The sequence below is a fragment of the Fistularia commersonii genome, chromosome 2, assembly GCF_037954325.1.
Source record: "Fistularia commersonii isolate RoL2024-O1a breed Wild chromosome 2, RoL_Fcom_v1.0, whole genome shotgun sequence".
NCBI lineage: Eukaryota > Metazoa > Chordata > Actinopteri > Syngnathiformes > Fistulariidae > Fistularia > Fistularia commersonii.
The window spans coordinates 723,182-790,000 of NC_141285.1; the positions used below are offsets into that span (position 1 = coordinate 723,182).

Here is a 66,819-nt window from a genome sequence, read left to right on the forward strand (position 1 = left end):
AATCCCATGTATTATTATTATTATTATTATCGCTTCTGTCACGAGCTCAGTCACGGAACCAGTTGAACTCATGAGTCCAGGTATTACTGTTATCATTTAATTAGTGCTGATTGGACAGAAAAGAGTCAGACATTTTCTATTTGAATTTCCCTTCAGAAAAAAAATAAACTAAACCTAGCATTCCTCTCTCGGTCTCAGGTGAGAATCACTTGGGTTGAAATATTTATGGGAGTTTATGTTTCTGGGAGATCTGGCAGCGTCCTGCAGCCCGACGGTCCAGCTGTTTAACCAGAGCGGTTGTTAAACCGGTTGTTACACCGGTTGTTAAACCGGCACCGTTGGTTTTAGCATCAAAATAGCGTCTTGACAGCAGGTTCACTGTGGAAGTGGGACGGCGCGGTGAACACAACACCCCTTCTGTCGTGGGCGCTTTGGCAGACGCTTCGGCCTCTTTCCTGTTTGTTTGTTTGTTTGTTTACACGGGGCTTGTTTTGCCGTTGCGACGGCGCCCCGAACCTTTGTCACGGAGCGCCGACCTCGTGGAGAGGAGCCTTGAACCGAGACGGGAAGCACGTGATCTCCTGCTTTGGTTTCATAGATGGAACACAGACGGCGAGTGTGTGAGCGGTCAGATCGGTGAAAAAGATGGTCGGGAGTTCGGCGGAGATTGATTTTGCTGACAGGGTTCGTTCGGGACGCACACACACACACACACACACACACACACACACAGCCATGAAAGTAACCCATGGGTTACATTGGGAAAAGGGCCTGCTCGTGTGGGTGCGTTGTTTGAGAAAAAGGACAAATGCAGCAAATGCAAAGTTAATTTAGTTAAACATATATTTTGGAAGGAGGTCTGATGTTTGAAAACGCCGCAGGGACACATTAGCGAGCGGATCAGCGGCTCTAAAAACCAGACATTCACGTCGTGGTCACAAAGTTTGCACCGGAATTCTTTTTTTTTTGTGTGTAGCGAGGAGCGCTGGGATAGCGGGCAGGAAAAATGGACGGCGCGGAGGATAAAATGCGCCACGGCGTCCCGTAATTGCCGTGCGGGTGCGGTGGGGGGGGGGGGGGGCGCGGGGGGGCCGCCAGGTTAACGCCATCTGGAACCACATGCCATACTTTGCTTTGGCGACAGGCTGCGGAGCGCGAGGAATGAGCCTCGACGGGACAAACCCGGAAGAGACGCCGCAGAAACTCTTTTGATTCGATGTCGGCCGTTTCGTCCACATCCTTAATAACCACCTCGGCTCGAATTCGCCGTTTCACAAAAAAAAAAAAAAAAAAAAAAAAAAGAGAAAAAGGGGAAAATCAGCCATTGGACCTTTTCCATGCATCCGCCTCACGCCCTGCTTGTGCTGATTGGGATGTGGGAGGAGGAGGAGGAGGAGGAGGAGGAGGAGGAGGAGGAGGCGACTGCACACCTGCAGACACAGACAAGCATTCATGTCACATTTTGGCGAAAGCACGCGGCGGCGGGCCGAGCACAATGTGGCGTGATGACGGCTCCCTGCGTCGCGCGCTTGTTGGTGCCACAACAAATCTGGGTGTGGATAAACAGCCGGCGTGGGGACGCGGGGACGCAGCCACGCCGCCGCCGCCGCCGCCACGGGTTCATTAACGGCTGCTTTTGAGTCAACTAACTTTGGTTCAACCGACTCTTGTCCGCATGAGCTTCTTCTGCAAGGAACTTTTCTCCGCTTCTTAGAAGCTTTTCAGAAACAAACGGCGACGGCAGAAGAAGCAGGAACCCGGCGCTTCGGTGCAGCTCCTGCGCCGAAACTGGGTGTTTTCAACGGCTCGTGACGGAGCAACTTGGAACTCACAAGCCAAACCCATCAGCAAACACTTCTAGCAGACGGTCGAGCAATTGTTTAAAACTATCCTCGTCACTGCTCAGCCAGAAATGTAGCTACGAAGACGTCCGTGTTCTTCCAGAACCCCAGAGGAACGCCCACATTTTGGCCAGTAGAAGTCTGGAGTTAGCTAACGGCTAACGGCCATGTGGTCTTCCTCTTCTTCGCGGCGCTCGATGTTTGAGCGCGATGTTTAAGGTGCACGTTGCGTCACCGCGGCCCCTTCCTGCCTGTAGGAATGCAAAACTAAACCGTTCCCTCGAGGAGGGGAGTTTAATGTCAGCGCTGGAGAAAACACCGGAAAATAACCGATGGAAGGAGGGAAGGGAGCTCAAATCATGGGGTTCCTTCCCTTCCGCCGGCCGTCGGTCGGCTCTGCAGACGCTCCGAGTCGGATCGTATAAAACCGCGGCCGGACTGAAGCGAGAGGACGACGAGTTCAAGAAAATGTCCCCTTAAATTTTGCGAAATGAAAAAAAGCTTCTGCCGCTTCCGTCTGTCTCTCCGAGGCTCGTCCGCATCCTCGGGAAAAAGCTAACGAAACACTCGGCGCCGAGCGGCGGCCATTACCTGTCAGACGTAGAGACGAGACTCGGCGGCGTCCGGCGGCGGCTCGGCGGCGTCCCTGCGCCTCAGCAGGATCCTCCGCAGCTCGGCGTCCGGGGTCGGCGGCGGAGGAGCCGCCTTCGGTCTCGGGGGAGTTTTATTGAAATTCCCCTGCGGACGAGCGAGACACGGGCGGGCGGTTGAGAAAACCCACCATCGCTCCACCCGGTTCGTGACGTAGAACAAATTTCCCGCCGCGGGCCGAACCGGACCGGGCCGCCGGCGGCGTCTCCGACACTTTCGCCCGTTGGCGAGTTCTGACTGGCGTCCAGAAACGACATCACCTCGCGTGGTTGACGGGAGAGGAGAAGCCTCGTAGCGCGGTTTGTTACAAAAGCTATGTTTGTGTGGATTTATTAAAAAACGGATCGGTCGGCACGAGGAGGATTTTCAAGGAAGCGGCGCCGGAGCCAGCAGAGGGCAGCCGGTTACCGAGCGCCTGGGAATCTGCTGAAAAGGATGAAAGTCTCGATCTTCCCCGCGGATTTGCATTCCGGAGCCTCGAGCGTTGGTTGGTGACCGAAAGAACGAGCGGCCGAAAGGAGCTTCTGGCTTCTTTGTTTTTTTAGTCCTTCTGCCATCAGAGAGGGAAAAAGACAACCGGCGAAGAGAAAATTGAATTAAAATAAAGTTTTGATTGATGAAACAGGAGTTTCAACGTCTCCCTGAGCGAGAGGGTGAAGGTCGAACGGGAATTAGAGATTCAGACGATGAATGAACGAACCCGTCTTTTGCAGCGTCGCCTTACCAGGATTCCTTTCAGCTCCTGGATGGCGACGTCGGACGGCGGCTTCTTCACCTGCAGGAGGCAGAAGAGAAGGCGGGTGAGAAGAACGGAAGGCCGACGCGTTCCGCCTCCTTTTCCTCTTCCGGCAATGAAAGCGCGCCTGAGAAAAGAGCGGTGAGGCTTTTTCAAGGTTGGATCTTTTGATCTGTGTTACTTCAGAACTGCGGCGGCCGAGAATCGAACCCCGGCGGTGTTTATCTTCTGAAATGATCCCATTAATGGCTCGGACTCGTTCTTCTGAACCGCCAAACTTCAATGAACGGTCCGGAATAAATGGCGGCTTTTATTTATGCCCTCATATACAAACAATTTCTACATTAAAATATGTAAAAAGCTCGGCTCTGCCGGGGAATAAAAACATTCCCTGTGGACGTCCTTAGAAAAACAGAGTGGAAATAATTTTCTGGGAAAAAAAAAAAAGAAATGTAATTAAATATTGCTCAGACCTCCACCTTTCACACCTTCAAATCTTTATTTTTATCCACCGAGGAGAAGAAAATCATGCAAAAAGACAAATAAAAGGGCACGTTTACGGCGGCGCCGCTCATTCCTCTTCACTAAAGATCCAAAATAAACATTTCCTCAAAAACACAAATAGCAGTCGACCCATTTAGAATCAACGTCAAACAGCTGTCACGACGAGAGACCACATTATTATTATTATTATTATTATTATTATGGAGATCAAGTAGAACCTGTAAAAAAGTGTGTGAGCGTGTGTGTGTGTGTGAGTTTACCGTTCTGCCGCTGCGATCCGCCGACAGTCCGACGGGTCGGAGCTGAACTCCTCTCTTGATCCTCTGCATCATCTCGTCCAGCGCCCGCCGCCTGGCGTCCGGCTCTGAAAATACACTTTTGCGGCATTAAAATCGCCTCGCCTTGTTTTTGGCGGCCGGGCGGGAACCGAACCGTCCCGACGGCGCTCGCTTCAAATAAAGCTCCGTCGCCGGAAGGCCGGATCGTCGATGTTTGTCACGGATTGTTTTTTGTTTTTTTTTATTTCATATATTTTTCGGATCAAAAAAACATCACGTTAATGATTTTGCAGCTTTTTTCTTAATTATACCCGAAGCGTTCCAAGCTCTTGGCGGTGCTAGAGGTTCCCAAAAATTAGCCCGGAATGAATTTCCGCCCATTGTGCCAAAAAATAAAAGAAAGAAATAAGACTATTTGTCATCTAAAAGTTGTGGTGGGAGAGGAGTTTCTGAAGTCCACAATAGAGAAGCTAATTCTGCAATTACACAGGCTATTGGTAAAGAAACGTGAATGTAAAATAACATTCGACGGCGCACACAATGGATCTATTTTCAGGTGTCTTTATAATGATACACAAAAACAATTTTGTGTCGAAGTAATCGTGAAATATTTTCCTCCGAAGTGCTTTGAAAGAAACTATTATTCGGGTGTCAGAGTAGAAGATCCTTGGGTGGCACCTATTCAGCCTCCCGTGTAATTCCGTGTGCGCCGCACAATTCTAGCGCGGCGTATTCAAGACCGCTTTAACAAAATAAGACCCGTTCAGCCGACGTGGCCGTGCTACCCGCTGCCACGAGTCAAGGCCTGCCTGTTGTTTGCACAAATTGAAGAATTTAACACGCTGACCTAATGGGACGCCCGTGGAGATTCCAGTTGGAAATTGTCACGCGCCACTTGCTACGCCGTCCGACCGTCCGCACGCAAAGGGAAGGGAAGGAAAGGGAGGACGATACGGAAGCTGGAAATTAGGGAAGCGGGAAGCGGAGCTGAGCCGTCGGACTCGGAGCGGCCCTTTGCAGAGGGAAGTACAAAATGAACAGACAGAAACCGACGCCGCGCTAGATGTTTCAGTTTGATGGAGACGATATGAACGCTGGATTACGGCCATCGAGTTGGACGTGTTGGACCGCGACCGATTCAAGCTGAGGAGGCTGATCTACACATCTACACATCCAATGATCTACACATCCACTGATCTACACATCTACAGATCCAATGATCCAGATCTACACATCCACAGTAAACAGATCCACAGATCTATAGATCAAGAGATTTACAGATCTTCACATCTACAGATCCACAGATCCAAATATCTTCAGATCCAGATCGACAGATCCACAGATCTACAAATCCAAAGATCTAGAGATCCAAAGATCTACAGCTCCACTGATCTACAGCTCCACACATCTACAGATCCACAGATCGACGCACTGAATCCAAAAGGCAGTAAACCACACTCACACCCGAAAACCCAGGTAGACATTTGGTCTGGACATCTGAAGCAAAGGATTATTGAATACTTTAGTTTACGGTTTGTTTTGTTTTTGTGCATGAGAGGAGATGTTTGAATGTCCGTTTCCTTTTCTTGCTTTGTTTCCAATAAATGTTGTTTTCCATCTTTCTCGTGAAGAAGCGACGTCCTCCTGACCTCTGAATGACTTCCGTCAGACAAGAGAAAGGATAATAATCAAATGAATGTTAATTGGTGGTAATTAGTTCTCCACGATGAAGCCGTCATGGCCGAACCCGGAGCGGCAGAATGCTGCAAGCTTGGGAATCCAAGCAGGAGCATCAGCACCTTCTGCACCTGCACACTTAAAGCACGGAGACGCCGGGGATTCAACCACTGAGCTGCATCTCCAACCATAACACAATGACAGAGGGGTGGCCGGTTTGCCGGACCTTTCCATGAAGAGTGTGTGCAGTCTCGTCGCCATGACGATGGTGGTACGTCTCTACCTGATGTGTGAATGACAGAGTGAACGTCTGAATGTCTCCAGGTGGCCTGAGACTGACTGGCGACCTCTCAGAGGCCCGGAGGCACCTGGGAAAAGGCCTTCCGGACACAGGATGAATGAATGAATAGAAATAAAGGTCACGGTCCGGAAGCAGGAGGAGCTCGTACCCGCGGTCTTGGAGTCCTGGTCCACCAGCTGGATGTCGGCGGTGACGTCTCTTCTCTTTCTGATCAGCGTCAGCAAGGAGCTACAACAGAAGCAGAGAGAAGAGACGCTCTGATAAAATATGCATTTCACTGCAGCTAAAGGCTAGTTATGTAAACACGGCTGCGGAGGAGAGACGTTTAGTTTGCTTGTTGTGTGTTTTAAAGAAGTCCAGGCTCGATCTTCATTGGTCGCTGCCGCCGTGGCTCCGTGCGCGACAAACAAACAAACAAACGGCGACTTAATAAAAGAAATGGAGAGGGCTGATTCATGCGCTCCGCCAATCAGCGCGTCACTTTGTTTACTTTCCCCCGCCGGCTCCGATGAACTCTTGATTTCTCGCTTTGGCCTTGATTATTTAATGTTTGCTAATTTACAACGGTTGACGAATGCGGCGAAGGTGGAAGCGCGAGCCGGTCGCGCATTCCCGAATTCAAATGAAAATGACGGACCTCATCTTGCGAGCAGAACACCTGTAATTACACATTGTCAAACTTTGAAGAGGTGGAGAGCCCGAGCAGACGTACCAAGGCCTGCTTTTGGATGATTTGCTGCGGGTTTAGACTCTTATTCAATTATTGCTATATAACAAGGTGGATTTATTCTGATTTGAATCCATTTAAAGCCCCAAATTGGATACAAATTGACATTTACCTGAATGACACGATAAAAACTGTATTCTCTGATTCGCTGGCTGTTGCGGGAATGACAATAATCTCCTTCTTATCGTTGTTAAACAAGAACTCTCGTTTTATTTTTCTCAGCAGTCATCCCACCGACGCTGCCAGGACCTTTCTACGAAAACTATTCTTAAAGTTACGTGATGTTGTACATCTTTGTATCAGATGCGACAGATTAAACGCCACCGAACGACCGACGGGTTGTTTCTCCTGCGTGAAACAACAAATTTCTCCTGCGTGGCCTTTAAACACACTTTTTTCCGGACGATCCCTGGGTTTGGAAGTGAAAAGGAAGCTTTCTTTTCCCTTCCGGGATCGAAACGCCGCTTTAAAACAGAGGCGTCAAACTCATCTCAGCCCACATGGAGGGAAATCTATTCTGGAGTTTAACTTCAAAATAAAACTCAAGATTCTTTTCTTTGTTTCCACGTGCATTCTGAAAATGCGCGCATGCGATCCGGCCTGTTGTAGAAGGACCATCGGAACGGGCGTCTCTTTATAATGTCAGTTATTATGTGGACCGACTTTCAAATAGATCGGCAACTTGAACGCGCTCTCGGGGAAGCGTGCGGCGAGCAGCTGGAACTGAAGCGGCGCTCGGCTTCGCTTTCTCCACGCCGTCTTTATCCATTTGGTCCGGTCTGAGCGGGATTGTTCACGCCCGCCGGAAATAACCGCGCTCGGGCGGCTGACCGGCGGGAGTGCTTTCAACCTCATTAAACACTCCGGGAGTGAGAACGGCGTTTCGTCGGCAAAGAAGCTGTTTGCCGTGACATTTTTCCATCGAATTACACGAAATGTCAATTGCTTATGAAAGTTATGTGAGGAATGGATCCGAAGTTAACAGGGTTGTGAATAATCATGGAGAAATAACAAACCCGATGTTTGCGACGTCAAGAAAATGACAAGAAAACAGCCGGTAACGAGCAAAGTAGCGGCGTTTTAAAGAGCCTTCGTTATTGAAATGATGACATTATCGAAGGGATCGGATTAAAAAAGGCTTCTAAATGATACAAGGATAAATAAAAGAGGAATCGAAACACCCCGAATTGAGTTGGAGGCGACGTTTCAAAACGGAGTCCAAAGCGGCGTTAGATAGTTCAGACCTGAGTGGGCTGGAGGTCACGGAGGTCGGAGGTGGAAGCGGCGGCGGCGGCGGCGGAGGCGCCGCGGCGGGCGGCGGGTTGGTCGCCTCTCGCAGTCTCTTCTGGAGCTCCTCCACTGGTGAGGCGCAGGACCAAGAACCGGCGGCGGCAGCGACAAGAGCAAAGAAAGAAAATATTGGCGGAAAGGGAAACGGCGAGACGCTCGGCGATCCCGAAACACAGCCTCACCTGTAAACCTCAGATCCTTGACCTCGGCCCGGGCCTTGGAGACCTCCACCTCGCTCTCCTGCTTCTCCTCCTCCACCAGCTCCAGTTTACACCTCAAGGCTGCCAGCTCCTTTTGAGGCTGGCAGCTGCTCAGTTTGTCCTCTAGCTGCTTTATCTGGGGTGGATGGAGTGCCGAACGGCAGGCGGTCGGCGCACGTTTTCACCACAAAAGCTTCGCGCCGGATCGATCGTGAACGTTGTATATTTTAGTTTTCTTTAGCGCTTCGGTCGGCTATAAGGAGCTATTAAAGGACTGCCGCCCTTAAAAGTGCTCTCCCTTTCTACGGAGGTAAATAAAAGCACCTCATCTTCGTCCTCTACCTTCCGGTGGGAAGGGATCAGCCCCGCATGTTGGTGGCGGCTAGTAATTGCCGATAACTAGTACCGCGTACTCGCCATTTGACATGCAGTCACAGGCTCCGCAACCCCGGTTCCTTAACTAGTGTTTTAATTGTTGCCGAAATGAAGGGTACGGCTCACCTCCTCCCCGGCATCGGCAGAGATCGGCGATCCCACTCAGCTCTAATTGTTTTCCATCAGCGCCGGAGGAGGCGGGAGCCAGCCGGAGGCCACGCCGCCGCTTTTAATGACTAATCTGGCGAGTCGCGGCCCCGGGTTGAACTGTCGCGTCCCGTGATAATTCACCGGGCTTCTCCACCCCGTGTTATTAACCCGCTCGGTAATTCTTGTTTTGATGCATATAAATAGGCCACGCAGGTGTGAAGCTTCATCGTGAAGCCTCCCGTCAGCAGGATCAACACGCGCTAAACCGGTCGGACGACGGCGGTCCGCCGCCGATCTCTTTGCAGCGGCGATGGTTCCCTTTCGGGGTCCGTTGGTGTGCAGAGGAGCTGAAAAAGGCTGCTAAAATCTGAGATCGGGTGGCAGCGGCGGGTCGGGAGGAAGCCACGGTGCAACCGGGAGAGAAGACAACGTCCACAAGAGAAAGTAACACAACTGTCCGAAAGATCTGCCTCCGTCTTAACACGTCCCTCTGATGTTCCTCATCATAACCCCGTCGATGCTCTTCGAGATAATTTTACCATCTTCCGCTCCGCCGCCTCGGCCGTCGGTCGTCGCTCTCGTCTCCGAGACGCTCGGAAGGTCCGGTGAACCTCTACGACTCACCTCCATCCACCCCGAACACCTACGTCTCCCTGTACCGCTTTCCTCAGCTGTTTTCACGCAGCGAACCTTCACGCCTCTCCTCTGCGCCACGTATCTCCGCCTCTCCAGGCCGCCCTGTTGCTACAGATCTCAACGTGCTGCAGAGATCGGGGTCCGAGGAGACGTCCGTCCGACCGTCACCGGAACCATCGCTGGACTGCAATGGCACGCCATGTAAAATACCGACCGCTTGAAATAAGCCCTTTCACTGACAATCTGGGACGCTGTGAAATAACGCGTGAGGAAGAAATATTACTGGATGTAAAACAACAAAATTACAGCTACGCGTTTTTTTTCTCCGATACGAAAAAAAAACCAAGATTTGGACGGGTTTGGGCCGGTGCAGACCTGTTCCTGGCTCTCCAGCCTCTGCGTCTCCAGATCCCTGGTCAGACTGGAGACCTGGTTCAGGGCCTCCTGCAGCGCCGGGCTGAGCGAGGAGCCTCGCATCAGGATCTGACTCTGCCTCTTCAGCGTCTTCTGTTCCACCAGCATCTGAAGGAAAGCGCCGTCTCAACGAGGACGGCTGGTCGTAACGATGAGAAGAACCAGGAGATGCTCACCGCTCGGGCAAAGCTCTCAGCTTCAGCCCTCAGGTCCTGCTCCAGGTTCAAGGTGTCCTGTAAGACCTCGTATTCTTCCACGGCCATCTGTGACACTGGACCAGGACAATGACGAGCGGTCATTTCTTATTTCCCCTCCGCCAACGTGAGTCATCGTCCTGAATCCTCTCACCTCTGTTATATTTCCCCAGCAGCTTCTTCTGCTTCAGGTTCTCGGCCGTTAAAACGATGTTCTGGTGTTTCTCTTTGAGGAGCTGCGGATGATCAGAGACGGTTTAGGATCCGGTTAACAAGTCGACTCCGTTTAACGGGACACGATTTACAGAGATTGCAACTTCTATCCAATCAAGTGATGTCATTCGATTTCAGGCGGCGCTTTAGATAACATTATTTCAAACGCGACCTTCCCTTGAGATGAGGAACGGATTCAACTCTATATATTTTTCACGGTTTATTGCCTAAATAGCGGCTCCTACAGGGGCTATTTGTTGCTCTAAATGCAATTCCATACCTTTAGCAAGTCCCTCACTTGCCACTAGAAGAACGCATAAAAACATGATGACCTTTTGCAGCGTGAGCTCTTTAAACAGACTCATATAAGCACATTTGAATCGAATTTAAATCTCGCTTGCCGGCCGCTCTTTAATAACTAATATCCGCTCGCCCCTCCCTTAAGTTTCCCTTAAAAGCAGTGTGTAAAACTGACTTCTTCCCTGGTGTCGCTCAGCTGCTCAGTCACCAGCTTCAGATCGGCGGCTGCTTGATTCTTCTCCTGCAGCATCAACTCCAACATATTCTGTAGCTCTGAAAGAAAGAGAATCAAATCAAATATTGTTCTTACGCACTCGAGAAGTCTTGCGAAGCAGGTTTCTGGTGACGCCGACTTTTGTCTCCCTCTGATCATTTTTTTTCCCCTCCGAATAAAAGGTTATTTGATTGTTTACATTGTTTCTTGCGCTCAGGAGGATGCGGCAAATCCCTTCACTCTGGTTTTCATTCAATTGAATTTACAAGATAAGATAAGAACAACTTTATTAATCCCGAAGGAAATTGTTGTGCCAGAGTTACAGAAAATATAACAGTAATAAATAATAAAAAGAAAAGGCAGAATTAGAAAAAAAATAAACTATAAACTATCTCAGTGAAACTATAAAGTGTCTTAGTAAACAAGTGATAAAACTATAAGCGTCTTAGTAACAAGTGAGGTAAGGAGTGCACAATAGTATGATAAAAGGAAAAATTGTAGTGTAGCTGTTATGAAATGAAATATTGCACAGTTCTGAATATTGCACAGTCAAATGAAATATTGCACAGTTTTTGTTTTTTTTAGGTTAAAGATAGGTTTTTATGGTTGCTGGTACAACTTGGCATTTTTTGTTTTTTTTATTTGCGGCGGCGGAGGCAGAGCCGTTTCACGTTTTCCATCGTCAGGGAGTCATTTACTGCCGTTTTGCTTTTTTTATCCGGCCCGTCAAACCATTTCCTTTGACTATTTTAAGAGGTATTTTCAATCCATGTTGAATATAGAAATTCCTTATTTTTTCCTTTTGTTTCATCACGTGTGGATGATTGGATACAAAACGATGTCGGCACGTTTATACGATCGAGCGTGATTTTAAAGTCGAGCGAGGAATGAGACGCCACAAGGCCGCTGAAGCTTATTTTACGAACCAAAGATCTTAGCGGTTTCCAATAACTAGCGGCGTCGTGCTGATGGATAACCCGGTGTCATCGGTCAACACGGGGTCGCCTCCATGACTGGGCTTGCGATTCCAACTGTAATTGTACAGTTAGCGCCGTGGTTTCGCCTCAATCCGTTTGTTAACAGAAATCGTTGAGGTCGGAACATGAAATGGAAAATCCCCGCACGGCAGGCTTTTTTTGCAAAGAAGCGTCGGACATGGTCGCGGCGGCCGTGGAGTTGCATGGCGTGCGATGTGAGAGCTCTCGTCCCATTCGCTTTCACCCGGAAGGCGGTTTGGTTAAAAAGCAAAGCCGGCGGCGACGGACTCGACTCCCGCTGCCGTTTCTCACAATACCTACCGACAGATTGCAGGGATGCGCAATTAAAAGAACATTAGATGTTTGTTTTTTTTAAACACGTTCGCGAGTCTCGATTTTCCGTTGACGACCGCAAACCGAACTCTAACATTAACGAGGAACTGAATTCGCTTTTAATTTAAACGGCCTCTTCTCTCCTATTCTACTTGGAAAGCACCGACAATTGAACATCAAGTCTGCTACCAATTACTAACCACAGGAACGGTGGCTTCCATCACCAAATGTTTTAAACGTCGAACGTGTTCACCTGATATTCGAGTCTGGCATTGCGGCGAGAGGCAGACCTCTTCGCCTCCCTCCTCCTCCTCCTCCTCATCCTCCAGGCCGATCCGGGTCGCAGCCTGAGGGCCGAGCTGGGACAACAGCATCATGCTCTTCCTCTTCAGAGAGCGGTTCCGGAGGCTCAGCTGCGGAGATGAAGGTAAGGTGGGGTCTGAATGATTAAGTACGACTCAATGGACACTTGAAAATAAGATGGTCCGGTTCGGGGAAGCCGTTTATAAGATTAATAAATGCGTCCGAGCGTCTTGTTCTCAGGACCGTTAGGCGTCGGGGACCGAGGATCTTTTTAATCGAGCTCGACCGTCTCATTCTGCTGAAACGCGTTAAAAAACAAGCAATGGATGTAAAACAGATAGCGGAGGACCATCGGGCTCACATTTCAATCCGGTGTTGCACTTAAACATAGAAGATTTTGATTTTAAAGTATTTACGCCGCAGTTCAGATGAGACCCCGCCATCGACTTTCAAACCAAAACTATGAAATGAAACATGGTGTCCGGCTGGGAATATAAAGACTGCGACGATTAAAAGAACCTCTAAATCAGCCGGCATATAAAGAAGCGCGTGGTTGATAATTCTATAATCCAACATACTGGTGCAAAAGTGCAAAAATGATTCGTGAAACACTTACTCCTTCACTGCCACTCGCAGTTTCACGTCCACATGAGACACGTTTGCGTAACATTGGCAATTGATCGGTAAACAATCGGCCGATCGAGGAAAACGAATGTCGTGTGTCGCTTTTCACTATTATTATTTACATACCAGGACGCATGAAGCGCAATGTTTCACAAGCTTTTTTAAAACATTTCAAGCTACTTCACGATGTTCCATAAAACTAGCATTCCCTAATGCATTTAATCCACGACAAATAATTGAATTTACCGCGATTAACACTTTGCACGACGAGGGCGGAATTTCCCCGGCCCGACGGGACGGACGATTGTTTCAACAAGAGCGGACGTGCACGTCCCCGAAAAGACGGCACGATTCCGGCACAACAGCCGACGTTGCCGTATTTTTTCTTTTTTCCCCAAATTTGCATGCACTTTGTGTGAAACCAGAGAAGAGGCTGAGCGAGGACTGAGTGATCGCGGAGCGACGGATAAGATGTTGTTCCCGAGATTTCCTTTTTCCTTTGGCCCTGCAATCAGCCATAATGGCACACATGCAAAGGCAATGATAAGGTGGGAAGAAACAGGCGTCATTAGACGAGCGCGAGCCAACCGACGGAAGAAAGTCTCCTTTTTTTTTCTCACGTAATCACAGTTTTTCGGCGTGACGGGTATTTGCATCCTGCGTGGCATGCATAGCTTTTTGTCCGTGATTATCACCTCATACATCAAACTTGCGTTTTCCCTTACCAAAAAAATAAATAAATAGATAAATAAATTGCAAATTGATCAGAAATACGCGCAAAAGCACAGAGATCCGGCGGTAAAAGTTCAATCATGGGTAAGGCCATGTGAATTAATTAAGGAGGGCAACACTAAGTGAAACAGGAATGAAGTCTGTGGGGAGGAGATGGATGCCAATTACGCCGGTTTCTTGATGTCATCCGAGGAAAGAAAAGTGTCTGAAGACGAAGAAAAAACGTTGGAGAAGCAGAAAGGGCGAGCCATAAAGGGAGCGGTTATTAATGGCACCCTGATGGGAGCAGATTGCAGCAATTTGATCTTTTGATTATGCCCTTCAAGCTGCATCTTTCTTCTGAAATGCAATCAACAATACATAACATGGAATCATATTCTTTTGACAATAATCTACAACCGGTGAAAGATTAGCATACCAAATAACAGAGATATCAAGGCTAGCGCGGCGTCGGGCTAGCACGCTCCGGAGGTCACGCCCCTTTCATCTTACCTTTTGATGACACGTCAGCGCGGAAAAGAAAATATATCAAGCATCTGGGCCACATTCTGATGTGAGTGGATGCAAATTGCCAGTCACTTTTTTATTAAAAAAGTTGAGGAGTTAAGGAATCAAATTTTATCTTCTTTTAAAATGGCCTTGGGGAAAAAAAAAAAAATTGGAATGCAAAATTACCATCATTGAATTCAAGGAAATGAATAGAGTTCAATTTGCGTGCCCTCCTCCGGGAACACCTCCTCAGTGTGTTTTGACTTTGATTTAAATGTAAATGAGTGATAAACTAATGTTAACACCTCCAGAGTGTAGGAACTGTGACATTACAATATTCCTGAAACGCTAGTGAAAGGGCCGCGCGGCTCAAAATATAATGCCCCGTCCCCACCTTATTTTATTAAAACCACTTTGGAATTAAAGCCCAACACGTTGCTTTTAGTTGAAGTAATTGAATAGTTGATGTATGGATGTATTCTGGGTGGTGGCTAATGAAGTAGTATCTATCTGTGATCACACACACACACACACACACACACACACACACACACACACACACACACACACACACACACACACACACACACGTGCACGCCATTTCCCCAAGCATCATATGTAGCTATATGAGGTGGGGAAGGAAGGAACTTATCAGAAAAAGATGGGTTTTAATGCCGGACGTCATCAGAAAAGCAGCTGAAGACGTTTGGCGACAAAATGTTTTACTGTTACGATGATGCTAGAAATTCTAAAGATTGAATTACTGTTAAACTAATTCTCAGTGGTGAATTATTTGGAAAAAGTTTCCCTGAGCCTACAGGGGTTTCCTTTGGAGTTCTTAAACCCCCAAAAACCATCAAGCACTCGATGACCGCAAGGGTTTGTCTCAACTTAAAAATATGAAAAGCGTCAAATTTGATCAAATTTGCTGGATTAGAAAGCACACGTACAAGTATTTCAGTACTAGCAAGGATGAAATAACCCCCAAAATGGAGTGAGAAAGCTAGGAGAGCGTGAGGTAAAAAATAAAATCACTAGATTTTACTAAAAGATCGATAATCAATCGTGTCAATTGACCGGGGGAAGATTTGTGTCAATTGATACGACTCGGTTTGTCCCAAAAGCGCGGCAGCCCGATGTTTGCTCGATCATTTTACAAAACCTTTGTTTTGTCCATAAATCCATAAATAAGTGAGTGAATATAATAATAATCTACAACTGAGTTAGTTCATTTATGTATGTTCCTTATGTGTGATGCTCAAACACGTTTTTTCCTTATTTTCTGTCTTTTAAAAGCTTGCAATTCCCCGGGATAGAGGAAAATAAATTAATGTCTGCGACACTTTGCCTTAGTTTTGTCAGCAATAAAAGTGATGTTTTGTGATGGTTTGACTCGAAGGTTCATGTGTAAATTGATAAATGGGACCTGGCTGTGGTAGAATAATGTATTTCCCCATTAGCTGTTGTTTTGATTATTATTCTTACTGTTATTTTATTAGAGTTACGTGGCACGGGGCTGGATTGTAACTTGATGGATTAAGCCTCTACGTGCTTTGCCAGCACATATTTCTTTTTGTCGCTGGTACCAGCGCTGAGGGGCTGGACAAACAGCTCCCTCCCTCTCTGATTCTTTGACCATCATTTCAATTTCACATCCTGAAATTGCTCTTTTTAAAGAAAAGAACTCGTGGGTGTTTGTCCTTTCTGGACGCAGGGCAGCAGTAATGTGTATGAAATGAACTTATAAGAGGTGTGTCCATCACAAGTCTTCAAAAAGAGAAAGACACAGGCTGATATTTAAAAGCCGGCCCACATTGGCGTCTTCATAAACCTGCGCGGTTTATGACCCAACGGTGCCGAGAGCGCCGAAAACACACGCATCCTTTTGCTGGCGATGAAGGAAAGGAAGAAAGGGCGAATCCCACCTGAGCGGCCATCTCAGCCTTTCCGTTAAAACACTTTCAGCGGGACATTTTGCTCGTGCTGCCCGGATGTGTGGAAACACCGGCTGCTATCAAACCGCAGACCAGAGATTTAGCATCAAATGTGGGGATGGTTGAACTTCCAACGCTACCGTGCTTCATCGTCTTACAGATTTCCTACAAATAACGTCCTCGTCATCGTGTCGGTTCGGCACTGGAACACGTCTGCGGAGATTCTCGGCTGTTCAGATTTGAAAACATTGTAAATACCCCAATATATGCTTTATAAGATAGTATATATATATATATATATCTATATAAAACCATTAGGTGTCATTCGCACATCCTATAGCGACTCCCCAGTCACTCATGCAGAGAAATACCGCCAGCAAAGTAATTTAGGGTCCAGTTTACTGACTGCATGTTTTAGGTTTTGGGAGGAGAGCGGAGAACCTGAAGGAAGCCACGCAGACGCAGGGAGAACATGGAGACTCTGCACAGAAAGTCCTGGCGTGGGAAATCCAAGCTGGAATCCAGTTGCTGAGGCAGAGCGGTTAGCGGCGCGGCGGCGCGCTAACCACCTCCCAAACAATCACAACTCACATTTCGGGAAAGTGGTCTCTCAATCCAAAGGGTTCGAGGACATTTTTTGTACAGGATGGAGAGCTGACCAACGGCCGGCCCACGGAAATTGAATCGAATTTTAAAAAGCGGCGGGTCCCGGATGACACGCGAAGGTTTAGCCCGGATCTCATATTTTCAGGGACTTATTGAGATTCTTGAAAAACATCTACAACAATCCTCTTGTATAAGGAGATATCTTAAAAAAAACAACCTCTAGCAATCCGGAAAAAAGTAATAAATACCATGAAAAGTGGGTAAAATACAAGCAACAAATTAGGACACGCTCATGATATTGCGCAAAGTGTCACCTGGATATCTGGATGCGTCCTTCCGTGTTGCCCGGCCCGACATCGCCGTGGAAATAACACAGCGGTTTGTTGACTTTGAGAGGACAGATTGCACAGCGTGTGTCTAGTGTTTATTTGACGGCGTTGGTACCTTGGAGGCCAGGGCTTCGGCGCTCTCCCGGCACGTCCTCTCCAGCTCGAGGTTCTCCTGAATGGCGGCCACCTCTTCAATGACCATCTTAGAAACTGGGAATAGAATACATGTCTAAATGCAGCACGGACAGCAAAGCAGGAATTTCAGTGTACGGGGAAACACGTTGCTGCGCCGTGCATGTGACAATAAACACTTTGAATCTTGAATCGTAAAAGAGAAGGACACATAATTATGAAGCATCAAGTACACACAAATAAGGCTAGAAAAAGCGAGACTTTGCAACCCCTTTATGCATTGATCTTTGCTTCTGAATTTAAAAAAATACAAACAAGGCTCATCTGCTGCTGCTTCACAAATGCATCTTTTAGTTTTGCAGAATGTATTTCTTCTTGAGCAAGAAGAGAATCTATCTGCCTGAGGTTGTCTATTGAGCTCTTGGGAGTTTAAGTTGTTAGCGGTAAACTCGGTGTAATGGGTTTGTTGGCGTTAGCGGGCAACTCAAGAAGCTGAAGGTTCAACTGAGTGGATCTGCCGGAAGCGGACGTGAAGGTGAGGTCAGCCGGACGGGCTTCTCAGATGAACGGGTGAAATGTTCGGGGAGCTGGTGGCCTTCAGGAGGGAGCTTGAACACGGTTCCTAAGAAGCTACGCTCTGTACGTTAGCACCCGCTCCGTTGTTGGTGACAACAACCCGTATGGACGAGGTGGACCGACGCAAGTTGGGTGATTAACACAATATAAGGATGACTTGCATATTATTGGTGGCACTTTAAACGTTTGCATGCGGAGAACATCCGAGATGATGGATCTCTGTTTCGTTTCCATGGACATTAACTGTCTTACACGGATCTGGAAACTTTTTTTATTGTGTTTTTACTGATTTTGCTCAATGAAACGCTGCGAAGAAAAATGGTCAACATTTCCTGAGATGATAAAAGCTCCGTTGAACGGAGAACAAACACAAAAGAGGAAAAGGGACTGGAAAATGATTAAAAGTGAGCTCCAGTAGCAGTTTAAAGATGAGACACGGGAGCAATTCTACACCAAACATCGTCAGGGGCCAAAACAGTCTCCGTCAGTCAGAACATTTTCGGACAAATCGAAGACCACATAACAAAAATAAGGCATCATTTGTCTAAACCGTGGCTGACCTATTTTGCAGTGCACTTCCTGGAGCGTCTGTCAACCACATGTGGAGACACACAACCACTCCCTCTCGCGCTAACACGTTATGTACGGACACACAAGCTGATAACTATACAACTAGCACACGTTGTGTTTGGATGGAACCCCGTGAAACACGCTTGCAGCTCTTTGTGGAGCAGTTGTACTCCTTTTTTCATTTACTTAAAAAAAAAAAAAAAACTAGCCATGAAATGACAATTTTGCAAGTGAACTTTTCCTGATTTTGATGACATAAAAAAAAAAAGGAACAAAAAAAATAGCGTGAATACTTTGAGATCCGCATTAAAAGCTTTGATTCGATCGTGTGAGCTAAACCTTAAATGGTTAAATGTTGAGTAAGTGGTGAAAAAGACGACCTCATTTATTTATTGTCATAAAACAGCTATGAAATGATGAACGGCGATTAGATCATCAGGATCCGTCAGGTGAAATATGTTTCTGAGGAAGTGCGTTGATATGCAAAACAACTACTGAGCCAAACGGTTGGTAACTCATCAAAAGCCGATAACTAATTTGTCAATCTATCAATCGCTGCAGCTGTATTTTTATTGATTTTTTTTGTTTTGGATTCTCTAAATCTGGCCTTGACACTCACTATCCAGTATTAGTCTGACTCTATTCATTTGATCCGTTGTGGATATGACATGTATTGATGAGAATTTCACATTCAAAAAAAAAAAAAAAAACAAAATTACGTTTAAGCTGCAATCACACCATGGAACAAAAACAGCGGCCCTGAAGAATGGCCTGCCACTTAACTAATTAAACATTGTGCTTGAGCACGGGAGAAATTAAGCATTAGTGCCATTGCTGTGGGCAATTCCTTCCCCCCGGTGACACCTAATTAAAACCCTGATGAACACCAGCGCGGGCGCCGTGCACGCTCCTGCGGCGCCCTCCGCCCTCCGCATCAGCCATTCAATAGCACTTAGACGCCGGTCTCCCTCCTCGGCCGCTTCCCTCCACCGACTCCGTAATGCCGCGGCCGCGCTCAGCCGCCTACCGCAGGACGCCTCGGACTGAACGACACGTTAATTATAATTACCGGTAGCCATGGTAAATAAACAGCGGCGGAAGCGGCGCCGAAAGTGTACGAGCGCCAGTCGAGGAGGGGGAGGGGGGGGGCGGTGACACGTCGGAACTGGCAGTCTTAATTGTAAGTTTCGGCATCCCCGGACATCATCAGCCAACCCGGCCGGCCGTCTTTATTCACGCTCCTCCCGGGAAAGACAGTGATTACTCCTGCGCCGACGTGCTACATAATGGTATCAGCGCCGCCGACGGAGCGGCGAATTACATTGTATCTGCAGCCGCCGCAGAGCCTTGATGAGGGGGGCAGATGCCTTTGTGGTGTTATCATTATAACACAATGGTCATGTTGTCATCAACCTTGCCATCGCCGATTGAAAAGGCACGATTGTGTGTCGGGGGGCTTTTTTCCTCCCATCCCGCCGCCAGACCCCCGCCCGCCCCGAGCTCCCCCGCCGAACCCGCCGCCCCGACTCCAGCCGTTTTGTTGTGAATAGGAGCAATTTTGTAAGAGCTATGAAATCACGTAATAGGTCCTAATATGCAGCTGCTTGGCGCGGTGAGGCAGCCTCTATTAACGCCCGAGTCAAACACAATATGTGTTTTGGCTGGAGAATCACTGAATACGTGAGCGCGGGCCAGAATTATTCAGATGAAAATCCACACAACTGTCACGGTTACAAAGACAAACTATTTGCTCTATCTTTTGACATGCGGCGCCCCATTTCAAATTCTGTCTGCAATAAAGTGGTCGTAGCGAAGCATTCAACTTGCTGAGAGAAATCATTTTCGGGAAATTGAACGCCGGCGAAAACATTCGAAACACATTTAGAGCGTTAGGAAACAGATTCGGGCGGCGATGTCTTGTACCGGAATATTTTTTTTTTTTTATTTTTCGCACTTTGCCCCAAGTTGCTGTTCAATGATATAATCTATATTTTACTTCGCTGGAGCCTCGTGCACGTGTGCAAAAGCTATCCTCAAACAAACACACACACACACACACACAGACACACAAAAAGCACAGCATATCCGCTTGAACAAATTCACATAACGCATCATCCACTCCACAAGCTCGCTGCGATAATCGTTTTATGACACAATAGATTTTTTTTTTTCATTTACTATGCAGATATTCCACGCTTTCAAGGAATTTCTGCACGACGTGGATTAGAAATGAAATCCCCGGCTCTCATTCATCAGTTCAAATTGGTCGTCAAAAAAATCTTCTCATGCTAAGACTTACAAGATGAGATAGTACTTTATCGATCCCCATAGGGTGAATTTATTGTCATAGCGGCGCATCAATAAATATGAATTTAAATATAAAATAGAAGAGACATATACATAGAAAATAGAAGAAACACGTGACAACAACAACAGCAAGGATAAAAATAGATGACAGAATGAAAAAATTAATGAGCGTTTCGCTATATTCGGTCTAATAGCGCCTCGGTGTGACTCTTGGTTATAGTTTGGGTGGTATTTCAACAATAACACTGCAAGTGTTGGGAGGCAGATCTGCTCCCAGACATTAATCAGAGTAAGTGGAGAAGCAAAAGCCTGCTATGTCAACAAGCAGCTTATTCCTTCTCACTTTGAGACGTCCGTTGTCACAAACCAGTAAACTGGAGAAAGATCCCACTGCGCCGCTGGGAAGGGTTTCCCCTCCAAAACAAGACAAATTAAACATAAGATGATCACACGTTCAAGCCCTGAAATAGCATAACAAACACAGTACTTTGGGTTTTTTTTTTTTTTTTTAAATGCTAGATGAGCTGCTGCCACTTACTCTTTTCTTGCTGGGAGCCTCTGGTTAACCCATTTCATGTTGCTTTTGGTTGGGTTTTTTTTTTAACTGTTTTTCCTCATTGTGTATAAATCTATTTCATATCCATGAAGTCATTCATTATCCACCGCCCTTATCCTCCGCTCAGGGTCCTCCAGCCGTCATTGGACGAGAGGCGGGTTCCCCCAGTAAAGACGAACGACCGTTCACTCTTATTCACACCTCCGGACAATTTAGAGTCTGGGAGTCGGAGTCTACTGTATGTTTTTATCCGGAAGCCACACTTCAGACCTTTCTTGGCATGATTGTGCCGACACAGCTACTGCTGCCACCTGTCATCAGACGCCGAAACAAACATCATCATCATGTGGCTTGACGACAAATGTCCATCATTTCAGAATTCAGACTCAACACATCATCCAGGGCGGAGAGACGCACGGACAAGTGTGAAATAAAACATATCCAATTGATGTATCTACATCTGTGAGGGGCTTTTATTGTGCTTTTATTTTTGCGTCCATTTGCACGAGTGCGGTTTCAAAACGCTTTACGCTAGATTTCATCGACACGGAACGCCATACGAGGTGCCGACGAGGCCACGGGGAGCAACTCGGGGTTCTGCGTCTGGGCAACTCGAAAAGGAGAAATCGTCGAAGGCGTCCGGTCAGTGATACAGATGTGAAAGCGTTTAGGGGTTTTATTTTAGCAAAAGTGCCCGTGATGACTGTTGGGACGGGGAAACTAACCTTGCTGGAACTCATTGAGTCTCTTCACGGCGGTGTCCCTCTCCTCCTCCAGCCTCCGGCACTGGAGACACAGAGAGGAGCATTGAAACAATGAAAGGAATTTAACACCTTGAAATGTGACAATGAATCTGCTTTGAGTCAGTTGGAGACAAATGACAGGAAAATAAGAAGTTGGGAAATTCTACTGAAATGTGTCATGACTCATAGATCCCTTTGTGCCGCGTTCTATTATATTTATTGTTGTGATTTATCCGTTTTCATTTGGAGCAGAAGCGGCGGCGAACTTCACCGACAGCTGGTTGAGCCAGACGTCTTCAGGTGAGGTACGGTCAAGATATCGTGGCACGATTTGACGCTGTAATTAACGCCGGCTCAACCTTACTTAGCCATCGTTTTGTTAAACAAACAGCTTTTGCTGCAGAAAGGTTTGCGTCGATGGCTCCAGATTGTCTGAGCTGTCGTCGGTCACCAGTCGATCCCGAGGCCGCATACAGAAATATACAACCGTTCACTGTCTTGTTCACACATCTGGGCATTTGTGGGTCTCCGATGAAGCTATTGTGTGTTTTTGAACCCGGAGGAAACTCAGGGAGAACCCAGGAGAACACGAAAACACAGAGAATACAACCAAGAGCCTTGTTGCGGCGAGGTAAAAGCGCTAACACCTTCCATTCTCCGTTTGATGAACAAGCAGATGAAGGTGACCATGGAGTGACCCTGTGATGATCTGAACAGAACGCCGAATGAAAAGGTCTGTCGGACGTCACGTGCAGCCGCACATTGAACTGGTGAAGGTTAGACAATGATTGCTTTCCAGCGACAAAGACAACAGATGCAATTGATTGCATGTCTGTGGCACAGAAGCAGCGAGCGGGCGTTTGGCGTTAAAACCGCAAAATGTTTTCTAACCCAGACACTCGATCTTTTTTTAAGGACAATTTAGATGCAGCTTGATTTTGAAGCAAATTCTAAAAGGCCACGTTCGGGCACGGCTTCATATTACTCAACTATTGTACCTTCTAATAGAGAACTTTCATCGCCGCTGCAACTGCCGTAAATCAATATGACATTTACGGGTCGCAGGTGTCAAAATGCTGAGAAAAGTGCCAATGTCACTTACCTCCATTGTTGCCTTGTCATGCTTCCTCTGCAGGCCTTCGTACTCCTGAATCGCTGTTGGAAGCAACGGATGCCAGTGAGCCATGGTCAGCACCGTCTCACCGCCAACCAAACATCTGTAAACTCAAAAGAGCTTAAAAAAAAGGAACAAATACTGGAAACTTCTGCAGCACGTGAGGAAGATTCCTCCAATGACTGCGGCAGCTCGTGGCGTGTCTCATCTGCAGGATACACTGAGTAACATCCCTGTGTCTATTTGTGCTCGGCCGCCACCTCATGTTTCCCACGTCCGTTCAAATGTTTCTGCGTGCGCCTGCGTGATGCTGCATCGCATTACGGAACAGTTGTGCATGGACTTATTCACAAGGAATATCGGAAAGTTGTCTGATAAGCAAACACGTTCATGTGCAATGGCCATGAATTCCTATGGAAATGGAAATAGGGATCCATCGAGAAAAAGAAACCGCGCACCTGTGTTTTGTTTTGTCGTTTTGGTAAAAATATCACAACATCACATGAAATTGCTACAAAACACTGACAGAAAGCTGCACATTCACAGGAAGACCAAACCTGATATGTGTTGACCACATTAAAATATCTTTCTACTTGTTTTGGACATCTGAAGCTAATGTGGAGCTGATCAATTCACACCTGATTACAAATGGAAAAAGGGTTAAACCAACCCAGAAACAGCTCATTTTGGTGTAATTACAAGCATATAGGGATAACATGCTTTCTTCAATCCAGTCAGATAGCGGAGGAAGCGCGTCTAATTATACAGGCAGTGTTTTTTTCCACATCTGATGACACTGCCAGGATGCTATTTAGCAACACGGTCTCTTTGGTTCATTATGCATCCCAACCCAGGACTCAATAGTAAGTTCATTCTGGCAGGTAAATGGCCTCAACTTACATAAAGCTTTGCAGGAACTGACACAAAACGCCGTCTCAAGCACCAACATGGCTTTGGGTGAATTTAAAAATCTTTTTCTCCAGCTCAGTTTCATATCAGAACAAGTCGAGATAGTTTTTTAACCTCCACTCACAGGGAGCGTGAAGGTCAGGAGGACTCGTTTCCACCCAGGCTGACAACTTTATATCTTTAGCTCAACGTAGGTTTTTAGATCGGGGGACACTCGCCAAGTCAGGACTACAAGTTTAAATCAATGCGGATTGTTTTTTTTTTTTTGTTTGGGTAGTTTTGGATTGTTAACTTTGACAAACCTAAAAACAAAGAGGCGCTGCCTTTTTAACCTTGACTTGTCTTAGTATAAGCTGGATGACAAGGACGCCTTCTGGAACGCCGTATGAATTCACCTTGATGCTGCACATTTGCAGACGTGTTAACATCCTCATGGGGACGTGGAATAAGCAAAGTGTGTTTCACTTGTGTGTGATTACAAGCAGCCTATGAAACGGTCTTTTCTTAATTATCAATTAAACTTGTGTAAAGAAAATATTTGATATATAAAATCTTTAGCGGGACTGCCAAAGGATGTCATCGATTATTGTTCTCTCTTACATTTCCAATGAATGTTAAGGCTATTTATTCCTCTGGATATTTTAATGTGTGCACGCACGCACGCACGCACGCACGCACGCACGCACGCACGCACTACCACTACTACTACTACTACTACTACTACTACTACTATGCAAGTAGCCCCAAGGAGCCACTGTGTACTATATTTAATGCACACATCAATTTGTAGAATATGTTCATAGCACACCATCTGTAAAGCACTAGTAAATTATACAAATATACATATGTAAGTATATTGTATATGTATAAAACAAGTGCAGACTTATACCTGCACCTGCTATTTTTCTGATGCATATTGTTGCCCCGAACCTGTGCATGAGTTTCATCTCCTCTAGAAAATCATATAGATTATTTTCTTTTCTTACTTTTCTGTATTCTTGCACACATTTGTTTGTTTATGTAAAAAAAAGAAAGAAAAACGTATCGGTAAGGACTGATTTGTTAGTTAGCAACGCTAACACCTGTTGTCCCCTGGGACTTTCAAAAAAAAAAAAAAAAACTTTCCTGGAGTTCCACAGTGTTTATTTTTGTTTTAGTTGTGATATAAAACACTTAACCAAAGCAATCATTCAGTTTTGAACTTCATTTTAATAAATAGTTGATAATCTTTTCTATCCAGTTAGCCAAACTCGTGAACTTTGACCTGTAAGCTAAGTCCTCGACTCGCTTGGAAAAGGAGCCTCGCAAAAAGGTGTTCAACCGAACGAGGACTTTTAACAGCAACAAATATGAAGTGTCACGTCCATAAAAGACACATTTGGCAGTAACTCCGAGATTTAACGAGGAGAAGCGTCTTTTCCTTCGGCTTACCTGCGGCGGACAAGCCGCTGATGCGGTGCTGCTCCTCGGCCGACATCGAGACCGAACTCCCGCTGGACAAGCCCCGCCCCCTGGGCGTGACGTCACAGCCATGAACACACACCTGCAAAGTAGGTGTGTGTGTGTGTGTGTGTTTGAGTGTGTGATTGTGTGTGTGTGTGTGTGTGTGTGTGAGATACAGCACAAAAGTAACAAACTCAAAGTGCTAAAAGGAGCGTTCATCATAATGTTACCAGTTTGTTGTTATTTGAGAAGCTGGTTTTTGGGTTGTATTTACAATCAGGGGGAAAAAGAATATTTTCCCATGTTCCTTTCTGTACCCTGGCTGTGAATGCATTCGGGTTGCACGTCTTGTCTTTTGCTATTTTTCTTTAGAGTGCACCGAACTGCTGCTTGATGTATCGCATGTACAGTTCAGGTGGTTGAATGAAAATAAAGAAAAATAGTGGCAACAAGTGCAACAGAACAGCATTCAGCTTTTCAGGGATGATAAACATATGAACCGTTCAATTTATATCAGAGGAGCGGGATCACGTCGGGAATTGACTGGCAGTGAGGAGAATAAACATTACGTTTGGCCTGCGAAAGAAAAGACGAGAACACATTGAATAGATGCATAGAACTGTGGTACAGACAAGGATTCTCATATAATTTAATTTATTCATGGACACAAAAAAACTGACACGCCATTATGATTCCACGACAAAGAATCGGTTTCTGTCGACCGATGGTAATATTTCATATCCGTCTATATAGTTGTCTCTTCGCGGCACAAATCAAAAAATGCACAAAAAAAAAATGCAAATAATGTAAACATCCAGAATATTCTTTGCGGGGAAATAAGATGAAGAGTAAATCTAGCTTTTCCCGGGGCGGCCAAGGGTCGTGTTTTCCAAGCACGATAAGTGCCGGCCGACAAGAAGCCACGGCGGAAGCTTTTTTAACTGCAGGTACAGGGGGCGGGTCGGCCGACACCCTGACGTAAACAACTATTTCCATGACATTACAGGGTTTAGGAGGCTCTCCGTTTCTTTTTTACTTCCTTTTACTTTAGCTGAGGAAAAAATATCAAGCTGAATCAAGTCGTAAAGTGCAGGAATAGTTATTTAGCCCCCCGTATCTCGAGATATTTATTTTAGTTCCAGGATCTGTAATTAAGAGTGGGGCGTTGTAACGATGAAATATAAAAAAAAAAAAAAAAAAAATCAACAGAAAAAGAGGACAGATCAATAACACGTCCATATAAATAAACTATGATTTTACGGATATGTTCATATGTTTTTTTTTTTTTGTTTTTTTTTTTACAATCAAGGGGAGAGAAAATACAACCACATACACTTTCCATTAAGACTTGAGGATACATAAACACTACAGTACATCTACCGCAGGATGGGGTTTCTCATTCAGGGAAGGAGATGAAGTTGTGAGAAGAACAAACGTACACTTTGGGTCTCCACACCGACCGAGGAGCGGCTGATACGAATGAGATGGAGGAGGTGAGCGGGCCGGCTCTGCAGGCCGGAGCTTCCCGCCCACAGGATCAGTGACGGGCGGTGGATTCCCTGGGGTAGAACTCAGCCAGGGTGCTCTGGGGAATCCTTTTCAGCATCTCCTTGGGGAAGATTCGCAGTAGCTGCCAGCCGATGTCCAGAGTCTCGTACACCGTCCTGTTGTCGTACGGGCCTGACGGACACACCAGAGCGCCGTTAACACACACACACACACACACACACTCACGCTGGCGTGACCCATTCAGACACAACGGAGGGAGCACTTCTACAACCCTGCTTCATTCGTGTGTTTAACATTCACATTTTGCGTTTGTTGAGTCTTTTGGGGGAAAAAAAGGAAAAGCATTTTGCTAGTTCATTCATGAGGAAGTGAATGAGCGTCACGGTTAAGAGGCGGCTACTGCTTCCTGGATACCTTTTCAAAATGGCTGATTAGGTTTGAGATCTGACATTTGTTTGTTTGCAAGAGAGCAAATGACACACACACACACACACACATACAAACAACAGAACACGGTGTCACACAACAGGAAATCACGGGCGAAGTTCAGACTATTTTTCCCAGCTGAAAATCAAGCAAAAAACAAAAAAACAAAACCCTTTTAAGCGCAAAGGTTAAATCCTGAGCTACATTTCTATCAATTGAAAGAAATTGCCGCGTGCTTTGAAATGTTTAAAAAAGGCCCAGAGCAGTCTTTTTAACAAAAATTAAAATGAATGTGTGGACGGTTTCTGCGTGACAACAAGATGAAGGACCAGCTGACGAAACGCTGTCCGTGCAAGAAGAAGAAAAAAAGAAAAAACACAGGCAGGGTCAAGTGACGGGAAGCAGAAAGCCGGAGTCATTCAAAGCCCGCGGATTTACATGTTCAACGACGACGGATTGAAAACATTCCTGCCGAGAAATCCTTTTCTATTGTCTCGCAACAGAACGACACAAGTCAGAGAAGCCTGGCGGGGTCTTCTCTCCCTCGTACAAAGTAAACAGATGTCATTATTCACACGGAGGACGAGCAAACGTTAATTAGAAATTAGCAAGTACAATCGGGGGGGAGGAGGGGTTGAAAACCCTTTCAGGGCGATTTGTAGGTGGTGACTGTTAAACACAATATTTCAATGTGTGGGCACAAAATGCATTTCTAAGAAATAAGAGTCGGGCATAATAGCTGATATCCCTGCCAGTATTTGACTGCAAGGCTGCATTTATGAAAAACACTTTGATAAAAGATACAATATGGCCCTGATGAATGTGGTGATTTGCTCTGTAGGACGCGCAGTCAGTATCATCGGGTTTTTAACACCAGATGCAAATCATTCCGAGACAGTTAATAAGGGCTTGTGCGAGGAACTAGAAAAAAAAAAAAAAAAAAACACTTAAGCATGATTGTAAAATAGATCAATAAGTAATTGATGACTGCGAATGCAGTGTTTGCGAGTACTACAGCGAGACATGAGGACACGAAACATTAAAGTTTGAGGTAGGAGTAGAATCCAAGAAAAAGAAAAATCCAAGAGCCATAAGGTTGACAAAGGATGAATTGAAGTAGCATAGATGATCTGTCATTCAGTCAAAGGTCCCTGGAATTTAACAATTTTACCGCCTGATGGCTTAAATGAAGGACTCTGTTGGTACTGCGAGGACCAACCCAGAAGAGTCAACCCCCAAACAACGCCTCCTAGGATTGTCCAATTTCAGAAATGGACTTTTTTTCCAGCCGCATCACCAGAAAGAACACAATGCAAAGCTACAGCTAAGCTACAGCGAGGCTTTAAGGAAGGCAGATCTCCAACGCCGCTGGAGAGCTGGGACAACCAGGATAGAACAGCACGGTAAGAACTCGCTTCTCGCAGCCGAGTTCTCGACGCAAATGGCTCGGGGTCGGGGTCGGAAATATTTGGGCCACTTTTCTTCTTCTTGCAAATGTGCGAGATGGTTTCATTTACTCTCCCTCCCTCTAATTCAGTGTTCTTAAACCAGCTTTGGCAGCTGCCGTCGTATTTGTGCAAGCTGCTTGCTTGATTGGCCGGTTTCCTTGTTCGTCAGTGAAAAGTGAGAAATAACCGTCCGTTCTAATCATCTCGGTGATCGTGCATATCTACTAATTCACGGAACGGTTCCTACCTTGAGCGATGAAGTTCTTCTCAAATTTCTGTAGGAACTCGAGGTACAGCAGATCGTCCGAGGTGAGGGCCTCTTCTCCCACCACAGCCTTCATGGCCTGGACATCCTTGCCGATGGCGTAGCAGGCGTACTGCCAGGGAGACCGCCGTGTCACTGACAATCAGGAGAACAGAACAATCCTCTAACCTTTAGATGGCTTTACCAGCTGGTTGGAGACGTCGGCGTGGTCCTTCCTGGTCATCCCCTCCCCGATGGCGGACTTCATTAAACGAGACAGGGAAGGCAACACGTTGATGGGTGGGTAGATCTGCCAGAAGAGGAAAAAAAACAACTTGATATCTCCGGCGCGCTGCAGGTCGGTTTGAGTAAACTGCCGAAGGTCTGCATCAAAACACATTTGTGGAGAGAAATTGGCCTTCTTGTAGTTGCGGCCGGTCTCGTCTTCTTTCAGATGGGAGCGATTGCACATCATTTGGATCAAATTGTGCAAGTTCAACTGTACGAGAACACGTATGACAAGTTTGAGGTCTTCAAACCACCGGAGTGGCAAACAGAAGACTTCGGTGTGATGTGTGTGTGTGTGTGTGTGTATAGTATTCTGAGTAAAGCACAAGCATTTTGCTTTTATGAGATTTAACCATTTATTAATGTACAAACAGCTTAGACTGCATTCGTTCAAGTGGTTTCACCTATTGATTCTCCGCGGGTCGGCCTTTTGTGCTTCAGCTTCACAATCTAGCAGGTAGCTAAGCCTCCCATAGAAAGGGCTTTGTTAGGAAAATAAATAAATCAATCGATAAATAAAATCAGATTTGGTCCGGAACCCATTCCGGATCTGTCGCCACACCTGCAACCGTGCAGTAGCAGCGGCATTTAGTCCCAGATATTTAAAATGGACAGATATAATCTATCATTTTTTTCCTTTAGACACACTTTTTTTTAATAGTTTGAGGAAATGCGGAAAGTACATGATGCAGCAGCCGTGAACCGTAGCCTTGGAAACACAGAATAGCGTGGATTAAAAGGAGACCATCTCAATTCAGATGAAACCTGCTGACCAAGAACTTTACTCCGAATGTATTTCTTATTTACGGGATCCGGTCTGAATCGGCGGGACACGAGTAAGTGAATGAGAAGTAGGTTTTTGAAAGAGATGAACCCATATGGAAGTGTTTTTATCGGGAATAAAACTCTATTGTAGTCTTTATCGAAATCCTTCTTTGCCCCCCGTTTACACCGATCCTTGCCATGGACTTCTGCTGACACGAGGAGGCAGAAAAAAGTTTACCTGACCAGTCAAACTGGCGATAAAAGAGGATCAATGTGGAGAGAACATAAAGTTGCAGATGTCAAGGTTGCAGAATTTGAAAAGGAGGACTGATGAGTACCTGACGGTTGTGCAGCTGCCTGTCGACGTAGACTTGTCCTTCTGTGATGTACCCAGTCAGATCAGGGATGGGGTGGGTAATATCTGTCAACAGACATAACGCGGACGGATTTAGACGGATTCACGCCACAAAAACCAGATGGAAAGGTCGCCCTTCCGACAATGCAATGTTTTCTTCCCCTTCTTTGAGTTTATGGTGAGAGCGGATGACATCGACAGTAAGAAGTCTATGTGGAACGGTCCGATACGCTAATGCACGCACGCACACACACACACGCGCGTTAAAAATAATCCAGTCCTCGGACACACACGGCCTGGTTTTTGCCTCGTGATATCCAGCCGAACAACCTTTCCACTGAGTCAAGAGCCGGAGAGCCCTCAGGAACGCCAACCGCGTTGAGTAAAAAGCCCACAATCACATCCCCATGTTGCCGTAATGGCTGGACGACTGTTCCAACCTGATAGGAGTGGGCTCTTCATCTATGTCGCTATGGCAACTGCCGGCATCAAAAATGTCTCCTCAGTCCATTTCTGGTACCGAGTGCAATCACCTCAGCGATGACTTGTCTTTGCGGGGTGCGGATATGAATGAATGAATGAATGAGAAAATGGCCGCGGACATCAGGGTTTCCTCACCGTCGTTGGGCATGGTGAGGATGGGGATCTGGGTGATGGAACCGTTCCTGCCCTCCACGCGGCCGGCGCGCTCGTAGATGGTGGCCAGGTCGGTGTACATGTAGCCGGGGAAGCCTCGGCGGCCGGGCACCTCCTCTCTGGCGGCGGACACCTGAGCACATGCGTGGCAATGAATAGATCGAGTTCAAATTCAATGTTTCTTTCGGCCGGCAGAGATTGTTAAAACTGCCCTGTTCGCGGCGCCGGGTGCTACATTTTTCGCAAACCTATAGAAAAGGTTATCTGGTTGAGTGGGCGCTTCTGATTACTGGTACTTTGGATCTGCGCTGACTGAATTGCACTTCTTGTAAGTCGCTTTGGTTAAAAGCGTCTGCCAAATGACTGGAATGTGATGTAATGTAAAAAAGGATTCAATTTTTTTTTTTTTTTAAATGAGTTTAATTAAAGTCTGCAGACAGTTTTAGTCATCCAGAGTTTGCATGTGCCGTTTTGTTTGTTGCGGGAAAAATAACTCCTGTAGTCCTTCGCTTTCACCAAACACTGAAATACAGGTGCCAGTGTTTCCTCTCCTGCCTTTTTATGCTGAGCGGGAGACATTCATGGCCCTCCAAAAAGTACCCGCAGATATTTAAGAAATATATTTAGGAAAAAGGTGGCTGTCAAAAGTTCCCTGGTTAAACTCGACAACCTTACCATTTGAATTTTGCTACAATGTGGTGGTTAGAAAAATAATAACAAAAGAAGAAAAAGGCTGAGTTTCGGGAGCCTTTCCCAATTTTCCTGCCTAGTTTCCAGGAGGAATTCATAACATGTTCCTCAGTCACTGCTGGGGCTGGAAGGAAGTGGTAATTAAATAGGAGACCATTTTGAAATGGCTGAAACTGAAAACAATAATCGGTTCTTTGGACTGAGAGACACACAAACGCTCAGGCCGGCTGGTTGACTTGGATGATCGGTTAATCGATTCCAGAGCGGTTTAGGGAGTAATGGTCAGCGTCGCGTTACAATCTGACGTTCAGTCGCAAATAAGAGGACGAGGTCGACGAGATGCCACGGAAAGAAGGAGCTCGAACAAAGATTGCAAATTCTAATCTGCTTCCGGCCGTCCCAGCTGGGCTGAGTGGAGGATACTTTACGGATTAATCCTGAATGCACAGTTCACATCGCTAACGACAACTAAGACAGCTCGCCGTCCGCATTAAACCGGTCGCGTCATCCTTTGACTAAATAATGTGCACGGTCCCGGCGTTGAACAACAAACGCCAGTTGGGAGAAAGGAATTAAATTTGTTATTGATTTATCTTTAGCAGGCGTTACACGGCCTATTATTTCCCTCCAAAAAAGAGAAGGAGTGGAGTCAAGTGATGATGCCTCTTTGGGTATTCCAGAGGCAAACAGCTGGTTGGACAGTATTACAATACTCTTCTCAAGGCCTCGACACAAAGGACCAAAATTATTCCCCACCCTTTTTTTCTTTTAAGTCAAGTGAATACAGGGCAAAGAGGAAAATAAATTCACCCCATTGGTTCCCCGATTCAAAGGTTGATGGGCAAACTAAACACTCGTGAACCGCGGATTCAATGCAGAACTCAACCTTTGCATGCGTGAATGGGAACAGAAGTTAAATGTTGCCGTCCTCCCCGCCTCTTTGTACGGGGCTGAAATACCAATCAAGCGAGAGTCATCGCTGACAATCGACACGGAGTACGCGGGCCAAGGTCGCGGCTAGTAAACGCGAGGAGGGGAAACACATAAGCACCATTAAAAAAAAAAAGAAATCCCATACATTGGACTGACAGAATATTGAGAAAGCAAACTGCACAACATAAAAAGGATTACTAGGGCAACACAAAAGGAGTGAGTCTCGCGGGCTGACTCCTCACAACAAGCAGAAAAGGAGGGCAATGGGTGGGAGTGACGGGGGCCATTTCCTCGTAAAGCCGAGCGCTCAATAATTAGTTTCAGGTATTTCCTACAAGAATGAAGGACACATTATCTTCCCTTTCAACGAGCTGCACAAGACTTTAGTGAGGCTATCAGCTTTGTGTTAATGCTGCCGAGTATTTGCATCCGCGGGTTGTTGACACGCTTGCCTTTGGTGCTTCAAGCTACCGGCTCCATCATACAGGCTGCACGCACGCCGTGTATAGAATGCATCTCGGGGCGGCCTTGCCGCGACGGCGCGCATACGTGAAATAAAACGTCGAGACGGATGCCGTGGGCGAGGCGGGGATTGGGAGGCTGAATGGAGCAAAGAAGAATTAAAAAAAAAGAAATCACGCTAAATATTTCAGATTATTTACATAATCCTATCAGGATGTCCCGAGTCGTTGATACGAGACCTTCGGGCCGCCGCCGCTCGGGATGACTGAGCAGTAAAACGATGCTGTTTAGGATATCTTTGAAATCTTTCCCTGACGTAGGGCTGCAACTAATGACCACGCCGATTTGTTGCAAATATAGCAAGATGTTTCTCTTTCCCTGACACAAATGTGCATGTTGTGCACAACCCCTTGGGTGCAGAACAGGGTTTGGTAAACAAACAATGAAGAACTCATGTGTTCAATCAGGGATAAAATAGATATTTAACAGCCGTGTCATGTAAGAAACAATCCCAAATCCTATGGGACAGTTTGATCGGCACTAGATTTGTCCAAGATTTGTGAAATATGAGTTGAGCTATTTCGGTGTGCTGCGGTGAAAACCAGCGTTTGGCGTGACTCTGCACGCCACGGGATCAACACGCGTTGCCGTTGACTAGTTGACTAGTCCTTGCAGCTCTACCGCGATGGCAAAAAAAAAGACAAAAACATATGATACAGCTGGCTTGACCTGCTTCACTCTGAAAAGGAAAGAAGATCAAATCTGTTCGTTTATAGATTTAAAAAAAATCTCATTAAAGTGATTGTTGAAAAGTACAAGATAAAAAAAAAAGGCTGACAAAAGTGGTGGTAATATGTGCCGTCAGCAGATAGCACTTGGACGGCGGTTGTTGAAAATATTAAATATTAACTTTTGACATTAACGGAGTGTTTTCAGGAGTGGGAATGAAGTTTTGTTCTGTTGGAAGCAAGAGGTGGGAGTGTGTTACCTCTCTCAGAGCCTCAGCGTAGGAGCTCATATCAGTCAGGATGACCAGGACGTGTTTCTCACACTGGTAGGCCAGGTACTCAGCGGTGGTGAGCGCCAGGCGAGGCGTGATGATGCGTTCAATGCTAATCGGTCACACAAAAAAAAAAAAAAGTCCATGAGTGCACTTATAAGCCAAACCAGGAGTTCTCGAAGCAAAGCCAGATTATTTATCCTCGTCTGAAAAAGGGCGACGACTGAGTAAACATGTCACACACTATTGAAGGCGTCTCAAGATCAGATGTAGTTCTGGTGAGGGTTTCATCAAGTGAGCAGTGCCTGGTGAGTACAATCAAAAGGATTTTAAGATTATAATGAGAAAATTAAGATTACGACGTCTCTCGGTCAGCTCGGTACCAGTTTAATTCCCTTACTAACATGGCAGAGCGACGACCGACCCCAGCGTGAAAACACGCAGAGCCTTGTGTGCCCTATTCAGATGTGAATGTGTACACGGAGGATAAACATTTTATGTTAAAGATGATCCATTGGAAACCAGCTCACGTCGGATCATTGGCCAGGTTCAGGAAAAGGCAGACGTTGTCCATGGAGCCGTTCTCTTCGAAATCAGACTTGAAGAAGCGAGCGGTTTCCATGTTGACCTAAGGACCAAGAACACAAGTAACGCTTTGTGAGGGGGACGTGTTTGCATGAATTTACAAAACCTAGCCCAGGCATTAAATGGAAAGGTAAGACGGAGCGGTGATCATTTTATTCATCAATTAGTCAAATGTAAATAAAAAGAAGCAGGAAAAAACAGTCTGCAAATGAGTCTTTATGACTTAATATCTCTGGCGTGTTCAAGGTTTGCATCTGCAAAGCGATGGCGAGTCACTGCACTGATTCAGACCCGTGGATTACCTTGAAACTTCAGGGTCAACCAAAAAAAAAGGAATGGCAACAACATTTGAAAGCTCAAGAACTGCCTCTTTTCCATCATTTTCAAATATAATGCAGGTTAATTTCACAGACAAAGCTAATTGCAGTGTAAAAAGTGACGCTAGGACATTACATGGATGTCGGCTGTTACAGGAGTTTAGCCGCATCTGCGTCGTCAAATTTCCATGCATCTTTGAGCCAGACGTTGACCGGATCAACCTCTATTCTTCACCTCTTGAGGAGAGAAATTGATGAAAATGTGTGGATTTGGACATTTTCACTTATAATGTCCCCAGTGTTAAATTTCCATGTGAAACAGAGAGACAGATGCAACTATTATAAGTCAAACAACATGTGAAAACGCTGTTTTTTTCACTTGCATTGTACTGAGAGAACATCTCAAAAATCATAAAAATACCATCTGGCAACTTTTCTTCTTAAATGCGTTCTGAGCGAGACACAGTGCTAGAAGTGAAGTCGGATTTCTGCAGTCCGGCTATCAGACTTTTTAATTCCTCTTCCCTCAACCGCAGGGAATCTTCAAATCTTTGTCGTTAACAGTTAAGACAATTTATATTTCATTGTATTTCTTATTCTTCCTCCTTTCTATCATTATCTATTACTGTTATGTTTTTACTTGAAACTCTGGCACAACAATTTCCTTCGGGATAAATAAAGTTGTTCTCATCTCATCTCATTTAATAATGAGGGTGGGAAAAAAAAAAAAGCTAATTTAATTACAACAGTTCATACGGTTTGATTTACGGCGTCCATCCAAATGATTTTAAATCAGTTTACAAAGCTGTATTTTTTATCCGTGTTTGACGTGCGCTGGAAATGTTCCTGCGAGACCCGGACCAAGTGGGATATGAATCACGAGAAGTGGGGGAGGGAGGAAGGGAGGGGTAACGTTTAGCCGGTGAAGCAAATGTGTGTGTGCATGTATGCGCTCGGCAGAGGTCAACCCGTCACAATTGGGGCACTGCAGCGGGGAGAGGAGAGAATTTGATACCGGCGGGCTGACAGTGTTAAGGGCCTGTTGAATTAGTAACCTGCCTATGTGGCGGCAGGATCTGCTCAGAGGTGCAGAAGTAACAAGAGCGACTTAAAGGTTAAATCACCTGGTGAACAAAAGACGGAAAGCGGGGCTGAAGGGAGGAGCCGAGTGTCACATCGGGGTTAAGAGGGGGATTAGTGTCACAGATGTGAAGTGGATAAAAAGGAAAAAAAAAAAAAAAAAAAAAAGGTTTGTGGCGCAAGCGACTGCTGCGGTTTCCTCGCTTACCCCCATGGCGGCAAAGACAATGGCGAAGTTTTCAGCACTGTAGTCAATCACATCCTTGGACTTCTGCACCAGGCCGGCCTGCCGGCAGATTTGAGCTGCGATCTGGGACACACACACACACACACACACAAAAAAATGTAAATACACAACATCTGTTTGCATATTTGTCGGACTTCTGAAAATCAGTTTAAAGCGGAGAAAGGTTTCTGAAAACAATAAGCAGTTTTGAAAAGACTCGTATTGGAGCTACAGTTTAACAGGGATGAACCTTAAACAAGAGGAAAAAAACAAAACATTGCAAAATAAAAATACATAAAGTCGGGGCTGAACACGCCAGCATCATACCTGATTTATTCTATGTTCCTGCTTATTGGTTCCTCTTCCACTTTATGCTTTTGTGATAAATAAGATGCTTCGTGTATTTCCAGCCCTGCTCCTTTTTGCCTATTTCCTGGCATCTTGTTGCGTTCCAGCCATGTAACAGCGGCCGTGGCAAAGCGGAGGGACTCGCCATCCAGCCCGAGAACACGTAGACCGTCCGACAAACTCGCTGCAGATCGCCGCCATTTTAAATATATGTACATGTATGACTTGACTCTTTGAGATGCTCCGTGCATCGAAAGCACTGGGCATATCGACGAGTCAAACGACAACCACAGCTGTAGCGTCGATTTGTGTTGCAGACATGTATAAATGCTAAAGTTACACTCTATTTTCTGAAATACAGGAGCCACAGAGCTTAGCATAAGGTAGCATCATCGTAGGCCGTTGCTAAGGACCTGAATAGCTTAAATGCATTTTCCTTCATTCGTCTTTTAGGGGAAGTGAAGTTGAAGGTGAGTAAAAATGTCAGAGATATGTTGTGATATATATATATACATATACTGCTCAAAAAAATAAAGGGAACACTTAAAAAACACATCCTAGATCTAAATGAATGAAACATTCTTATGAAATACTTTGCTCTTTACACAGTTGAATGTGCTGACAACAAAATCACACAAAAATGATCGATGGAAATCAATTGTATCAACCCATGGAGGTCTGGATTAGGAATCACACTCCAAATTAAAGTGTAAAAACAAACTCCAGGCTGATCCAACTTTGATGTAATGTCCTTAAAGCGAGTCAAAATGAATCTGTGTCGCTTCCTGAGTGGACACTATGATTTCACACAAGTGGGATTGACTTGGAGTTACATTGTGTTGTTCAAGTGTTCCCTTTATTTTTTTGAGCAGTGTATATATATATACATATATATATATATATACACACATATATATATATAAAAAAACAGGCAAAAAAAAAAAGCTGACCTTAGCAGATGATAATAATATCCCCTGTATTGGCTGTTTTTGTTTATTTTGTTTTTGTTTTTCTTAATAACGCAAGTCAAGTAATTGGAGAGCGCTGGTGCAGAGTCGGGAAAAGCGAGGGGGCGAACCTCCTGACACCATGACTTTTGCAGAATGAGCGTGGAATTTCACGCTTCTCACTTAATGTAATAGCCGGTGGGCGCTGATCTGGCCTGACCCCTGGGTGCACCCCGCGACGAGGCACCTGGCCCATAGAGGAAAGCGCCGCATGGATGACCCCCGTGACATGTGCTTAATGAAATAACCATCCAAGTTTTCACACAATCCCGATGGCACGACAAGTGGGTCATCATTAGGAGGGCGGCGCGCGGCCGTTTTTGTTTGGCCGATTCTGCAGTGGGATCCTTTTGATCAGGCGTTTTCACAGCAGCGACGGGATGGCGGCTGGCAGCTGTATTTATGCTCATTACGCAGGAAGTGATTGAAGAAACTGATGCGATGACATTTCCGTTTAGTATCAGGTAAGCGGGATAAGTCGGCGGGTAAACATTCTTTCCCCGAACTGATATAACCAAGCATTTCTTGGACGTCGACGTATAGGCTGGTTCTTTATAACACGGAGTGAGACGGGGGTGGAGTCGCGCAGGCGCAGATCTGGGTGTGGCGGACACATTACTTAACCGTGAGAAAAGAGCGACAAGCCAAAAAGCACACATCGCAAATCCAATCAGGTCAAATATTTGGTTTGTTTTCATTCCAAGACAAGACCAGAAATGTAAAAATAATTGATGACCCCCCCAAATAATGGCACCCAAAATGAATGCTTAACCCAATAGCAACTGAGCAAAGGTTATTTTCAAACTACCATATATTGTCCATTTTACAAGATTGTGGTCAAAATGACAGGATTTGTGTTCAAATGGTTTTTTTTTCTTAATAAATGAGTAATGAGGTGACATATGGAACCCAAAATCAAAAGATTATCCGTCACTGATTTTCAACACAACAATATCCAGGGTGGCGCTGGAAAGGTTGCTGCAGCTGCAAATCTGCTTTCAATCGCAGTCCAAGCAAAACATTAACACTTGTCTGCTACATTAAAAAAAAAAAAAAGTCCCAGCACCCATTAGCAGCTGCTTCCTGATTTGGACTGACGGTTTCAGGTACATAACATTAAGGGTATTGATCCAGCATTGCTTAGATACAAATGGGCGTCATGAGCGGCTAAAAATCGGGCACAAAAAAAGACACCCGAGTTCGGGAACAGCAAAATTAAATCCAAAATGTAATGTCCTCCCGTGAGCACGTTAGCTCGTTTAGTAGGGCGAGTGGCTGAAAATTGTTTGATATTACTCTACGACCAAAGTAACTCATCTTATTTACATTATTTTTGTCCGTCGTACTGAACTTGTGCCACACAGACGCTCCCAGAATACCAAGCAAACAGATCCGTTGTTGCGCCCGCGCACTTTGCCGTTCCACTTTTTGTTGTGCAGTATCTCCAGCCCTTATTTCAGAGGAATTGTTACCTTTTCAGAATTTTGGCATTGACTTGTTACTGAAAAAACTTGTTCTTTAGACACCACTGTCACGGGCAACAAAGACCTGCACCATGCCTGAAATAACGGCTCATTCTTTTCCATAATATGATATTAGTTGGATTTCTATTCTCCCGCGACAAAAGGTGTGCGCCTGCATGGCCGACCGTCACAAAGACTCACACAACCAGGGGCAAAGAGCCACAGCTTACTGATTGGCGCAAAGTCACAATGCCTTGCTTACGGAACTGGCCTAAGTACCCACTCCACAAGTAGGAATGAAATTACATTTTGTCCTGCCGCGTTTCAAACGCGGCCGCCACCGACGAGCTCGCCAGACAATAACCGGAGCGTTTATTAAGTTTTTACCTTGAAGGCCTTAATAAATGTCAAGATATTCACATGCGTGACTCGCGTCGAGCGGTTACGTAGGACAATGGAATCAGTCGTTGACAGCGACCGGGAAATAAAAAAAAAACAAAAAAAAACCTCGGATGTCGAAGAGGGGGAGAAACAACGGCTGAAAGGCGTAATCCATAAAACTAACATTTCTGTTGTCTCACCAACGCAAACACCTTCACAACAAAATGAAAGGCATCGATCGGTACGTGATCTTTTCCTTCTAAAGAAATTCTTTCCCTTCTGATTTGCTTTACTGTCAACAATATCCCCCTGCAGAATCCTCAGGTTTCTTTTTTTTTTTCCCCCCTCATTTGAGGGTCGTTTCTTGAACTTTCTTGTAACTTCCATCACCTCGTTGTGGGGCAGCCCGGCGGCGGAGAAGATGGGGATCTTCTGTCCTCGGGCGATGCTGTTCATGCCGTCGATGGCGGAGATGCCGGTCTGGATCATCTCCTCAGGGTAGATGCGGCACTGGGGATTGATGGGCTGCCCTGGGAGACAACGTTTGGAAAAACCTTGATTGCCCAAGAGCTCCACGGAAACACTCCTTATTTATAATCATTTGACACTCAGCAAAATCAGAGCCTCTGGGTGTTTATCCCGGAAGCAGTAAAACGCCCGAAGGGGCTGCAGAAAATGTACATTTATTATCAGGAAAGTTCAGTTTAAATATGAAAAAAGTAAAATGTATCAATATGAAGTGTGTCATTTGAATTTTAACGGGGTCGACCTTGAGTCAATTTTACGATTCTAAATGGCGTCGGCTCATCTTATTTATGAACTTTTGAAGTTCAGAGGCATTTCCTTTTTTTTTTTTAAAAGTACTTGTCTTAAAAATGCTGAAAGAACCTTCGTGCTTTTATTTCATTAAAACCAACCCACACGCACGGTTTTCACTGGACAGGCATTCTGAGAAGAACCGCCACTGCCTTCATCATCTGCAAATACCCTTTGAGAAGAACAAGCATTGGACTCCCATCCGTTCAGAAGACCGAGGACTCTTGGGAGTCATGACGGCGAGTCGGCATCCGCCTTGTTTTTCATAAAATCGTGCGGTGACGGCGGGGCGTGCAGTTCTCAGACCGTACGGTCGGCACCGATAGGTCGACTTAACATCTGAATACCTCTGTGCAACCGCTGTTTAATTGATTTTAGAAATCGCTCAATGTGCCGGCACATCTCATCGAATATCCTGCGATTTGTACGATGAGCTTAACACAGCGAGAGTGTGTAAAGGGGGTACCCATGATGTCCAGGTAGTCCTCGGCCAGAACACTGGGTCCGCGGTCGATGGGTTTCCCCGAGCCGTTGAACACGCGCCCTGGGAGACAAAGCACATTGTGTCATTTCACCGAAAAAGTCGGCCGTTCGCTAAATGTGAGGTCGTGAAAATCGTCTGAATTTGTCGCTAAATGGAAAAAGGATCGCGCTCAGAACGGAAACACCCAAATTTAAAGGCATTAATTAGATGACGCTTCCAACCGCATCTGATCTTTTCTGTTTTACATCAGACTCGAAACGGATAAGAGGAGCTCCGAAGGCTCTCATCTAATCCACGAGTAGCAAGTACAAGTAATTAGAAATTCATGGACGTGATTAATGATACTTCAAAAGACAAAGAGAGGTTTACTTTTTATAGCTTTTCAAATATGTGCAACCTTGTGCTTTACTGAGATAATTGCATTAATTGAGATGTTTGAGAATACTCGGAAAATTGGAGACTTAAGGTTTGATTCACTGGTACTTAGCTATTGATGACCGGATTAAAAGCGTACATGAAATAAAGCCCGTCGGAGGGAAATTCCTGCCGACAAAAGACGGTGTCACCGAGACAAAAGGATGAATGGGGAAAGTAAATCCGACCCATATGTCAGCCCGTCAGACGGCTCGGCGGCGCCCGCTACCGCGAGACGACGGAGATGATCGTACCCAGCATGTCCTCCGACACCGGCGTCCGCAGGATGTCGCCCGTGAACTCGCAGGCCGTCTTTTTGGCATCGATGCCAGACGTTCCCTCAAACACCTGGACACGGAGCACAAACCCAACCAGCGTCAGTGCAAAGGCCCTTTGGAAATTACCATCGACTGCCAGGCTGCGGTGAAGATGAGACGGACTTTATCGATCCGGCGACGGGGGAATTATACTGTCAAAGCAGCGTTACGTGGAAGAAAAACATGCAAATAAGGGATACAGATACAAATAAGTTTCAGTCGTAGATTGATACCACCAAGGAGCTCCACTGAACGCCTCAGGAGGTCTTTCCGCAGGGAATCTTCAAATCTTTGTACTTAAGACCTTAAAACACTTGATAGCCTTAACCTTGACAATTTATATTTTATTGTATTTCTAATTCTCCCTCCTTCCTACTATTATTGTTATGTTTTTGCGTGAAACAATTTCCTTCGGGATAAATAAAGTTGTTCTTATCTTAAATAAACTGACTGTGTACAACATATACATACAGCACAATACAAAATAGAAGTGGGAAAAAAGAAAAACTGTGCAGGGTATGGTTCTAGAAATAGCAGATGAACAGTGAATATGAAATATAATAAATGAAATAGAATACTGCACGCTGAGAGTGGCAGGGTTGATGTTTTCGTTGTGTTTACCTTTTTCCAATTGCAAATGAGCAAGTTTTAAGAAGAAACACCAGTTTGTCCGGAGCTTCGCTTTACAAGCGCTTACTTTTCCCCGAGAAAAGACTTCTTGAAATCCCGCAAACCCCAAAAATAAACACATTAGAAGGTGAGATAGAGAGGCTGAAGAAGCGTCCGCCCCCGTCACGGGCTCTTCTTCCTCACCTGAACCACGGCCTTGCTTCCGATCACCTCGAGGACCTGGCCGCTCCTCTTGGTGCCATCGGGAAGGGTCAGGTGCACGATCTCGGCGTATCTGGGGAACTAAACCGGTTGGATAGCGGCGCCGGCGTCAAACACTGTCCTCGGCCAAAGTCGAATTTAATCTCAGCTTTAATGCGAAGACAATTTCAAGGTAAAGAGAACATGCGGCTGCCTCACCTTCACATTATCCAGAATTACCAGGGGTCCATTTACACCTGACACGGTAGAGTACGCTGAAAGACAAGACAGCTGCATAGTTATGTTTTCTTTTTTTTTTTTTTTTGTCCTTTCCCTCTTTCCTCCTTCTGGAGAGTCAAATGGCAGAGCCGGCACCGACAATATTTCCATTTCCGACAGCGGTTGAAAGCTACCTATCAGCATGGTACTAAGTATACTTCCTACCAGCGGACACTGTTAATAATCACAAGCTGACCTTTCCCTGGGACATTTAAGCAGCTTTCATGGACTTCCAAAGCCAAATGTCAAAGGCAGGCAAATGTCACAAAAGAAATGCATGAAATTCACTTGTTTACGCAAGGCCGGGAGAATTACGCAGGCCCAAGGTTTGCGCTGAGCCTCTGAATAATAGACGGCTACATGAGGGGTCATCACTGATGAAGGTAAGTGGCAGTAGCCCGCGGCCTTCTTAGACATTAGACCGGGCCGGCTGGGGAAGCATTAACAAAGAAAACAACCAAATAAAACGCTTCCAATGAATTCTAGTGCGCGCATTCACTTGAAATTCAGTTTCGCCATCCAAAAACAAAATTGCTGCCACCTCTTTGCGGAATAACAGATAACAGATGAATTCTCACTATAGCTGGGCAGAGCTATTTTTTCCCCCCCCATCACCCTCCGGATGGAACAAACTTGAATGGCGAGCGAACGAGCGAACGATCCGACTTGTTATGCACGGCATGAACGGTGCTTGAGCTTATGACGATAGCGAAGGACGCGTGGTATCGGAGCGATCGCTCGCAAGATAACACCCGGGAAAAGAAGCGGCCGGTTCGGATCAAGCGAGGGGCCGAAGGTACATCTGAATAACTTCTACCGCTCCAGCGAAATAACCTGGCATTTCCGTTGAAATATCAATGATCCGGGTATGATAATGAAATTCCGGGCAACTTTTCAGGATGCCAATCATAATATCCAATTACTGCTGAAACAGTGAAAGGAGGGGAAAAAAAAAAAAAACAACCAAGAGCTGTCAACCTTTTCCGTCGCTTTCTATGAATGAGGCAGTAAAGTCTGGCCCGCTGACATAAAAGACAATTTACATAGTATTTACAAGGGAGCCGGAGAAACCCCCTCCCCCCTCCCCAAACTCCCGTCTGCACATCTGCAAACCTGGGAGATGGATTTTTGTAAAGATGCGAGACTGTAGGGGGTGGGCAACTGAAGGTGGCGCCATTGTTTCCGCTCCGGTCTTCTCTCGTGGTCTTTATGTGCAAACCGTCAATCTCTGGGCTGATATCAAAGGTGCAAGGAAATTAGAGCAGACTGGTACGAACATAAAGCACTAAAGCCTAGCGGGGTGCATCCACTATGCCACTAATTAGGCAGGGGCCAACAAAATAACCTGCCAATGTGCTACAGTATTGCAGCCATTTCCCACACACACACACACACCTGCATTTCACCCTCTATTAGCCAGACAGGCTGTGTGTGTGTGTGTGTGTGTGTTGGGAGTAAAAGGAGGTGGAAGGGCGGAGAAGAGACTGTTGAGAGAGAAAAGATGGCTCAAGTGTGATGATGAAATGACAAACGGCAACCAAAAAGATATATATATTTATAAAATTAAAAAAGGGAATATTCAGTCCCTATATCAAATTAAGAGTCTAAACAGCCTCAATGCCGCCGCTTCACTCAAGTTCTCATGCAAATTTCTCTTATTCTGCCAGACGTCCTCCAGGGGTGTGGGTGGGGTAGGAGAGATGTGTTTACGGAGGGAGCGAACCCATCAGGATGGATCAATGGGAAAATGGAAAATACTGCCGTGCTGTTGTAACGTTGTCATTCGCACACTCGTCTCCGATAGGCTACTTAACATGGGGCATCTGAGAAATAACGCTAAACTTATTTAACATTCAGACAATCCAAATCTTCCACACAATACCGTAAGTTAAATTTTAAAACAAAAAAAACAACAACAAGCATACAAGAGCTCTTAGCCAATCACAGGGCTGGATGTTGCCTTGTTATTCTACTGAAGGCTATTTTAATATTCAGAGTTGTGTTTCGTCATTGGATCGTTTACATTAATACAAGGATCATGGTGCGGGAAATAGCTACCATAATAATAACGGAATAATGGAATAATTTGCTAATTCACAAAATAAATCAGCAAACAGTTATAGAAAATTAGCAGATTATTGGCTAAAACACAAGCATAGACAAAAGCTCCCGTGCTTCCTGCAGCATCTAAAGCAGGAACTTTGCAAAAGGCGACACAAGTCAGCGGACTTCGGAAAACATCAAGCGAAGGAGCAACTAGTTCATTCACGACAAAAGAAAAAAAAAAACGTAAACTTTGTCAGGCACACAAAGATGTAATAAACTTCTCAGAGATTCTGCCTTTGAACAGTAGAAGATCCTCAAACTACTGAACCTAATTAAACAGTGGTTTTGAGTGATAATCCTATTTGTACCAAATACCACGCATTTGTATCCAGAAGTCATTTTTATATTTTTTTTTTTTGCGTGGACCTTGAGCTGCAGGATGCATTATGTTTTCCTCACCACTGTGCGCTGGGTTTTATTCTGGAGTCTAAAATGTGCTCTCAGTAGGGTTTCTCCCTTATACTTTCAGTTTCACATTCTCGGCGAGGAAGGAATGAACGTTTGTTTTGATGACGCATTATGTCCAAAGAGAAAAACCCTTACAAATTTTGTATTTCCACTTGCCGCGGAATCACACTCTTATTTACTTCATTATAAATCAACAATCGTGATTTGGGGAATATTGATTTTGTGGTACAAAAAGATCGGCAATCAAAAAAGAGAAGAAAAAAAATGATTTTTTTTTTTTTCCTCCACGATTCTCCACTTCCAATATCATGAGACATTTCTTTGGGTAAGATCCCAATACGTAGTATTTGAAATCAGCAAGAAGAATCCTAAAAATGACTTTCTAATAAACAAGAAAAGATCTAGAAAACAATGAGAACTAACCTTCCATTTCTTCCACTAATGCAAGTTAAAGCCGATGGAAGGCGTTTGAGGGGACGAGCACACATCTGCGGTGCATACTGTAAATGTAATTTGTTATACCTGGAAGAGGTTTTGTGATACATATATAAATATCAATGTCAAATCACAGGGAAAGAAAATATTCACATTACAAAAATATAGTTTGGTCTGGCAGGCGATGGATGGGTATATATTACTTAAGCAATGAGCATCCTTTTCCTACACACAAGTAAGAGCATATAATGTCTTAATGGCTTCAGCCTTGCTCCAAAAACTCCTTCTAGTCAAAACTAGAGAAAACACACCACCACCAGCACCACCTCTCCGTGTCCAAACATGCCTGTTACAACAAAAAATATAAAAAAAAAAAACATGCTTTTATGAAAATTCCATCAAATTTTCACAACATTATGCTTATTTTAATGGCCGCTCCTTTCTTCCTCCAAATGGCAGATTGCCCATGTTTGCCATGTTTATAAAAAGGAGATAATAGCTACACTTAGCCTACAAATTGTCAGAAGGTCTCAAAAGAGATACATATGGCTATTTACTGAAGGGTGATAATAATGATGTGGGGGAAAATTGGGCTTCATAATTACAGGAACCTCTTAGAAATCCATAAGTCTCCAGCATCTTAATGGTGGAGACGGCAGCGGGAAGAGGGGGGCTGAAGATTAAGAAATTTGAAGAACGGCGCCTTCTCTCATTCACGGGGGCCATCAAGCTGTATGTTGCGCCAACACCGCCAGGGAACACACACAAAAACACCTTTTGTGAACATAAAATGATCATTTGGTCTTTCAACAAAAGAAATTAGGCAAATGAAATGGACAGACACCCGCAATTTGAAAATCGGGCATTCTCCATAACTTCGTCCGACTTGTTTGGTTGCGAACGCCAAAAGTTGGAAACGATTAAAGCAATTGGAGATGTTTTTCATAAACACACCCGCTATGGTTGCACAATTAGCATTGTGCAGACACCTGCGGTAAATGCAGCAAAAACCTATGGCTGTGCAGAAGAGCGCACGTCATGTTCTTTTAAGCTTCCAAAACGGGAATTTTGACAAAACCGACGCGGTGTGAGCGTACAGAGAAGACCGAAAGTCCTCGATATCGCTAAGTTAGCAAAGCCGTGCTCTCAGACTACACAAGCAGAGGCTGACCTAAAATTAACCATTGTAGTCATTGTTTATTTATTTGAACCTTTATCCAACCAGGACCCGTGGAGATCCAGCCAGGAGGTCACTCGTGCAGCAGCACGAAGCGCATACATGACCGTCCTAACGGACGAGAGGGATTGTCGGTTTCCGTGCGAGATCGGTCCTTCTCGCAGCTGCTGAGAGAGGTGTCATGGCAGAGATGATGGCTGAATGCCTGCACAATATGCTCAGGACTGGCAGAACGGGATTACGTTCAGGCCTCGTGTGATGACATGCCAGCTAAAGTTGAATGGGTGAGAAATAAAAAGAGGAGGGGGGTCCACCTAATGGCGTTTAGACCAGTTCGCTCGATGACGCGACGCCTAGCAGGTATTTTCACAAAGACGGGGCGTAAACGTAAGGACAAAATGCAATGGAATTCATCTTAAGTCAATCTTTAGTCGTGCAACGCTCATTTTCAACTTTTGCACAAAACAATTTCAGCCTGCTAATCGAATGCACCGAGGGGAGAGCTTGATAGCACTTTGATGAGTCAAAATAATGAGTCTTAATGAGGCGAAATACTCACGGCTCCGTAGTTGAAAAATCGAAATTGATTTACGTCAAACAGAATTTCACGAAGCATTACGAGTCAAACGCGCAGCTGTGGCTAATCTCCGCCATTGTATCAAAGATGGAATGACACAAAGTATTTCTGAGTGCCATGTTTCAGCTCGACGCAGCAAAAAGAATGAGAATTTCACTCGTATTCCCGGGACTAATTTCCACTTTTAAAATAATGAAGCACGAAATGAAAAGGCCAATGTAATCCATGAGCCAACATTGATTAAATGCCCGATGGAGACATTGCATTTTAATTCCAATAATCCTCTTTTCATTGATAGAAAAAAAACTAATAAACTGACTAATAGACATGCATGTTCACTATCACTGACAGACTATAAATTATAATAGCAGCGGTGGTCCGTAGATTAGTAAATGCTTGTTTTTACACCTCTCGTGCACCCCGCGACTCCCCCCGCCGCAAAATAAACACAATCACCGATCTGTTGAATCTCTGAAAAGGTTAGCATGACAGCCAGGGAGACGCTTTGCCAAATTGGGCCGGCCTCCTAAGACTATGGGCCTGTTGTGATGTTCTGTTGCGGGGCAGAGCCGTGCCCTTTGCTTTGCCCTGCGCCTCGGCGCCGCTTCATGAACTGCTTCTCCTTGTGTTTCCCCACGGCTGCGGTGGAGGAGCAGGATTCTCACACCTTGACACAGACCCGTTCGTTTTAGCTGTATTATTATTATTTGTTGTTTTATTTCCAACTGCCGCTTTTTGATTTGAAATAAAAATAAACATCGATAGTTGGTATCTGTTCTATAATTTCAGAGAGACCCGTGTCTAAGCATCTGGCGAATCAGAATAGCTCTTGGATTTTCAAAAACACATCCTATAAATGAAGACTTTATTATATGGTTTGGAAAATCATCTCGTATACATTGTCCTGAAGCGCGATCCTTCGGATGATTCGAGCTTTCTGTTTAAAGTTTGCTCTGCAAGTCGGTGGTGTTTTCTGAACGTAGATGTGACAAGAGTTTGCAAACGAGGTGTTTGCTCAAAATGATCGCGACCAATCAAATTGTTTTCAAAGCCCAATAATGCAAAGTGTGTCTGCGCGGTACGTTTGAGCCGTATCAATAGTGTTACATAGCCCGGATTGGATCTTTACTGATACCACACAGTCTGCTTGAACACAGCAAACCAACAAAGACCAAAAGAACCATTGACATCAACAACAACATCCGTTACTTTTTTGCCCAAAGTACAAAAACAAAATCCTTACACGGTTATTTACCTGTTCACATTCGTGCACAGGCTAACCCTTAACATTTACATCGGCTACACCGGTTATGATAGATTAGATTTAGTCATTATTTTAGGTGAAGTCTAGTAATACATGCGTTCGAAACTAGATTGAGACGAAAGAGCAAAGATGCGACCGTTGGCCGTAAAGCCATTCCTTGCGTCCGCTCGCGCCGTCGATGGGCATCCAACCGAAAGGAAGTTCTGCTCGCTCCCTTGGCATCCCCACGCATTGGTTACCGGGTATAAAGAAGTAAACACAGAGGCGACATTTACCGCCTCCGATAAAGAAAACTGACACCGCGTCAAGCCCGGCAATGCTCGTAGACATGAGGACCAACACAAGCTCGGGAATGCCTATTATTAGCTAAAGGGGCTTCGGGGACACAATTAGTATCCTTAGTTTTAGCCATAAAATCCACTCTATACGTTCTCCCTCGGCGCCTACATGGTCATTCAAAATGGCGTCTTCACCCCTTTGAGTACATTTAAGGTCCATTCGAAGCCAAAGTCGGGAGCTCGTATAATCTTTAAAACATAAAGTTGCACTTTTCCCATCATCACAACTCAGGGTAGTGGATCACTCCTTATGGGCGACTGCAACAATGGAAGAAAAAAAAAAAAAAAAGAGGTGGTTTGCTCTCTCATTTCACAAGAATCACAATTACTCAATGGGTTATACGTTCATGAGGTGTGAAGTAGCAACATTTCCCATTAGGTTTAGAAAACTTTCTCCACCCCTCTTTTGCTACTTCAGCTCAAGTGCAGCGGTCCCTTGGCTTGGCATGCAACGGCAGTGTGGGTCACCCTGCAGCCTGTTCAGCTGCCAGAGCCCTTTGTGTACAAAGATGTTAATTGGTCCTAATCCGCCACTAGAAGCTGTTTTGGTAGCCTGACCTCGCACCCTGAAGGACACCTTGGTGTGAAATACTAAAGAGCCCATTCAAGTGCCAGAGAAAAGAGGCACAGAGCATTCCAACACAATTCAATTTCCCAGCTGAAAGGGGGGGCCTTGAGGGGAGATGGTGTGTGTGTGTGTGTGTGTGTGTGAGGGGGGGGGGACCTTGTCAGAGCTAGGCTGGAGATGGGGGCGCGTCATCATTCTGACAATAAATGAACGCTACAAAAGTAGTGGCTGCTGTGATGTGCAGCCCCACATTCACATCTTAGCCTCTACTTCAAGGGATTCCCATCGCCCCGCTGGACATGGGATTGCTAATTGCCTAAAACCACCCCCACCCCCACCTTACCTTCACACACACACACACACACACTACTCATATAATCCTCACACTAATTGTAGGGCCTTTGTTTCTGTGTTGTCAAGGCCATGTTTCCATTAACCGTTGATAATTGAGAGCAGCTAATATCAAAGTTGTTAACCAAAATAAAAAGTCGCTCACAGGACAGGACAACGCTTTCACACAACCTGGGCTTGTTATTTTTTTGTTTGTTTCTTTTTTTGTTTTTTTTTTCCCAATTTAAAAATTTCCCACACACATTTTGTTAATGATTTCAACCATTGAGAAAATGACACCTTATATTTATTGATCTAAGGCCACTGCAGTTGTACAGACTGAAACACGTGACCAAAAAGTGACAAAAGGCCAATCCTTGGGTTCATTTTATGATATTCAGCACCTGCGGTTTATATATATATATATATATATATATATTTCTCATTATTACCAGTCAAACTGTGTGTTCTTTATGTATGCTTGTTTGATTATGCCATGTGATTATTATTATTATTATTTTAATAATGCCATAGAGGTATCACTGCAGCACAGGGCTAAATACTCAAGTTGTAGTATAGCCCGCTCCTGGTCCTTTGACACGATGACGCACAATGACGCCCTTCATGGAAAAACCTTGTACCATCAATAATGGACGACAGACATATTTTTCCTCCCTGAAGAGTTTGCATTTCCTCTGTGAACTGGATCCACGTGAGGCCGTCATTTGGGCTCATGCAAGCGTACTCCTTTCTTACAAACTATTTCCCAGCCAGGTGGCGGAGATGCTAAACACGATACCGTAGTGGCTGCGGACGAAGTCACCTCAGAACTGCAGGCAGGCTTTTAATAAATAATGATAGGCGAGGGATAAAACAGTAGCCGGTTATCACTTCAAGAGACGTGGCAACTCGGTTCATAGGAATCAATGGCGTTAAGCAGTGGAACATCAAAACAGGTTTGCTACAGAGCTGCACTGAGAGACAACAGACGGTTACATGCTGTAGCCTCTGCTTGAATAGCCTCACTTCCCTGGTGCAACTGCCATATTCCTGAGTCAGAGTAACTCATGACCACCTCGTGGGGGAAGGAAAAAAAAAAAAACAGTGTTACAAGACTTGACGGGCATTAGCGCGTTCATGGGTTTGCTTCAAAATTCCAAAAAAAAAAGACATTGTCACTAGTTCACTATGTCAGACTTTGAATTGCTAAAGGTGATTTTAGCTTTCAGCATTCGAGGATTCGTAAAAAACAAAACAACAAAGATATAAATCCGCTGCCGGGGAACTTCTAGAATAAAAAAAAAACATATAACGGGATTCTGAAAAGATGGCTACTAATTTCAGTGACCAACCAGGATATCTATTTATCGGACCATAGCATGTAGCGAAAAAAAAATTAAAAATCCTTGTAACCTTGCCAGTCGCTGATGCTCCAAGTTATGAGCTTGCTAGTTCTTTGCACTGTTTGTGAAGAAACGTAATCAGGCTCAAAGCAGGAGCACATTTGGAAGCGGGTGGGGCCTTGCTGCTGGTGGGTGGTATAGAAAGGGAACAATACTGTCTATACAGGAAAATGGCAGCTGGTTAACACAACATGTTTGTCACAAAAGGTGGTGAAGTGCTTTTTGTCACAGTGGCCCGAAGTACAGACACTGACAGAAGAGTAGATTTCTACTAAATGTGATGTTTGAAGCAGAGTTCCAGACAAAGTTAAACTAAGCAATGAAAACACCGCGATTTCTGGCATTCTGGCTTGAGTGCCGGAGGAATAACTCAAATGTGGGTAGTTGGAGAGAGTGCCTAGACCTGATCTTAACCAGCATTGTTATGAAGTCAAAGCCACAAGTTTGCTGATAGACGCTCGTATTTTGGTGGTAATTGTAATTCATGTGCGGGTCATTTGTACCATTTGTACTTTTCAACCTGTCAATTGTGATAGCACAAGAAATTGTGGAAAATATTGCCATACAACCTTCTTTTGATAGTCTTCCAACCACAAAAGGGTTTTTTTGGCCAAATGAATTTATTTAACTGCCACGGCTTCCATTCAGCCCGCTCATGTGTCATCACCCTGACAGCAGCAAGCGACAAAGACTCCACGAGCGAGATGCAAGCTGTGGAGAATTCTATAGCTTCCATGTTATTCAAAACTCACGCTTGATTCCTTCTACACGTGCGTAGTAAAGAACAAAGTTAGTTTGTAGAGTCATCAAAAATGCTTTGAGTTGCAAAACCAAAACCAAGCCTTTAAAAACTGACGCTCTTCAGGTGCATGAAATGATTCCCTTGAGAATGACCTTGTCGCATCATTCAGCTGACAGCTGCCGCAAACACACTAGTAAACCAAGTCTAAAAAGAAGAAAATATAGAACAAACAACTCGCTGCATTGCTGTTGCAGTGTGTGGCACGGTCATCCCTCACGGGAAGCTGCTACACAGCTCGCAATAGGGCGAGTCTACAATTAAACATATACATTTAAATTCCAGTCTTAATCACACTTGCCAAACATTTAGTAGGTGAGTTTGTTCAATATTGAATATTGTGAATAATTTTTACTTAAAAATTAAACGGATTGCATTCGCAGTCTTTTTTTGTTCCTTGTTTTAGTAGCACCTTGCAGTAAACGTGAAAAAAAACAACATACCTGTATGTATGTGTCCCTACCAAAATAGTATTTACATTCCATGATGCTATTTCTAGTCGATGACAAGCAGGAAATGCTAATTCTGAAAATTCTGTGTCTTTTCATCCAGCACGATAGGTGGCTGAGAGCTCAGGAAACATCTTTCTAAAACAGATTTGGTGGAGTGGGAGCTACAGGTTTGTCCTAAATATAAAAAAACCAATGCGTCAGAGATAGCATTATTAATTCAAATGATGTGCAAAGGTAACATTACAAATATTCATGAAGGCCAAAAAGACAAAAATATATTAATACCCCTTTGGAAATTTAAGTCCTTGACTAATCTAGCTAAATACATTTGTTAGAGAAGTACAGAAGTGCAAAACAGGGGAAATTTGGTATTATAAAAAAAAAAAAAAAACACTTCTCTAAATGCACCGGCGGTTCTTAAAAATGAAGAAGCTCGAGCAACTCGTGACAAATGTTCAGGAAAAAAGAGTGCGATTCACATGGATTAGTTTCCATTCATGCATCAGACAGAAATTGAGTCAAATCCTTTGCCTACATGTTAATGTTCTTTCATGAAAAGAATGGCAAACGCCCACGGGAGAGCCTTTTTTCCCCCCAACTGACAAGCTAGCTGCTTAAGCCTAATTAGAATGCGGATTATAGAACTGTTACAAAAATAACATTGATTTTATAAAAATTACTTTCATAGTGACAGATGAGACATTTGTTTATCGTGACTACATTATTACCATTAATTAAATCTTCACAAAGACATATAGTGCCTTGCTCCATGTCTTTTCATAGCGCTAAATGACAGAATGCACCACTAAAACAAAGGCGAGCCATTTCGTGGGCTAATAGCTTTTGTAGCATTTGACATGAGAGAGACAAAGGCCTCTTCAAAAGAAAGGATTTGGCCTGATGAGAAATGTCTTTATTTGTTTATTTTCCTGTGCTCTCTCAGAGTGGCTTTCAATAGCTGTCTCCCTGTCAAGAGAAACATTTCAACATTGTGATCTTATAGACCATTCAGTATAGAGGAAAGAAACCATAGAAGTTCGGCAGCGTCCTCCGGCAAACGCGACGTTTTACTTGACAGCTCGATTTAATCAAACTTGCGATATGTAGTTTCCAAAAATCCTCAGTCAATTTGCACAACTGCAATATAAACATATGGCTCTTATTCAATCGATACTCAGCTTCTTCACCAAAAACAGCCAAAAGTAAAAACGTTGTCCGCATTTAACTGACGACTACATTTATACATGACTGTGATTTATGACATCATTTAATATAAAAAAATGTCCCCTTCCATCATATGTAACATACATGACTGCAGCCACACAGTACATCTGTAAACCTAAGAGGAAATTATTAATATGACAAAACATCTACAACAGCAAATTTATAGTCACAGAAAATTTAAGATAGCTTTTAATATTTCATGGTCTTTTTAAGTAAAGGCCGGTGCAAAGCATTCTGTCTGTATTGTCAACACTGCATTGGTTTTATCACAATAGGAACATTAATCTTCATTTAGCAAACTCAAGGGAAAACATTTGAAAGTGGCCTTTGAATTCAGGTTTTTTTCAGGGGGGGTGACACACAACGGGGTCAGTGTGAGAAGAATATACCAAAATATACAACATTTTCAGCCACATGTGTCCTAAGTAGAAGATAAAATATCACACACTGAAGAAGTGCAACCCAGTGGATTTTGCTCAGGACCTTCACTTATAAAAACAACATGTAGTATCTCTTCCTAACTGGTTGGCCGAAGAGCAGGTCAAATTCCACCCCGCCATGTTTTTAGTTAACTTTTCACTCCACAGAACAGATGGACCGACACCTGTGGTCCTGTGTGTGTGTGTGTGTGTGTGTGACTGCTTTAATCATGATGGTTTGTTTTCTCAGCATACTTCCTACAAAACAAAATGGCAATGCAGATGTGACTCAAGCAGGAGCAAGACCATAAATACAGGGGGGTTGGGTTGGGTTGGGAAACACACTTTAGGGAACAAAAATGTAAATATTTTGCACTGCCTTACAATTTCCAAAAACCATGCAGTATAGTTCTAGACATTCAAATACGGCTAATTCCAATCATGCTGATGTGCTGGTTATACCTTTATTTTTTTGCTGAACACTTACAGGAGCCTTTCCGTCACCACTCCTGCCTGACCCTCAAAAAAAATGGGCTAATAATCCAACCGAGCTAAGTTTTCTTAGGAGAGTGAGAAATTAGCTCCGGGACCCCCCCGGGTCTAAGTTATTGTCCAGATCAGCACCGTGGACAGCGCCAAGCCATAAAGTGACCCGAACCCGAGGGTCAATCCACGGGACACACATTTGACCCCTGCATCAGGAGCTAGTCATAAAACCAGGGATAACTCAAAAGGAGAGGCCAGAAAGGGTGAAAAATCAGTGAGGAGAGGTAAGTCAGTGCAAAAAAATAATCTGATTATTACACGGGGATATAAAGTATTAAAAAGAGCCAGCAGATCAGGCCAAAAACATTAACTATACATACACACATGCATACATATACTTGCTAATTTTTCTGGAAAAAAAATTTTGAGTTCTCATTGAAATTGCAAAAGATCATGTAAAATCCAGAGCTGAACTTGTACAAAATGATGTTTTGGGTGTTTAAAAAAAAAAAAGAGAACAATCAATGTTTTTCACCGTTAACATCACGACTGGAGGCGACATAGAGGAAGAAGAAACAAAAAAAAAAAAAAAAAAAGGAAATACACAGATTCAAAGAAAAACGTAAAAACGCAAGTGTAACACTAGAGATCATTTCTAAGAATTTGGGTTTTGTGGAAAACAGAGGGAGCTGAAATAACAAGGCTCACAGTCAAGCAGGTATTTCAAGCGCAGCTCCGAGTATTTAATGATGAAGTGAAGTCCAAAGCCAACAAATATTACTCCAGCCAACTCCAAGTCATGTGACTCAACTTCCGAACAGAGGAGGATTATGATGTCAGCTCCTTTTTTTTTTGTTTAAACACATAGTGGTAAGCTGACTGCCTAGCGTTTCATGTAGTTTGACTAATCTCCATCCCCTAATTCAGCTTCACACTCCCGAGCAAAAGGCTTTTGAGAAGAAACTCCAAAACTGCAAGACACCGTGGAGATATTCTTTCCGCCCATTTACACCGTCATGTGAGGATTTACAAAAACAATAAGTGACAAATATTCAGTTGCACATTCATGATCTACCGACCACCCTGCGCGCTCGATAACGTGCCGCATTCCCCCGACCAAGATACAGACTTTACCCACACATTCACACATCAACGTCAAAGACATCGGAAGCAATTAGAGGTTCGGCTTCATGTTAAAGGGTACTTTAACACGGTTTCTCGAAGAAAAAGGGATTGAACCGATAACCGGACAATTTCTAGAGGTCTCATCTAATACCTGTCTCAGGGCAGAGACTAATGTTGCAATGAAATTCTGGGTTTGTTCATTTCATACTTCTTTCTATCAAACATCATTACGCCCTTAAAAGTCATCCCTTGCCAAAAAGCACGATTGGATGATGAGCCGCCAACAGAACTCTCAAGGGTTTTTAAATGCCAAGAAAGTTGGTCGTCTGTCAGGTCTCATGTGATACACAAGACAAACAGGTGACAAGGTGCATGCACTGGAAATGCATGCATCCGGTAAGAAAATGCAGCACATATAAGTTTTCTGGCAGTTACTTGAGATGATGATTGGGGCCATTAGAAGGCTGCTGCTACATGGTAATGTGTTTGATGAGAGAAAAAAAGGGGAGCCATTCTGCTGCAACAAAATTAGAGAATTTATAGAAGTAGCATGGTGATGTTTTTAGGACAGGGTTTTATCACACGTAGCATTCTCTGTGCTTGCCTCTCAGATGGCCCGAGCTCCATTAAGTCATTTCCTTCCAGTTTGCTAAGAGGCTTTTAGTCCATGCTTGCCTCTTTGACACTTGCACAAAAGGAAAAACTACCACCTTCAAATCATAGGGCCCTAAGCATAATCAAAGTCCTGTTACAGGTCCCGCATCAGGCTTACAAAGCAAAGTGGCAAACAACACCAACATCTAGGGATGGTTCTGTGTTGATTCAAATAATTTAATCAGCAAGGCCAGAAAATAAACAAGGATACTACATGAACACAGCCACCAACTGATTTAACTCATCCCAAGTGCTACCAAAGTAGATTTGGCCAGATAAATCTGGTTTTTGTTTGGATGAACGGGAATATGTGCACGGTTTCCAAAGACAGACACTCAGCTAATCGTCAAATTGCCTGCGATTAATGACTGGAAACAAAGCAGAAATGGAGAGCTAGATTTAAGTTACAAAAGTGCCAAATAAATCCCTTTACATGATAGTTTATTGAGCAAAAATAGAACAAAAAAAATATCTATGAAATAAAAAAAGTTAAATTGATGCAATACAGTGAAAAATGTAGACATTGAGAAGCAAACAATAAAAAGACATTCCAAATTTAGAAAAACAGAGTGATGTTTGGAATGGGAGAAAAGAGTAAAAAAAATGTTTGACAGATACTGCATGAAGTCACTGGCTAGCCATTCATTTTAAAATCAAAAAGTTATTTAAAGTGAAGAAAAATGACAGCAAAATGACACCATTTATCAACCCAGACACAATAAAATTAAGAACAAACAATCTACATTATTGTTTACACTAGCCTTTTAATGATTATTGAATAGATAGACACCTCCATCAGCAAAAACCATATACTGGTAAGAAACCATGGCTGACTCAGCAAAGTACAACAGTCATGAGATGGAAATTCTGTGAGAACTGGCCTGAGCTGGACGCTAGATGAAAAAAGGGGAAATAGTTTAAGTTCATACAAGCAGGAACTATGGAAAATGTCTAAATGTAGTTCTAATATGATTATGGGCACTTGAAACTTTGCATCAATGAGACATTAAAAGGAAAGTAACAAAACCATAAGCACTTTTTTTGAACAATTTATTTCCCAATGTTTTCTGCAGCACAACAAAAGTTGGAATTCCACCAAACTCCTACCATGAATGACGTTTCCATGGAGGCGCAGTAGAAATTAGACTGAAAATGTCAAAGTAGCCAAGCCACAAACTGCCTGGGAGATGAAGAGAATTTTCCATTTTCCCCCCGGGAGGAGGACATACGAAATGTATTTTTCTAAGAGCATTCAGTAAATGACAATATCAACGACCCATCTCCCTAAAACCCTTCTTACCGCACTGCTAATTACCTTTGATTAGTGCATTTAATTTCATTAGTGCACAAGTATGGATTACCAAAAAGTATTAAATGATTTGCAAAGAACTCCAACATTTAAGCATGGATAAAGCTTGAAAGTCAGTCACCGTCCCAATTAACAACTGCCTCACCAGACTTGCTAATTAACAAGATCACTTTTAAAAGTCACCGGCAAAACACAGGAATAACAACACGCATGCATACAAAAACACACCTTCTTATTCATCTGCACTCAATAAGAGCACAAAGTATTTACCTTTTCCTGTGGAAAATATCTGTTTCAGAACAGAGAAATTCCATCATATAGTTATCTCCCAAATCACTCTGTACAGCAGATGCATCAGACAATTTGTTAATATTCTGTTGGGGAAATCAAGAAAAATAAAATAAGATAAATGAAAAGGAAAATGATTTGTTTGAGTCTAGCTCGAAGTTGGGCTCTGCTTCTTTCCATCTCACCGGAAGTTGTCAGAGCCCCTGAACGCATCAGTCATGTGATCAGTCACATGATCGATCACAAGCTTGTCGCCTTTCAGTTCCCAAACACGATCACTTTATCATACTTCTCACTACCATGCAAAGACGGCAACAATCTGCAGGATACGCACTGTATAAATAAGCGTATTTGTAAAATTTTGACTCAAAACAACCCTCTTAAGTACCCCTGCGCTTTGCTCATTCATTGGTCTCGATCACCTGACCGCTAATGCTAGCTAATCCATCACGACCGTGACATTTAGCTGCATGGGGTCCCGGTACCGTCGGGCCTGCTTACGGTAATCATACCGGATGCCAACCCGATACAGTTACACATTAATGAAATTAACATGGTTTAAGACGACTGACACGCTTATAGACGTGTGTGCGCGCCGTATATTTTGACGTCGGCCCTGCTGGGTGCAAGCAAAAAAGGGGGATCCAAGTAGTAGCTAGCATGCTAATGAATGTATTGTATTTTACAGACGCTTCATGTTTAGGGAACACTTTAAACATTAGCATTTCAGGAGCCAGAACAGTCTTCATAATAGCTGGGTTCGACATTAAACTTTCAAATGTTTGCTTACGCTGTGCTAATACGCTGAGCGGATACACAGACATAATGATGTGCTTTGAATTAAAATGTATCTTATTTCTTTTAATACGCCACGCATGAATCTTTTGAGACACGTTAACAAAGACTAATTGCAGCGATTCGCTGATTCACTTTGATTAAATCACCGTGAACACAAGGTGTAATCTCCCTTATCTTGATGACCATTATGATACGGATCTGAATCGTGACACAAATACGCATAGCAAAAACAGAGGAAGCTGGTCCCTCGACGTATTTCTTCAAATTAAATCAACATTAACAATCGTGAAAGATACAAATAATGTGCTATTTTACGGTGTCATTGAACGCGTCGCAGTCAGATGCTAGCTAAGGCTGCAGCTAGCCGACATTCAGAATCCAGCTAGTTACTCACTGAGCCGCGGCTGAGAGATGTAGTTTCTAGTCACTGCCTGTGTGTGCGTCCTCGCAGCGGCCGCCAAGCCGTTGTCCATCGCCCTGTTTGCCACCAGTGTTGCCATCGTGGAGAAAACGACAGAAAACCTGAGAAAGCGCACGAATGTCAGGGGGAGTTTTGCTAACTGAGACCGAGCAACATAAATGACAGCGGAGCGCTGGTCACGTGACTCGCCTACCCGGATGTGCTTGGAGCGCGGCGCGGGAGCGAGCATCTCTACCGTGAACGCGCATGAGCAAAATCAGCTTGAGTGAATATTTTTTTTTTTTTTTCTAGTTCATGTTTTTCATCCCAAAAAAATAATTGTAGATTATAGAGGAAAGAAGGAATGAAAGAAAGAAAATTAAAAAAATAAATGGGGATGTGACCAGTCAAACTGCCCGACCCGTGGACGCTCCAGACCTGCTAGAGCATGTTTTTGTGTTTTCATTTTTAATTTCAAGTTTTCAAGGTTAGGCCTAAAATGTGTGTCCTTTTAGCTATTTATGAGGAAATCCAAAATCAATTAGACTTTTTTGGAGCAAACTTATCTTTATTGGATGATGATCTTCTGCCGTGAAAGTATGGACCTTATTTATTTATTGTTATTTTTGTTCTATTTTTCTTTGACCATATCCGCAAAAAAAAAAAAAAAAAAAAAAAAGGTGTTCAAGTAAATATTTGGACATGATCACAGAAACCTAACTGTCCCTCAAGAACCAAAACCTACCCCTCTCCCCCGTCTCCTCTTAGGTGGAGTACAGCTGTTTTCGAGCTGTTCGCGCTCAGTTCAGCTCATATTCTGTCTTTTAAAAATGCGTAAAGCTCCTGCAAGTGAAGAAAAAAAAAAAGCCCTTCTTGATAAAGTGACCTTCATTACAGTAGAGGCAGAATAAATTAACTTCAGATGTGGAGAGAGCAAATCTCATTCATTTCCTTGAGAGAACGGCGGTGTGTGATGAGTAGTGCCTTTTCAAATGGTCCGATTGCTCAGTGACTTTGAATTCGTACCATTTAAATTAATCAGATGCGAAGCAGAGGAAAGAGATGACCAACATGAAGCGGCAGCCTTGAGGTTTTCATCAGACTGCAAGAGAAAAAAAAAAAAAAAACACCTCACCGTACCAACAAGAGATATCTTGCTTGTTTCGTTTTTGAAATCATCAAAAAAAACAAGCATGTTTTTAGCCTCCTGGTTCATCGACGCGGCCTAATTTTGCAGTTTGACCTGAAAATCATCTGCCGCGTGGAACACCAAACATCTCATCTGCACGCGTCCCATCCCAGCGGCCACGTGCGCTCTCCTCCGAGCACCAACGCCAACCTCTGCATCCGTCGTGGAAAGAGCTGGACGTGTCTTGGAGGTACGTTGAGCTGGATCCACCGCGAGGAAGTGGTTTTAGACGCTGTGGAGATAAAAGTTGGACGCTGAGGTTGGAGGAGGTCTAGGGGAAGACCAGAGAGGAGGTTTATGGACGGAGCGAAAGAGGACATGAAGTTTGTTGGTGTGAGAGGAGAGGGTTCCATGGTGAAGGTTCAGGAACAGCTGATAGGAAGAGAAGAAGTCACGCTTTGAGTTTAGCTCTTTTAGCTTAGCATACCATAATATCCACGTTACCCCGGATGTCCAGAAGCTCCTCTCGTCCAACGGCCTCATCCAACATCTTCTGAACTGTTATTCTTCCAGACTCCAGTTGGATTCTGGGATTCTAGGGACATAAAAACGCTTCGTGGTGATAAATTTGAGGAGGAGCACGTGAGGAATAACCTTCTTAAAGGCGATTAGACTTGGGAATGACAACATCTCTGCTCCGCGGCTTTGCAGCGCCGTTTCTGTTTTTTAAAAAATCCCATCGGGTTAAACGGGATGGAAGAATATTTGTTCGCCCGGTTTATGAGTCCTAATAGATTCACTTCGATGTCGCGTCTTCTGTCGATGGAAAACGAGGAGTCGGGAACTATGTTTACAGCAATCTGGTATTTATAATTCGCTTGCTCGTTGGTATTCTTTGCTTCAAAAACAATCTCTCTCTTTCGCCCGCACACACACACACACACACACACACACACACACACACTCCTGGTAAGTGAACTGTTGAATGACAAGTAAAATGACATGATTGCACACATTTTCCCCCGGCAAACTCTTGGTTTGCTCTTCCCTCCTTGCTGAAGCTCCGCTCTATTCTCATCTGAGGCCACGTTCTCTTCACAATAGCTCGTAACCGACTGTTTGAAGATGATTTTGAACCGTGGCCTCCGCGTCCACAACCGACACGCGCCGCGCACGGAGATGCGCCGCTCCCGGATGGCGGAAAAGCACTACAGCCTGAAGTGGTAAGCACCGCTGCGACGAGGCCGACGACGAGCCCTGGAGAGCTCGTCCCAACGTTTCGGGCCGCGTGCGAAAAATAGCAAATTAATGCAAGTGAAGGGCTTCTGCCTACAGGAGCGCTGCCCTCATTTCAGAAATACCCGCTGTTTCCCCTGAGTTTTCTTTTTTTGCGGCGAGTTCAAAAGGATGTCATTTCCTTCAAAATGCTCCCATGATCCCATCTTGGGAAAAGGGTGTAATACTCGTACAACCGCGGAGAAACGTAATTATGTAATATATCTTTACGACAGTTTTCGCACCCTATGGAGAAAATTGACTCTTGACAAAATGAATATCAGAATATTTGGAAGACTCGGAGAGAATCGGTATCGAGCACTAAATCCGCCTAAATCGTCCGATCCGTCATTTTAGATTCTCAAACTGCGTTTTGTACTCGATAATCAGCTCTTGGTGATTTTCTTGATAATATTAAGTGGGATTGGTTTTCATCTCACCTGGTCTTCACTCGTTCATCATCGATATTGGGGGGGGGCACCTGTCAATCACAGAGCCACACACACATACACACACACACACGTGCAACCATTAACCCTCTCATTCACATCATTACTCACTCATTTATTCAAAGCTCACACATTCACTCCTTCATTCACATGCCATCTAGAGACGGTTATTCACTCATTCATTCTCAGAGAAACAAGTTCATTCACGTCATATAGAGAGAATTCACACGTCATATCGAGACGTAAAACCTTTCACCATCTCATTTATGTGTTTTATAGACACGGTTATTCATTCGTTCACGTGTTCTATCGGCACTTATTCACTCATTCACTGGGAGGTTCTATAGAGACACACAACCTAACACTCCTTGTTCTGCAAGTCCAGGTGACCGAATGTCCAGGCGCAGACACTTGGAGAACACGGAGAGAACACGGAAAGAACACGGATCCTCTGCCGGGATCGTCAAACTCCGGCTTCAGTCATCAATAACTTCAATAACATTTTGCCGCACCGGTAAGTCTGGTGTGGCAAGCGCAACCTTTTCAGGGGAAAAAAAAGAACAAGAGCGTTCAGGTAGAAAGCAGAAGACACACATAGACAAGGAAGAAGACTTTAAATAAAACAGGTCGCCGAGTTTCCTCCTGCTCTTATTGTTCGTCAGCTCGGCTATAGAGCTTTCTTAATTAGACTATATTGTCACGGGGATCACATTATCACAAACATGGCAGGAGCCTGAATGGAAAACAAATGGTAAAAGAAAAAGGAGAGCGCTTCATTATCCGGAAAATAACGATTCGCAAAAAAAGAGGAATAGGAGCAACAAACCACCAGCCACCCTCTTCACCCGCCGAGGAGCCACGTCTGAGGACGACACACACACACACACACACACACACAAACAGATAGATAGATAGATAGATAGATAGATAGATAGATAGATAGATAGATAGATAGACGATTGTAAATGAAGCTGCACTCCTATTGGTGGTCCATCCACCAATAGGAAGGCGACTCGGTCGGCTGCCAAACTATGTGGCCTCGCTTGATCCCTCTTGGCCCGAGGACACACACACACACACACACACACACACACACACACACACACACACACAGCTTTTGAATCCCTGTGGGGACATTATGCAATTTATGAATGATTTGAAAAATTCCCTCCATGTGTTTGGTGGTTCCTGCCGCTGCCTGTCAAAAGTTTAAGAGACACCACTTCCACAAATGCGCTCCATCCAGAGGGCGTCTTTTGGAGGAGCTTCGCACAAAGATCCTCTTCCCCGGTGTCTCTCGTCTTTTCAGGTTTGTCGGTAATCGGAAGGGTCCCGGATTCCTGCTCTCCGGAGACGCGGCTCCGACCCGTCCCTAACCACACGGCCGACGAATCGCCGGCCACTTTGCGCGCCGGCCTCCCGCGTCCCCGGGTGAATGTCGGCGTGAAGGCGAGCGTGAATGTGGAGACGCTGAAAAGCCCCTTTGAGAATCGCCGCGGCGGAGAATGTGCTTTCTGAATGTCCATTCCACCGGCCTATTTCATCTATATAAAGCGCATCCACGTGATGGGCGGCCATGTTGGCACCAAGAACATCCAGCCGGCTGGATGCAGCTCCTGACTTCTTTTTCACAACCAATCCATCCAAATAAAATACACAATATTTCTAGCCGTACGTAAGCGTCCGGAGACGTCCTTCTCCATGTTCTCCACGGGTCGGCGTGGGCTTTCCTGCTCCGGTTTCCTCCAAAATAGCAGGAGGTTCATAGGAGACCGCATTTTTAATTTCATGTTGTCTGCTAGACTTTCTGCAAACTTTCTGATTTGGACATCTTCAGTTTCTTTCCAGATGTCGGAGCCACTTTATGCTATTTTTCACTTTAGTTTATTGTCCCTTTAAGTCTATTATTTAAATTTCTCTATGTATGTATGTTGGATGTGCTGCAGGCCGCTCGCCGTTTCCTCTCCCAACTCCACACCGAGTGCAGGATAAGCGACAGAAGACGGACGGATGGATGATCGTGTGTGTGTGTGTGTGTGTGTGTGTGTGTGTCGTCCCCTTTAAACACTTGTAATACATAGATTTGATCGCTTTCAAAAGGAAAAGCTTTAGCAAAGAGGAGGCAGACGCCGCAGACGGCGGCCGCTGATTGGCCGGATCGGTGCTGAGTGTCAGCGGCTGAAGTATCGATGGATCTCATTTTCAGAGGCGCCGTCAGGTAAACACCAAAAACCTCTCAACACACACACACACACACAAAAATGAGATTTTATGTTCAATAAATAAAGTGGATTAAAATCCCTGATGTTGGAAGTAATTACCCCAAATTTACGATATCTCCAAAGGTGGTGCTGGATTTTTTTTGTTTCATTATTAAGATTGTTGTTTCCAGGAAATGAAACCGGCTTGTGAGTTGAAATGCACTTAACTATTAAACTAATAGTAATTTGATCGATGGAGTTTCCGGATTATTCAAGTGGTTATCCTCAACAGCGCAGTCTTAATATCATTAGACTATTATTACGTATTTAAGGAATCCTCCCGGCTTGATTGAATCCCAGAAACGAGGGTTTTGCCGCCGTCACGTTGTAAAAGAGAACGCAAATCAATCATGTTGCATGTTTTGCATTCACACACACCAGATATGCACATAATTGTATCTCTTTGTATTATAACAGACTTTTGGAGGTGTAAACAAGGGTAAATTAGTGATTTCTGACGAGTCGGGCTATCTTTGAGTGGAGAAACAGAGGTCAGGTGACCCCGGACGGTTCTGGTCTGAGGCTTTTCACCTTCTCCTCACGTAACGACAGGTGGAGATAAAGTCCACCTTCTCGTTGAACCCTCGGGGGCGTCGAGGCGACACGGGCTTTGCCCGATTCAACACTGGGGGGGAAAAAAAAAAAACACGCGTAGGAAATACTCAAATTCTGCATGGACGCCTTTGTACAGGCGAAGCGGCAGGGGCCACAGACACGCTGGAAATGACGGCAATTAAACGGCTTTATGCTCGGGTGTTTTGCAAATTTCACAAGTGGAAGCGGCGCTCTCGGGGCGTCTCCGCTCCCCTCCCGCCTTTGATTACTTAATGGGATTAATTATTCTTTGAGAAAGCAGAGTGACTAAGCTGGAAGCTGGACGGGTTGTGATTTTTTTTTTTTTTTTTTTTTTTCCACAGGCGTGACATGCCTAAAGGGGTATATCCTGCGACTTCTTCGCCGCCATAAGTCCCCGGGATCAGAGCATTACGGGACGGGGGGGGGGGGGGGGGGGGTTCGCTTCTTCACCGAGACTTGTTAGCGCGTTAATCCCCCCCCGATCCAGCGTACGAACCCAGATACTAAAGGATGCAGCCTTTCTTTGCCGAAGACCTGAGCTTAAAGAGCAGAGCATGTGACAGGACGGGAATGTGTTGGTGGTCTGCACCTATGAGACACACACACACACACACACACACACACACACACACACCTCCCACCAAACCCCCTTACTTATAAAAACCTCAGAGACCTTCCTTCTAATTGGACTTAGGGGTGAAGGGAAAGAATGGGTGGGGGTCGGATGTGGGGGGGGTGACACTACCCTCCCTTTCCTCCGGGGAGATTCCCAAGGCACAGTGGGGAGGATTGCTTTCTTTTGCCCAACTCACAAAAGAACCTCTCTTTTTCTCTGTCCTGGACGGCCCTTGCATTTTAACCGCAAGGCAAAACTTTAACACAGAACGCCAACCCATGCATACGTACATATACATATTTACTTCCGCAGAGGCCTCGGCTTTCCCGCGAGCGAAGTCTTTTAGATATTCTGCCGACGCCGCGGCGAAGCAGCGATTGTCTTTAAATCTTTTGGAGCGACAGGCCGCGCCGGTCGGGGCCGTAAACACAGATGGTGCACGGGAGGGCGGCCCAAAGAGGATGTTCCCTGGGAAACACAGAGAACCTTGATCATTTTACAGAATATAAGATCTATATTCGGCAAATTAGAACAAATATTAGACCTAATCTCTTCATAGAAACTAAACATTAAGTGAATTTAGCATGCAGCATCCTCTGCTCAATATGGGCAATTTCCTGTTCATTTGATTTTATTTTTATTTTTATTTATAGTTAAGTAATCCGACGGCAAACGCAAGGTCCGGAAACGAGACGTATGGTATAACGACCATATCCGGTGACTTTTTTTTTTTTCTTCCCCTGAAAGGTAACAACTGTCACTTTGAAAAGGACCTTTTGCAAATTACACACTAGTTAATTCCGTCAGTATGGATTTACAATTACGGCCTATCATGAGAATGAACTCCGCCGCAGCAGCGGCAGCAGGACTTTTGCGACACAGGATTTGAGCGAACACGTTCCAACTGGCTTTCTTAGCAAATCCCGACCCGTAGCGGTTCAGCTGCAATCGCTGTAGTCTGCGTTTTGGACACACTCAGGTGAGCAGCTGGGATAAATGCATCATATTTACCCCTGATATCTGGTCATGCAGTCACACACCGTGTTTGCAACACTTCATTTCAGGTCCTTAACACACTCTGGGCTCCACGACTAATAATAATAATGACGATAAATGATTTGTGGCTCTCTCCTTTCCCGGGATGTGACAGCTATAACCTCCGTGGTTTTCCCCCAAACGGATATTCAATGTGTGTGTGTGTGAGAGAAGGCCTGATGCGCCACTGGAAATAATCCATGGCAAGGAGAAGCCATTATCTTTGTGCACACACACTACATATAGCCAGTATGAAT

At 44.6% G+C, this 66,819-nt stretch overlaps 2 protein-coding genes across 2 annotated transcripts; both read right to left on the bottom strand.

Annotated features, from left to right (window-relative positions):
* Nucleotides 1-825: 825 nt before the first annotated feature.
* Nucleotides 826-25,412, bottom strand: shtn1 (shootin 1). Its single transcript, XM_086160481.1, has 16 exons — nt 25,367-25,412; nt 23,015-23,067; nt 21,895-21,955; nt 17,144-17,238; nt 12,265-12,424; nt 10,663-10,760; nt 10,129-10,210; nt 9,957-10,051; nt 9,742-9,888; nt 8,188-8,341; nt 7,960-8,074; nt 6,137-6,216; nt 3,993-4,096; nt 3,217-3,267; nt 2,433-2,579; nt 826-1,430 (listed from the first exon to the last, which is right to left on the bottom strand). Exons 1-15 carry the CDS (start codon nt 25,410-25,412, stop codon nt 2,436-2,438), a joined length of 1,485 nt encoding a protein of 494 aa, XP_086016607.1. The 3' UTR covers nt 826-1,430; nt 2,433-2,435.
* A 609-nt stretch (nt 25,413-26,021) lies between these two features.
* Nucleotides 26,022-59,445, bottom strand: atp6v1ba (ATPase, H+ transporting, lysosomal, V1 subunit B, member a). The gene is made up of 14 exons (XM_086163628.1): nt 59,216-59,445; nt 42,602-42,657; nt 42,386-42,484; nt 41,510-41,603; nt 40,824-40,901; nt 39,932-40,071; nt 36,325-36,426; nt 34,665-34,762; nt 34,123-34,246; nt 31,032-31,182; nt 30,397-30,479; nt 29,211-29,315; nt 29,009-29,138; nt 26,022-27,058 (listed from the first exon to the last, which is right to left on the bottom strand). Exons 1-14 carry the CDS (start codon nt 59,319-59,321, stop codon nt 26,916-26,918), a joined length of 1,509 nt encoding a protein of 502 aa, XP_086019754.1. The 5' UTR covers nt 59,322-59,445; the 3' UTR covers nt 26,022-26,915.
* Between the last annotated feature and the right edge of the window lie 7,374 nt (nt 59,446-66,819).

Excerpts from the sequence above, each read along its gene's own strand:
- shtn1 (XM_086160481.1), bottom strand. The coding sequence starts at position 25,412 with ATGTCGGCCGAGGAGCAGCACCGCATCAGCGGCTTGTCCGCCGCAG. Across the intron at positions 17,239-21,894 it reads ACTCAATGAGTTCCAGCAAG|TTTCTAAGATGGTCATTGAA; the intron begins GTTAGTTTCCCC and ends TTCTATTCCCAG. Across the intron at positions 10,761-12,264 it reads ATGCCAGACTCGAATATCAG|AGCTACAGAATATGTTGGAG; the intron begins GTGAACACGTTC and ends TCTTTCTTTCAG.
- atp6v1ba (XM_086163628.1), bottom strand. The coding sequence starts at position 59,321 with ATGGCAACACTGGTGGCAAACAGGGCGATGGACAACGGCTTGGCGGCC. Across the intron at positions 36,427-39,931 it reads CCGGGCTGCCCCACAACGAG|ATCGCAGCTCAAATCTGCCG; the intron begins GTGATGGAAGTT and ends TGTGTGTCCCAG. Across the intron at positions 29,316-30,396 it reads GGCAGCTGCACAACCGTCAG|ATCTACCCACCCATCAACGT; the intron begins GTACTCATCAGT and ends CTCTTCTGGCAG.